At 49.3% G+C, this 70,952-nt stretch overlaps 1 protein-coding gene and 1 long non-coding RNA gene across 3 annotated transcripts; one reads left to right on the top strand and one right to left on the bottom strand.

Annotated features, from left to right (window-relative positions):
* Window positions 1-39,230: 39,230 nt before the first annotated feature.
* Window positions 39,231-46,155, bottom strand: BOD1 (biorientation of chromosomes in cell division 1). 2 transcript variants are annotated; one of them, XR_006778551.2, is made up of 4 exons: window positions 45,676-46,155; window positions 42,213-42,337; window positions 40,865-41,133; window positions 39,231-39,981 (listed from the first exon to the last, which is right to left on the bottom strand). XR_006778551.2 is itself a non-coding variant. In XM_045792129.2 (4 exons), the coding sequence occupies exons 1-3, from the start codon at window positions 46,153-46,155 to the stop codon at window positions 40,938-40,940; spliced, it is 801 nt and encodes a 266-aa protein (XP_045648085.1). In that variant the 3' UTR covers window positions 39,231-39,981; window position 40,937. The 2 variants fall into 2 exon arrangements, 1 of the variants encoding a protein (XP_045648085.1); XM_045792129.2 differs by having other exon boundaries at window positions 40,937-41,133.
* A 137-nt stretch (window positions 46,156-46,292) lies between these two features.
* On the top strand, window positions 46,293-64,625 carry LOC148108837 (uncharacterized). The gene is made up of 3 exons (XR_015726828.1): window positions 46,293-46,426; window positions 46,888-47,036; window positions 62,530-64,625. It is a non-coding gene; the product is annotated as an uncharacterized LOC148108837 (long non-coding RNA).
* The last annotated feature ends 6,327 nt before the right edge of the window (window positions 64,626-70,952 follow it).

The following is a 70,952-nucleotide window of genomic DNA, read 5'->3' as shown; positions in this document are numbered from 1 at the left end:
CAACTTTTCGTTTATGCTCCACCCACTTCCAAGAATTTGGGGTGGCTGACTGGAGAAGGCAAACAAGAAGCCCATCTCCAAGCCTTTCCCTGCTGGTAAAACTCCTGAGATAGATCTACGGAAGTGGGTTATTTTGCCAAGAGGAAACAGAGACAGATCACGGAACCCCATAAGTCACGTGGAGGGCCCACTACTCACACACATAATCTACACTGAAAGAGAGACCATTCCAGCTGCTTCTTTTCCTAGCATCATCAAGGAATGAAAGTTTTCATCAAATGTTGCCATATTTAAATTCCCCATTCCTCTCTGTTCTATGCGCTGGAATTCTAATATTAGAATTCTTAATGCAGATGTTTCAGGAAGGTGACTGGAGTAAATGTATTAATATATCAGGTAGTTTCCGTGGTGGTGGTTGGTCTCGGAGTAGATGTAGTTTGAGCAGAAGAGTTGAGAGTCTAGATTCTGGGGAAAGACAGGAGGGTTTGGGGGTGGGGCAGCACGGGTGAAGTGGATTGACCGTACAGGGAAGTCTGGTGCCTTGAGCAGGGGACGTGGTAATAAGAGAGTGTAGGCCCTTGTTTTTGTGGGGGCGAGAAACTCACATTTATTGAACATCTATTTTAGGTTTAGGCTTTTCAAATGTGATCTCTGGAACAACCCAGTGAGATCAATATTATTTATTCTTGATTTTACTTAAGGAGGACACTGAGGCTCAGAGAGGTACAGTGATGGGCCTAAGTCACACAGCAGGAAAGGAAATGAGTCCTGACTCGTTCATAACATGATCCAGGAGCACCTGATCTAAAATTGTGGCACGTGTTGAATCCTCAGCTCTAGGCCTGGGGAAGCTTTCAGGATTCTCTTCGTCAAACCTCCTCCTTTGATGGGCAAGGAAGCAAAAAGCCCGGAGAGACCTAAGCAGAGACTTACCCTAAAACTTGGCTCTAAAGTCCCAGGTCCTGCTTTGTGTTGATGATGCACAACTTCATGGGGCTGGTCAGCTGCCGTGACTTGGCCCTACAGGAGGGCTCCCTAAAATTCTCCAAGCTCACAAAACCATTTTCAGAAACGGAAGAGTGCGGCAGCCACACCTGCTGGGAAGTGGAGTCTATTTTGTGCTGGAAGCCACATTACTTACCAATACCCGACCCTGGTCTGTGTCAGAGCACATTCTGAAGGCTCTGGAGGCACACAGGTCAAATCCTGTTACAACCAGCACCCAGGGGCTGGGGTGCTTCCTTGAGTCAAGTATTTGCAGGTAGAAGTGGCCTGAGGCTTGGAAATATTTTTGACATAGTGTGCTTTTTGTTGCTTATGGGATTGGATTTTTTTAGGTAAATAGCATGAATTCCAGTGCAAACACAGAGTTCCTTGTATCATTTGCAGGTAGATTAACCTCACTTTTCTTAGCGTTCTATTGACAAACGCTGCCAAACTGAGGCGGCTGGCCTACTAGAAATCAATTTATTTAGAAGCCGCTGTGACATGTATTAAATGGAGTTAAACCAAAGGCAGGTAGGCAGTTCTTTTGGGAGTGGGAAGAAAGAAGGTAATGGTGAGTTCAAGTGTAGAACTATACAACCAGTGGGCCAAGAGCTGCCGTTTTTTGAGCATCTTCTTTGTGTCGAACACAAGTTTTATCATTTAATGAGAACCAGTCAGACTGCCTGAGTTTGACTCTCAGCGTTGCCATTTTCCAACTGTGTGACCGAGGACAACCTCCTTACCCTCTCTGTGCCTCCTCTTTCCTCCTCAGTAAAATGGAGATAACAGTGGTCCTCATCCTTGTGGCAGGATTGGGGGAGTAGAAGGTTATCTTCATGAGGCATTTAGCACTGAAGTGGGCTTACAGGAAGCACTCAGTACACATTAGCAGCTCCTACCTTTTGCTTTCATGAATATACCGAGTAAGATTTCTCTTACTCATTTTGTGAAAGTCTGCTGTGGGCTCAGGGAGGATTAACACACTGCCAGAGCCACACAGCTCATTTGGGGCAGAGCTGGGACTTGAACTCAGACCTCTCTACCTGTGGAACTAAACCCAGTGAAGAAGCAGAGCAGGCCTGTCTGTGATCTCAAGCAGGTATATGGTGGAAGGAGGTGAGGTGGCTTTGAGCTGTAGGCCACTCCCACATCTTTTCTTCTGGGGTTGGTGTGGGACCTTCTATTTCACAAACTTGAGAAAAAAAACATTACTGTTACCTAAAAATCGGTTGGTCTAAGAGGAATTCCATTTTAGGAGAAAACGGCTCCTGTGTGTTAGGAGAACACTTTAGTGTGCCTGTTTGGTTTGAAATGTGAGACCCGCTGGGCAGAGCCCATCACACTGGCTCTTACCCTTCCAGACCCAGTGGCTCCTTCTTATGGGAAATACTTTGTCAATCCCCTTGACCATCCTGAAATGAAATGAAATGTACCTGAACACATAATTCCTTCCCCCAAATTCATATGATGCCCTAGAATAGTAAAGAGGAAAAAAGGTAATTTATGATAAAAGAACATGGGCATCATCAGTGCTTAGCCACACGGGCAGGGCCACACTCGGGGATGTATTTGAAGTGGTCAGATATGTGCTCCAATAATGTGTAAGTTTAGATTTAAGAGAGGTAAACAAAAATCAAATGAAGATCGTTGAAACTTCTTTCATAGTTAATAGCCCGAATTAAGAGTCAACTAAGTATATATGTCTGCTTAAAACATAGAATCATCTAGAAATGTAGACAGACACAGGTGGGTTATATGGGTTACTCATGTACCTTGAGCAGCGTTGCTGTCAGGGACAGATTTTTTTCTGAAATGATGATTCAAATCTTGGTAACGTTCCAAATAAAACAAAATAAAATCTTCTCTAAATTTACACAGGAGTTATATTCTGGGAAACTCAGTGTATATTAAACTGTGTAAAAAAAAAACCCACACATTTTGTGTTTATGTGTAAAGCTGAGCTGGGTTCCCAGTCAGATCATTATAAACAGGTTTTTCAGCTACACGGATGTCTGATGGATCATTCAAAAGGTGTGTGGGATTAGAAATCAAAATATGAAAGGTGAAACTAGAACACTCTATAAGGAAACAAAGGGGTAGGCAAAGATTACTTGGGAGCAAAAATTATTCACCCTGAAGGAAGAGGTGATGAATTTTACTGTCTTGAGATTCGGTCTCATCAAAGGACACTTTGAGGAACACGGAATGACAAGAACGAGAGAAGATACTTGTAATCACCTATTCATGGGAGAAGTCACATGCAGAATGTATAAGGAACTACAGATTAATAAAAGCAAAGGCAAACAGCCCTACAGAAAGTGAGGCGGAAGAGTTGAGCCAACAGTTCACAGAAAAGGCTATCCAAATGGCCAGTGACCACGGTGCGATAGCACAGTACGCCCTCCAGAATGGCCACCATGAGACAGACAATGTAAGTGTTGGCAAATAAGTGGGCAACAGGGAACTCTCCTACTGTGTGTGGGAATGTCAACTGCCACACCAGTTTTGGGAAACTCTTTGGCAATAGGTACCAAGGCCATGAAATGCCTGTCCCATGATCCAGCTCTTCACTCTTAGGTGTCTGCCCAGCATAAATGGGTACACCAATGAATCAAGACATGTGTGCAAGAATGTCCGAAGCAGCACTATTCCTAAGAGCCCCAAACTGGAAACAGCCCATGTGCCCATCAAGAACTATATGCAGCCACATGGAGGCATCTCGCAAGCATGATGGCGAGTGGAAGACACCAGACACAAAAGAGTACACACGGCAAATGGCATGCAGCCATTCCCAGGAAGTTCAAAAAAAGGTGGGGGAGGGCAGATTCCTAGTGTTAGAAGTCAGGGTGGTGGTTTTCCGTGGCTGCAGGGGTTCCAAAGGAGCTTTGAGGGTTCTGATCCGTTCTGATGTGGATCTGGCTGCTGGTTCCATGGATGTGCTCACTTTGTGCACATGCATTGAGTGGACGCTTGGGTAGGTGTGGTCTTCCATGTGCATGCCATAGTTCAGTCAGTGTACAGTAAATATTGGAAAAAATTAAACCCCGCTAAGTGCCCCTGGCTCCCTGACAATCATTGGAACACCTAAAAATGCTGCACGGATTTCCAAAAATGTTCCCAACGATCCCCCCTGTGAGAACCACTGGCCCAAACGAAGGGGTAACACAAAGAAATGGGAAAATCTCAACATGAGCAAGTCACAGGGATTGAGGGGTTTATTGGCTCACACCCAGGAGGAGATGGGAGGAAGAGTCTATAGAGGAACCCTAGAAGCAAGGATGGGGCCTGGAGCTTGGAGGGGTGGCTCCAAAGCAACCTGGGGTGAGTCCCATATATTGGGCTGTGCAGTCTGGAGTAGCAGGGGCGCCAGCTGGGGGTGATCTGGTGGCCATGCCCTGTGCCTACGTGGCATGGATACGGAGGGCCAAGCACTGGAGGTGGTGGTCCACCAGATTAGTGGGCCCAGTGGGGTACAGAGTGAGAGTCTCTGGGGTCTGCATCCACTGGGTGTCTAGGGGACCAAATCAGTGAGGGGGATGGCCAGTACCTTCTGGGATATTTCTCAGCCAGGAGTTCACCAGTCCCTGGTGGGAGTATCAGAGTCAGCAGACCACCAGCAACTGGCTGGGAAGGAACATGGCTCTGGATGCTAGCAGGTCCGAGCCAGTACCCAGGCCAGGGCCCCTCCCTTCCCATGCCAGGATGGTGTATGGAGGAGTGTGTGGCCCCTCCCACACACACTCGCTTGCAGAGGTGCCTTGTGGGCATCACGAGTCTGAGCAAACACTAGGCAGGTGAGTTAGAGCCAAGTCTTAGACCCTCACCTCCCTGGGCGTTAAGCCTCTAGTTGCTGGGTTATGTGAACCTGAGCGTTACAAGGGAGCAACCAGGGATAGACTGGAGCGCACTAATGGGACTCAAAACAACTGTTTACAACCTGCATGGTGGTGTTTAAAATTTATCAGCCAGTACAAGTGTGCATTTCTATATTGGCTGATGATCAGCCCAGCCTGAGTACTGTCTGGAAGAGAACCAAAGACAACCCGGGAGAGGTCATCTGAAAGACATTTTTATCCAAGAGTCACTCAGGCAGCATACACTTTTGTCTTATAAACAATTGTAGAAACCACCTGAAGTTGAATGAGAATTCAAGAAACAGAACATTCTGGCCCACCAACTGAGGCAGTTCACTGGATGTCAGTTTTACATGGACTGAGAGAGGAAGAGGCATCTCAGCCAGAAGAGACGGTCTCTCGGTTAAGATTAAGTTCAGCTGCTGTGAAAGCACCATGCCCAGAAGAGCAGTAGTTTATACAAATAATGCTGACTTTTCTCTCATTTAAAACAGCTCTACAAGTAGTTAGTCCAGGGCTGTGTGGTTGTTCACGGTCTTTGAGTTGCCAGGTTTCATCACCATTTCTCCTTCACCAGCCTCAGCCTTTGCTTTCATGCTTAGTTTGCCTCATGGCCCAAGGAGGCTGTTGGAGCCCCAGCTATCTCTTATGTATTCCAGAAAGGAGGATGGAAGGAAGGGCAAAGGGATACTCCATCTCACTGTTCCCCTTTGAAGCAGTGTCATTGACCTTGCCTAATGAAGATTTGGAGTAATTTCCAGGATATCACAGGAAGAGTGAGAGCAGCAAGCCCACACAAAAACAGAGATGCCTTACAGGTAGTCATATCTGGAGCAAGCATTTCGCAGAGCATATGGGAGGGAAATGGAGCCTCTTAGAAATCAGTAGTTTTGTACTCAGTGATTTAAAATGAGCCCAGGGGGATGCAGTTAGCAATGAGAGCTCTGGGCCCATAAAGCAAGCTGGCAGAGGGCAGAGGGTAGAGGGCAGAAGGTTAGGCTCAGCTGTTTCTGGATCCTGGAAAAGAAAGAGGATCCAGTCAGATACGAGCAGCAAGTGGCCTCGGTTGCATCTGTCAGGGGGCTCCCTGATCCTTGGCAATTCGGATCCAGTGTGAATGCCAGTTCAGCACCATGTGACACATGTGCCTGCGTCCAAGTCATCCATTACCGGTGCCCCGGGTATCCAGCTTCCTGGAGTCCTTCCTGAGCCCTTTCCCAAGACATCCAGAACTCTCAGACCCAGGGGAGTAGTTCCATCACACACTGAAGTCTCTTAGGTTTAACCAGTGCAAAACTATGTTCGCTCAGTGGTGGGCTGTGACACATAACTTTTCCTTTGTGATGCTGAGACATTCTGGAGCCTTGGGAAAGTCTATCATCTGGCTTCTTCTGATAGCTGAGCATGAGGACAGTCTTACCATCCCTGTGCCACAAGCACTTGAGTAAGAATCCAGCCCCACTACCGAGCAGGTGTAAGAAGTCTCATAGCCATTGGCCCCTAACCCCACCATTGTCCCCAACCCCAACCTCACAGCTCATTGTTCCCCTGATATCTTCTGTGCCACCAGCAGTGTTCTAGGTGCTGGTGGGCAGGTCTGTCCCTGAAAATGCAGGGCCCAGGCAGAATTATGAAGGGAGGTCCCCATATCATCTGTCTCAACAGTTAAGAGTTCTCATCAAGCTAACAAGCCATTAAGTACAATATGCTCTAAGGACTTCTCTTGAAAAATGTGCTTTCATAACTTTCTGGAAGATCAGCTTCACATTCAGGGTCCTTGGATGTCTTGAAGCTCCAGTTGGAGTGCGGCCCCCATGGAGAGTCAGCTCCCCACAATGGCGGCCACCTTCTCTTTCCATCCCTGCTGCATCGCACACTGCAGGGGGCTCCATGCACAGTGTGTGACACCTACGTGCTGTCCTTGCCTCCTGTGCGCAGCCATCCTTGGCCATGCCCTAGCCTAAGGGGCCGCACAAACTGGGGCACTTCCCAGCCCTACAATCCTGGAAATGGGCTTGAGCCTTTTGGGGTCTAGAATCAGTCTCATCTAAAATTCCAGGTCCAATAGGATTTGGAGATGATTTGGGGCTATTTGCCACTTGAACCTCTGCCCTTCGCTAATCTGGGAGATGAAGGGCAGGATTACGGCTAGGCATGCCTCCCTTGGGTGGCCTGCCCCAAACCAGGGCCAACTGCAGTTGCATGGCTCCCCTGCCCAATTGCATTCCTTCTGTGTACCTCCTTTTCCTCCACCTCCTAGCACCCGTGTGCCTGACCTTCCTACTCTGTACCTGTGAGTTCTAGCCTTGGACTACAGGATGCGTAGGCCCTTTGTAGGGTACTCAGGACAGAGCCACTTGTGGATCAGTACTGAGACTTGGATTCGCTACAGCTCAGAGTGGCGTGGGTGACTGGGAAGACCCCAGACCCCATGGAGGCAGACAGACCTGGGTTTGGTGGTGGTCTCTACCTCGTACCCGGTGGCCTGGTATATGGCCCTTCATTTCCAAGAACTGTTTTCCTTACATGTTCCTTCATAAGCTTTGAGGGGATTAAAAGGGATGCCCTTGTGAGGACCCTAGCCCAAATGCCCAGGGTCCCCTTCTCCCTATGTCCTTCTCTTTAGTTTTAGATTTTCCTGCTAATTCTCTATTTAATTATTAATAATTCTTACTTATTTTTTAAATTTTTCTAATGATTTTTTAGTAATATTTTTTTATTATATTATGTTAGTCACTATACAGTACATCCCTAGTTTTTGATGTAAAGTTCGATGATTCATGAGTTGCGTACAACACCCAGTGCACCATGCAATACGTGCCCTCCTTACTACCCATCACCAGCCTATCCCATTCCTCCACCCCCTCCCCTCTGAAGCCCTCAGTTTGTTTCCCAGAGTCCATAGTCTCTCATGGTTCATTCTTATTGAACGTTATTTGTTAGGCACTTTTCAAAGCACTTTATATATGTTAATACTTTTAATATTTACCGTGGCTCTTTCAAAGAGAGGTAGGCCAATGTGTAGGCACATATTTTAAACTCTGCCTGTAGTAAGTTTGCCTTTAACTATGCACAAGGGCAGTTTCAAAGTGCGCTCGGCAGATTAGTGATCACATGTGAACTTGCTAAAACGCATTCTCAGGTCCCAGTCCAGACCCACTGAACTGTGCGGTTAGGGCCCAGCCATCTGTGTGCAACATGACCTCCAGGTGACCTTGATGTGCACTCAAATTTGAGAACCACTGGCCTCATCTTTCCCTGGGTTCAGCTGCCCTGTGTAATGATTAATAATAACCATTGCTAACACTTATTTGACTTTTAGTATGTGCCAGGGCCTGGCTAAATGCTTTGACATGGGTTGCCTCCCTCTTTCCCAAAGTATTCTATGAGGCTATTAATATCCCCATTTTATAGGCAAGGAAACTAAGGCATGGAAAGATTGTTCAAGGTCACCCAGGCCTGAACTCCAGTATCTGCTTCTGTGTTTTCACAGTGGTTGTAATGATGATACAGAGGCATGGCAACATATTATACAATTTTTAAAAAATCTATTCCCTGAAATCCTTGCAACCTCAAGGGTTTTTCTTAAATAGTGGTTGACCAGAAAATGTGACTGATGGGAACTGGCCTGTTCTCAGGGTATCTGACTAATCTAGGCTTTCCTTTGGTCTGGGTGGCATATCCAGATGCCCAAGGGGGAGGCAGGTGACATCGCAGGCATGACAGGTGACAGGCAGGTGGTCCCAAGGTGAGGCAATAGGGCTTGGTGAGGACTGTGGCGAGCTGGGGTGTATGCCCAGTCCAAAGGTGGAGACTACTCCACAGCCCCAGAGAGATGTTACCATGTGATGACATAGGCTCCTTTCACCCCATTTTATAAGCAAAAACAGAAATCTGGATTTTACGTGAAGTCTTCCAATTTTAAAACTGACCCCCGATTCAGGTTTTCAGACACCATGAAGGCTGAACAGAAGACATCTGGGGGCCAGATCTGGCCCAGGGGTTGCTCCATGGACACTTCTGTGTAACTCTCTTCAAGAAGGTAGTCTGCACTGGTCAGTATTTTCCCAGATCAGTCTCCCGAATTAATTACTGAATTCTATGCATTTTCAGTGTCACCCTGGGGCCAACAGCCAGCCAGCTATGCAGGCGAAAAAAGAAGGGAGCAGGGAGTTGAGTAGGATGTCGGAGATCCCAGAACTTCTGCACAGGGGTTGGCAGGTTCTTTTCAGCCCACAGTGGCGGAGGTCATGCGGCCCTGCGGTCCCGCGGTCGCGCGGTCCAGCGGTTCGGAGCGGTGCCTGCAGGGCCGACAAGGAGGTGTTGCGAGCGCCCCCTAGTGGGAAGTGAAAGGCACTGCCGACAGCTTGAGGACTGCGGGCGTGAACTTCTGACGGCCAGGTCCAGGTGGGGAAGCTGGAACATTGGAAAAGGACCCGGGTGGTGGTGGTAAGTCGGGGGGGGGGGGGGGAGGGCGAGCAGGAAGGCAGCCGGCTCCCTGCAATCCCAGAACTACTCGAAATGTTAAAGATATCAGTAATAATAATAAGAATGACATAATAGTTGGTATTTAACAGCTGAAGATTTACAGTTCAGAAGAGGTTTTTCTTACTGTGTCTATTTAATCATTAAAAACACAACACTCTGGTAACACATAAATGTATTTTCATTGAGCAAGGTTCAAGCGGTATGGAAGAACGTACTACAAATATTTTTAAGGTCTTTAGAAAACTTTCTTTCTTCTTTCTTTCTTTCTTTCTTTCTTTTGAGGGAGAGAAAGGTGGGGGTGGGGGTGCAGAGGGAGAGGGATTGTAAGAATCTTAAGCAGGCTGTACCCCCAGCACAAAGCTCGACGCAGACTCCATCTCCCAGCCCTGAGATCATGACCTGAGCCAGAATCAAGAGTGTGACGCCAGTCCGACACTTAACCAAGTGAGCCACCCAGGCGCCCCTAGAAAACTTTCATTTTGAGATAATTCTGAATTTACTAAGAAGTTGCAGGAATAGCACGAACTTTCCATACACCTTTTATCTGCTTCATCAGTTGTTAATATTTTGCCACATTTGTTTCTTGAGCATTTGCTCTCTCTAAATACATATTACTATTTTTAAGAGCTGAGCCATTTGACAGAAAGTTGTAGCATGAGACTCCTTCACCCATAAGTAGCTCCGTGGGTATTTCCCAAGAACAGGGTCATCCTTTGCTGTGGCCCCTGTCCAGTTATCAGAATCAGAAACATTACCATGGAGAAAATACTATGTCATCTGCAGACCTTATTCAGATTTCACCAATTGTTGCAGTAATGTCCCTTGTAACATTTTTTGTTGATCCCTATTACAAAATATGAAAGTACAGAAGTTTTCCTCACCCTCTCCCTTGGCCAGAGGTACCCCTCCCAGTCCTTGCTCTCTTCCAGCCTCACTGGCTTCCTTGCTGTTGCTTGAACGCACAAGCACACTTCTACCTCAGGGGTTTTGTCTGGCTGTTCCCTCTGCCTGGAATGTTCTCTCTGACACTCCCATTGCTCTACCTCTTCCTTTATGACTTAGTGAACTGTCATCGTTGAGTGAAGCTTCCCCCTAATTGTTCATTCATTCAATACATTTATTCATTTCTTCAACAAATATTTGTCGAGGGTCTACTTTGTGACAGGCACCACTCTAGGTACAGAGGAAATATCTTTAACAAGATTCTCACCCACATGGAGAAAGACTATAAACAATAAGATAACAGGTCAATGATAACTATTTAAAAGGGGGAGGTGAGCAGGCAAGGGAAATTGGGTGTGCTGGAGGAGTTGCAATTTAAAATTGGGTAATTGGGGCAATTCATAAATGCCATTTGAACAAAATTTTGAAGAGGTGAGGGCTTGGGTCCTGAGGACACCTGGGGGAAGAGCATGATAGGTAGAGGGAACAGCCAGTGCAAAGGCCCTTAGGCAGGGAACATTCCTGCAGTTTCACAGAACAGGAAGAACTCCAATGTGGCTGGAGTAGATGAACAAGGAGAAGCAGTAGGAGACAGGAGGACAGAGGAGGAAGGAAGTTTGTGGGGGTGAAAGACGATGGTGTCCAGATCTTTATTGTGAGTAAAGCACTAGAGAGCAAACACCCTCCTCCTTGCCAGTGCTCACGCTCCCTGCCTTGTTCTGTTATCATCACTCAGCAAACTTACATGCCAGGGCCTTTTCTAGGTTCAGGGGACACAAGAGGCTGTTGCTGGTGGCTGCCCTCAAAGACTCCCCAGGCGAGCAGAAGGGACAGAGGAAGGATGAATGCACAGGGAGCTAAGTGGAGGGCTTCGTGGTGTGATATGGTCCGAGAGACCTGGCTGTCTGTTAGCTCATGGTTGTGGTTGCCAGGCCAAGGGGCTTCATCAGGGAGCCAGGCAGGCTGCAGCCCATCACCAGTGGGAGTGTTGACCACGGTCTATGGAGATGGGTGTGCTGACAGAAGTGGGGTATTCCTTGCTCAGAGAAGGAGGGCAGAGGGGACATGCAATCACCTGTGCACGTGTAACCCAGAGTGCTTGCAGCCCCTGTGGTCTCCCTGCTCTGTGCCGGGGCACAGAGAGCGTGCTAGAGGGGCTGAGCTGTCCCCACCAATCCCTGAATCCCAGAGGGGAGTGGGGGCAGAAAAGAAAGGGCTGGTGCGCCCCTCTCCCAGGTTCTTTGCTTTGTTCTCCATGCTTTATGAGACACTATCCCCAGATACCATGCTCCCTGAGACTCCAAGACTGTGGGCCATGAAACTCTGCTCCCTGAGGAGTTTTGTCCCTGGGGGACCCGAGTCTCAGCCCTCAGTCCTGCTGGAGCTGTTGTAGAAAAGTGACCACTGCTGTCCTGGGAGCCAGGGTTGATGTCCGCTGGGTCACGGGAGGGGTTCGATTCCTGAAGACCGCAAGCTTCCCTGCTTCATAGCGTCTCAGCTGGGAATTGAGAGTGCCAGCCCCATAGTCTGTCAGCCTTTCATTCCTGCCACGCCTCCTGCTGGACCCTCTGCGGGGCTCGGGAAACAGAAACGAAAAGGCACAAGTCGGCCAGGGTTGGCTGGAGAAGGCCAGCAGGCAAGCAGGTCTGGGGCGGTGTGAGCAGTGCCGTGAGTTAGGACCAGTGGCAGTGTGGCTCAGATGGGGCCACCAAGGCAGACTCTGGTCGGGAAAGGCTTCAGATTAGTTTTCTATGCCTGCTGTTATAAGTTGCCACAAACTTAATGGCTGCAAGCAGCATACATTTATCCCCTTTCTGTTCTGGAGGCCGGAAGTCTGAGATCAGTCTCACTGGCTAAGGTCGGGGTGTTGGCAGCTCTGGCCCCTTCTGGAGCCACCAAGGGTAGAAAATGTTCCTTGCCTTTTTTCAGCTTCTAGAGACTGACCCTACTATACCCCCTTCTCTATCTTCAAAGCGTGTCATCCCAATCTCTGCTCTGTCAGAGCATGGCCTGCTCCCCTGTGGTCAAATGTCCCTCTGCCTCCCTCTTTAAGGGTGCTAGTGATGATATTTAGGGCCCACCTGGATAACGTGTGACAATCTCCTGGCATCAAGATCCATAACTTACCACACGTGCAGAGACCGCCATATGTGGCGGCATGAGTTCGGGGGTTCAGCCGCGGACATCTGGCGGCCTAGCACCGCTTCCCGGAGCAGACGACTGTGAGATGGGGCGAGATGGGTGAGGATACTCCTGCTTGGGGGACGGGCACGAGCAAAGGCCAGGAGGCATAGAAAAGGCTGGCACAGTTAGTGAGGGCAGAGGCCAGACGTCGAAGGGCCTGGGGCACCAAGTGACAGGAAGCCTGGCTTTGTCCTGGGGGAGGTGGTCTGCCCTGAAACTGAAACGTGGACAAAAGGTGTTTGTCTGGACCAGGACCTCTCAGGACACAGATGTCACTCTCGGAGGGGCTGTTTACAAAGGGGTGGATGGGGTTCTGGAAGACCAACAGGGATGGGGCCTACTTGGGACAGGGCAGTGATACGTGACCACCTCTTTGGGAAGGTGTCACCACCCGCAGGAGGCAGACAGGGAGGGATGGTCACTACCAGAGGGGGTGGCCCTGTGGCCAAGAATCTGTGGGAAAGGGGTGCAGCTGACCGTGTGACCTGGAAGGGAAGGAGCTGCGTTATGGATGCCCCGAGCCCACTCTCCTCTTGCCCTCCCTACGGCCTGCTGATGCGCCCCTACGGGGCAGAGCAGAGAGGAGAAGGACGGGGCGGGGGCCCGGCCGGCATGGTTGTCACAGGGGCGGTGGCCCCACTGGGTCACTTATGAGAAAGATCACTCTGGCCACACGTAGGAGGATGGACCTGAGTGGGAGAGAGGGCCAGCTCATTCCAGATGATCAAAACGGTACTTTTAAAAGATAGATTCCCCCAACTGGGGGTCTGTTTACCCTGTGGGGTGTCTGGGAGGGTTTTGGAATCAGCTGGAATCAGTCTGATGGGGTAAAATTCACCCCATGCTGCCATCTTACAGGGCACTAAATGCCTCCCCGCCAAAGATGCTGCACGGGGCGGGGGGGGGGGGGGGGGCGGGCTCAGGCGGGCTTGGCTGTGAACCACGGAAACCACCCGCGGTGAGTTTAAGCAGACACGGAATTGATCCCCAGATGGTGGGGGGCTCCCAGCATCTCTTGATCAGGCCAGGCACCAAGCTGAGAGGCCCTGCAGTGGGACATGGCCCAAATACACCACTTCAGGGTAGCTCCAGGGAGCAATCCTGTGAGCCCCGAGATGGCCTGGGCACCACCCTGGGTCCTCTTGCCATGGGAAGTGGCCTTATCCTCTTGCTGCTGCCCACTGGGGCCACTAACTGCTGAGCATGGTCACATGCCTGTACCCTAGTTCTGGAAACAGAGTTTCTGGCTTCTCTGTGGAGTCAGACACCCAGAAGGAGGGAATTCTCCAAAGCTAAGATGGGTGTTCAAGGATGCTGGACACATAGAAGGACACAGATATATTAGGAGTAAGCAAAGTAAATTATTTTACCTCATCCTCTGGATAGCATGCATGTGAGCGGCTTCTGTCATTAGGGAGAATGGTATCTCCATGTTGTTCCTCCAGTATGAAAATCCTATCCAGGGCCCTCCCCCTGAGGGGTATAGGCACCCCGAGGCACGCCCTAGCTCTGGTCCATGTTGCTTTGTCATGAAGTGTACAGCCTTTTCGTGGCCCATGCAGGCCAGTGGGCAGGGTGGAGTATTGATTGAGTGCTCCCCTTGGGTACCCTTCACTTCCCTCCCCTTCCTCAGAAACATATTGAGGGCCTAGTCTGCTCTAGACTCTGGGGGGACATGAACATGATGTTGCCTGACTCCCAAGCTCTCTCAGACCCAATCTAGGAATCAGCAGGAGCCACAACCCTCTACCTACCACAGCTCCACGGAGGCCAGTTGCTGAATGAGACCTGCCCAGAGGCCAAGGACAGGCCCACGTGTCCTGATTCTCCCATATGTGTAATGAGTGAGATACCTTCAGTGGAGGATCCCAATACCTGGACTTGCCTGGAAACCTCCCTGCTAGATCATCCCATTTGATAGGTACATTCTCTACTTTCCATGTTGCTGCAGGTTTGCTAAATTTCTGCCTCTCCACAACAGAAGCCCCCTTTCTTCAGTTTTCAGTATATTTTCCTTTAAATCCTCACCACCACCCCCCTCTGGCAATCTGATGCTGTTGTTGAGACTTTCTCGGACACTTCCTTCAGAGGCCTCCCAGCTTCTGCTGGATTAGGTTTATGTTCCAGGGGCACCCCAGGCCTGGTATCCAACTTTATCCTGGTTATCGACTGCCGCTTAACAGACTACCCCCAAACCTAGCAGCTTAAAACAACAGCAAACATTGATTAGCTTTCACAGTTTCTGTGAGTCAGCTTAGCTGGGTGGTCCGGCTCTGGTGTTCTCAAGAGGTTGTCGTCAAAATGTCAGCTGGAGTGGCTGTCATCTGAAGGCTGGATCGGGGCTGGAGGACCCACTTCCAAGGTGGCTTGCTCAGATGGTTGGCAAGTTGGTGCTGGCTGTGTTAAAGCCCTCACTTCTTCTCCACGTGGCTCTCTCCATCCGGCTGCTTGAGCAACCTCGTAACATGGCAGCAGGCTTCCCCCAGAGCAAGGGGTCCGAGAGAACAGGTGGCAGTCACAGCATCCTATGACTTAGCCTTGGACCTCATACACCATCCCTTCTGCAGTGTTTTGTTGGTCACACTGACCAGCTCTGATTCAGTGTGAGGGGAGAACACACAGTTGCATGGATGCCAGGATGTGGGGCTCATGGAGGGCCATCTTGGAGCTGGTGACCACAAACAGTTTAAGAGAAAGAGAGAAAATATACATTATATATACGTGTTTTTCATTATAAAAGTAACATTTATAGAAATTTAGGAAAATTCAGATTAGTAAAAAGAAGATGGTAAAAACTATCCCATAATAGCTCCACTCTGAGAAAAACCACTGTCAACATTTTGGGAGTATATCTTATCAGTCTGAGCTTTAAAATTTTTTACAAAAATTGGATAATAGTGGCCAAAATTGTTCATGACATCTATTATTTCATTTAATAGTACAGTCACAATATGTTCTGATACATCTTTTTAAATGGGAACATTGTATTCCTGGGAGCTTTGAAAACCTGAGGCCTAGGTCCTACCTCCAGAGACTCTGATGTGATTGATTTCGTGGAAGGGTAGGCTTAGCAGGTTTTTAAAGCCCCCAGATGGTTCAGATATGCTGCCAAGGTTGAGGACTGCTGCTCTAGGATATCTGGTCCTGCACAGGTATGTGTGTGTGTGTGTGTGTGTGTGTGTGTGTGTGTGTGTGTCCCAGATACCTTCAAGTTTGCATATTCCCAAGGTCACAATTCTGGGGTCTTCCTTCCTGAGAACCCTGTTCCATGTATTATGGAAGAGCCTGGAGATCTTTCCCAAATGTTTCCCGATCCCACCCTTGACCCTCAGTCAGCCCTCCCTGCACCCCATTGCCCCTCCCCCACTCCACCTCACTCCCCACCACAGGGGCTTATGCCTTACTGGTCGCTTCCTGCCTCTGATTTCCTGTTCATGCTGAGCACTCAGTCCCATTCCTGTCTGTCCCCTAGGACTGTTTCCTTCTTTCTTTCTGTCCATGTCAACTTAGTGCTGGTTTTCACTGACCACGAGCACACAGCTGTCAAGTTTTGCAGATGTTTCCTGAAGGTCAGCAGTTAATGAAGGGTGTTGTTCCCAGAGTTAAATTACTCTGCCCTAAAGTCCTGGGGTTGACTCCTGCAAAGCCTGCTTCCTCCAGTGGTCAGCAGGCAGTGGCTGGCCAGATTCCAAACTGCTGTTCCTTCATAATCAGAACAATTCAACTCTCTTTTTCTATGCATCTCCCCTACATCCACGTAGTTCCAAAAGAGATGCAGTCTCCCTGTGAAGAATGGAGTGACGCTGTAGTCCTCCTAGGCGAGCTGGCTCCAGCTGCAGCCAGTGTTAAAAAAAATAGCATCTCCTTTTTCCTTCTATTTGTGCAAATCTTCAGGGATTCTAACAAGTTATCTTAATAGTTAGAGGATGCTGTTGACTTCAGTGCAAGTATTCTGACCGAGATCCAGGGTTCTTAGATGAAACCCAATAGTTAGAAGGGTCAGGGGTTCCCTGGTTCTGGAGAAAGGCAGCTGGTGTCTCAGCAGATGTTCCTAAAGATTTGGGCTTGGGCCACATCTGTTCTGCGGGGAGAACAGGAGAAAGGGAGGAAGGGAACAGGAGAGAGAGCAAAGGAAGCTAACGATTAAAATAGAACAATATGGTTCCCCCTAATGTTAAATTCTCTCATCCCGGAAAAAGCAGGTAGAGAATCGAGGAGGGGGAATCGTGGTGACTCCAAGGCCGGGTGGCCCACCCTCCTTCAGATCCTAGTATCTGCAGCCTGCCTTGGCTGTATGGGAGGGACACTTTCCAGCCAAGCTGCCTGGGAAGCCAGCTGCCTCTTCCTTTCCTTCCCTTATATTTTCCCAAGAGGGGAGAGGGCTTTGCTTGAAAAGTTCAATGTCAAACTTCACTGTGTATACTCACCAGATGAGTGAAAATTCGAGGGTCGTCTGATGCCCACTGTTGGCCATAGTGCAGGTGCAAGGGCAACCCTGCTGCTCTGCAAGGGAGTGAGGACAGGTGCTGCTACTCTGCAGAGAGCCTCGCCTTCTGGTGCTGGTTTAAGGTCACTGTGGGAATCCCCTGCTGCTGACCAGGCCAGCCTGCCACCCCTTGGTATTCAGGCCAGAGACACTCTGTCCTAGGGGCAAATGTTGAGGATGCTCATTCAGTGCTGTTCGTGGCAGGGGAGTAGCAGGCCACTGAGAACGCCGTCCCTGGAGGCTCCCATCAGGCAGAGCAAAGGAGGTGATGCACACACAAACTGACATACTCTATAGAACAGACTACATTGAAATTCAAGGATGCACATGAAACACATAAGAGGAAAGGGATTGCAAGTGGGACCTGGGGGTTGATGAGGATTAAAGGTAGCTCTGAATGCATGAGCGTTGCTTCCTTCCAGAGCTGGGCTGATACCTCTGGGGTGGGGGGCGCTCTGGCTGGCTAATAGAGTACAGCAGAAGCAATGTGCTATCAGTTTCTGGGGCTGGGCCTTATGAGATTGGTAGTTTCCACCCCCTCTCTCATGGAAGTTGGTCTCTGGGAGCTCTGAGCCACCATGCAGTAAATCAACTACCCTGGCCACCCCAAACTGGCACTCTGGTTTGTGATCGTAACTGAGCCAGCCATCCAGTCAGCCCTGACCCCCCAAGGTCACCAGATGTATAAAGCCATCTTGCATGCTCTAGACCAGCCCACCTAAGCTGATTACCACTGACTGTAGTGGATGCCACATGGGGCAGAAGAATCCACCACATGTATCCTGCTAAATTCCTGATTCACAAAATGTGATATGATAATAACATCCTTGAGTTTGGGGGCATTTTGTTGTCCAGCAGTAAATACCTGGAAAAAGATAAAGGGCATTAGATCTTGAAAGCCCTTGCCCTGAGCAATGATGAGGCTTGGTGGCACAGAAGTGTACAGAGTCCCATGAACTGAGCCCTCCTGCCACATTCTGGGCAAGGGAGGAAATTCCTGGATCTATCCATGCAACACCAGTGCTATGGGCAAGGAGGGGGAGGCCAGCCGATCCTTGGAGACAATACTGCACAGATTCTGTGCAGCTGACAAGGAGGGAATTTACTTTCTCAGTCGTTAGTTCCACAGCCTAGAAGTGGCACACACCTGTCAACTTGGCCACCATTAAAAATGTGACGGCAATATTAACATGTTTTCAGAGTTAAAATCATTTGAGATTAGAAATACATTGAAATGTAATTCTTAAGGCAAGAGATAGCACATCAGCTCACCTGAATAAGAACTGACCAATATTCAGTAAATACTCATGGTATATCAGGCACAGTACCAGCACTGGGCCTAGAAATGAAATAAGACACAGGTCTTCCCTGGGGGTACACAAAGAACAACATTAAATAATGAGCTTGCACTCCTCACCTGTTACAGACCACTTTGTGAACTTGGAGTTCCTAGAATTTCCTTAAGGGTGTGATAATCTCCTACTATTATAGTATTTTAAAAAAATTTTAGTGGGTTTTTCTAGGATGAAATCTATTTATATATTGCCCTTCTTCCAAAGCATCATTTTGAAGGATGGTGGTTGCTACCAATATTTGATAGATAATTGCTAGATCATCAGGAATCTTGTGATGTTGTTTTTGTTTGTTTGTTTGTTTGTTTTTGTTTGTTTTTTGCCCCTAAAATTTCTACACCAGAAGATTCATTGTCACAATTCAGGACTTCTTTTTTTTTTTTTTCTTAAGATTTTATTTATTCATTTGACAGAGATAGAGACAGCCAGCAAGAGAGGGAACACAAGCAGGGGGAGTGGGAGAGGAAGAAGCAGGCTCCCAGTGGAGGAGCCTGATGTGGGGCTCGATCCCGGGACTCCTGGATCACGCCCTAAGGCAGACGCCAAACGACTGAGCCACCCAGGCGCCCCACAATTCAGGACTTCTGAGTGAATTGGGAAAAAAAAAGGACTGTATTAATAGGGTATGAGTTTTATTTCTAAATGTGTTAATTTCGATTCCATCTTATTGCAAAATGATTTGGGATAGCTGACATAAATATACACCACATGAACTATTACAAGTCAATAATGAAATGACAAGCCAATTAAAAAATGGGCAAAGCATTTTGAGTAGACAGCTCTTCAAAGAAGATGTAGACGTGGCCAGTAAGCCCATGAAAAGATGTTCAGTGTCATTAGTCATGAGGAAAATGGAAATCAAAACCCCAGTGACTTCATACCCACGAGGATGGCTATAATCAAAGATCAATCAGAACACGTCTTGGGAAGAAGGTGGAGAAACGAGAACCCTGATAGACTGCTGGTGGGAATAGAAATGGTGCAGCACTTTGGAAACCAGTCTGGCAGGTCCTGAAATGGTTAAACTGAGAGTCACCGAATGATCTAGCAATTCCGCTCCTCGGTATACACCCAAGAGAAACAGAAACATATATCCCCACAAAAACTTGGATGGTACACAAATGTTCAAGGAAGCATTATTCATAATAGGAAAAAGTGGGAATAACCCAAGAGTCCACCCACTGAGGAATGGAGAAATAAAATGTGGTGTATCCATACAATGGAATATTATTTGGCAATAAATTAAGAAAGTACTGATAGGTGTTACACAACATGGGTGAACTTTGAAAACATGCTAGTTGCAAAGGGCCACATATCGTGTGATTCATTTATATGTTAATAGGCAAGTTAGGCAAATTTAGAATAGGTAGGGCTGGGGGCTGCTGTATCATCTGTGTTTCAAAATAGTCCACAGGATATTAGCAGGACACAAGTCATAAACATTATTATTATTATTAATTTACCACTCATAGAGTCCAGTAGGAACCAGTGGAGAATCTCAGCTCCTTGTGAAGTCTCTGACTTAGTCTAGGAGCCATGCAGTAAACATTGAACAGGGTAGTGGCCCCAGACCCTTGGGAGCTCCTTTAAGAATGCCTGACAAAGGGGTGCCTGGGTGGCTCAGTTGGTTAAACGTCTGATTCTTGATTTTGACTCAGTTTATGATCTTAGGGTCATGAGATCAAGCCCTGCTGTGGCTCCATGCTCAGCGGGGAGCCTTTCTCTCCCTCGCCCTTTACCCCTCCTCTTCACTCACATGAGTATGCTCTCAATAAATAAATAAATAGACAAATTATATATATATATATATAAAGAATGCCTGAGGAAGACTGAGCCATATTTGTGTGTCTGTCTTTGGATCAATGACAGGCTTGATAGACTGAACTTGTATAGCCATCTCCAAAGGGGGAAGCCAAACAGATAAGCATAGAAGTCTATAAACTAGACTGTAGGACCAGCTAAGATGCTGAGGCTGGTAAGAAGGTGATGGAGGAAGAAGGCAAACAAGGAAAACAAAAGGTAAAACTAAAACCATTCATTTTTTAAAATAAACTTTAAATTGTCAGTTTTAGATCAACAGAAACATTGTAAGGGCAATACAGAGAGTTTTCACATATTCCACACTCATTTAACTCCACTATGAACATCTATTAGCATGGTACATTCTTCACAATAAATGAACAAATATTGATACACTATTATTAACTAATATTAACACAGATTTCTTTAGTTTTTATGTAATGCCCTTTGTCTGTTCCGGGATCCCATCCAGGACTCCACAGAGCAATTAGCAACCATGTCTTTTTAGGCTCCTCTTGGCTGTGGCAGTTTCTCAGACTTTCCTTTTCCATCTGGTTTTCGATGACCTGACAGTTTAAGGAGTATTGGTCAGGGATTTTGTAGAATGTCCCCACACTGAATTTGTCTGTTATTTTTCTCATGAATAAAATGAGGTGGTAGGTTTTGGGAGGAAGACCACAGGAGGTCAAGTGCCACACACATCACATTATGTCAGGGGAACATACCGTCAACATGACTTCTCTCTATTGTTGTTGACCTTGATCGCCTGGCCAAGCTAGGCTTTGTCAGGTTTCTCCTCTGTTGGGTTATCCTGTCCTGCTGTTTCCATACCTCCTCTTTGGAGGAAATCACTGCATGCAGCCCACACTTAAAAGAGCCAGGAGTTACGGTCCCCCTCCTGGAGGGTTGGGTAGCTACATTGATTATTTGGAATTCTGAACAGGAGACTGGAATATTCATTTAGAATCTGTTCTCAACCAAAGGGGGAAGTGGGGCAGGGAACATAGGTCTCCAGGTTTGAAATTGGTCTTCTATCCTTTAGGGAAGAAGGGGGAGCTGGTGCCACTCAGGGAAAAGGGAGAGAGGAAGGAGAGCTTGCTGGGCTTCTCCCTTCCTCACAAACCTCGTGAAAGAGGGGTGCTATGTTCCTGACTCTGGTGCCCCAGGCTATCTCCACTGTACCACTCCTGCTGATGACGTGCCCAGGAATCTTGACATGATACATTCATGAGTTTCTCAAGCAATAATGGAAAAGTTTTCTTTCTTTTGCTCTGAGCAGATTGTTTAAAACAGAAAGAAAAGGTCAGTTATAAAACCACAACAAAATAATCTGTCCCAAGAGTGTTTCTCCTCCTTCCTGCCCTCTTTGAGTGAGTGGCCAGCACTGAGCTGCGTGCCTAGACCTCTTGAGATGACGTGCTATCCAGCGAAGGCCCCAGAATCACCTGACCAGGGCATATGGGGCCCTTGGGACTCGTGAGTGGGTGGGTCCCAGGTCTGGGAAAATGCCACCAAGAATTTTTCCACTCTGTGATGAAAGGAAAGACTCTTCTGGGTTGGATTGTTTAATGAAAGGCAAAAGTAATTTGGAAAAAACAAGATCTGGCCACTAAATTGAAAGATTATTTTTACTGCAGAGGGCCAGCCATCTAATAAAATGCCACCATTGCCCAAGTTTGTCTCTCCCCCATCCCAGGAAACTTTACGGGCACCCAAGTGTCTGTCCTTTTGATTAGGCTGTGAATGTCTCGGGGAGTTCAGTGAGAGCCTGGCCAAGGTCATGGAGTCCCTGCCAGTGGATTTGGTGTCACCTAAGGGCTGAGGTTTATTTCCAGAAGGAGAGACTGAGGTTTCCGTTTGTGAGAGTCACATAATGCTTCCTCAGTGCTGTCCTGCCCAGGCCATGAGCTGCGCCCACACGACAGCTCGGGGGCTGCAGGACACTTCGCACGAAGTCTTGGTGGTTCTGTTCTGGAGCTGCCTGCTGACACTGAGGGGTGAGATTCAGTTTTGTCCTGAGTTCATGTGTCTCGTGCACAAATCCCTTGCAGCCGGACAGCAAATATTCTCTGACGGCGGTCTGTAGACACGTTTAGGGCTGAGCACGGTGTCTGCGTTTCTGAACCCTGACTTGAGATGTCAGATAAGCCATGGCATTCATGATAGGTATTTGAAATCAGCTTTCAGACTTCCCCCAGCGCTCGCTGCATGCCTCCCCTCCTCTTCCAGAGAGATCAGCAGAGAGGTGGCAAGACTGGGTTAGCATCCTACATTTATCACTACTTACTATTTGACCTTGGACAATTCAGCAGCACCTCTCTGCCCCTCTGTTTCTATAATTTCAAGAGGGGATGATAGGACGCGATGACTGCACGATGTCTGCACAATGTCTGAGAAACAGTGGCTTGCACAAAATAAAGCGAGTGAATGGTAAAGAATACGTTTCTTCTTCTGACACAGAGCCCCAGCTCTTGAATCTTAAAAAAACTCAATGATTTACTTTTCTACTACTTAAAAAAAAAAAAACAAAAGAAAAGAAAGACCTTAATTTTTTACAGCAGTTTTACGTCCAACACGAAATTGAGAGGTCGGTAGAGATTTCCCACATATCCTCTAACTCCCCGCCCACACAGCCTCCCCCACCATCAGTGTCACTCACCGGCGTGGGACAGTTGTGACCAAGGACAGATCTACCCATTATAATCACCCAAAGTTTGTGCTTTACCTCAGGGGTCACCCTTGGTGTTGTGCATTCTATGGGTTTGGACAAAAGCATAATGACACATAATCCACCACGGTCATATCATACAGAGTCTTTTGCCTGCCATATAAGTCCTCTGTGCTCTGCCTGTTCATCTCCCCGCCCCCAACCCTGGCAACCACTGATCTTTGTACTGTCTCCATAGTTTTGCCTTTTCCAGAACGTCATAGAGTTGGAGTCCTTACCAGACTGGCTTCTTTCACGGGATAATCTGCATTTACGTTCCCTCCGTGTCTTTTCATGGCTGGATAGCTCACATCGTTGTAGGCCTGAATGCTATTCCAGTGTCTGGATGCCCCACAGTGTACTTATCCACGCACCCCCTGAAGGACATCTTGGTCACTTCCAAGTTTTGGCAATTATGAGTAAAGCTGCTATAAACATCCGCGCGTGGGTTTTTGTGTGGACGTGAGTTTTCAAGTCCTTCGGGTGAATACCTAAAGTGCGCTGTTCCTGGACTGTATGGTAAGATTATGTTTAGTTTTGTAGGAAGCAGCCAAACTGTCTTCCCAAGTGGCCGTGTCATTTTACATTCCTGCCAGAAGTGCGTGAGAGCTCCTGTCGCTCCACGTCCTCGCCAGCATTTGGTGTCAGTGTTTTAGATTTTGGTCATTCTAACAGGTGTGTGGTGATATCTCCTTGTTATAAACCATTTCTTTTTTTAAAAAGCATACATTGCAACAGATTATTGATATGGTTTTTAAAGATCCTAATCTTCCCACAAATCTGAACATGGTAATTTATCACGGACCCTAAACAATGGCTCTGCCTTGGGTTTTCACTTTAAAAAGCATTTTATGAGAGAACCACTAAAGTCTCACCCTATGCTCTGTGGCTGTTTAGGGGTGCCTATGCCCTTGTGTGCTGGGACTATACTAAAAGAGTAGCCAGTCTGAAGGGCTAAAAAACACTTTCATATGAAGTTGCTTAACAGCTAGACAGAAGCATTCGTACCCTGTGGAACTGATATGACCTATACCAAGAGCTTAGGGTACGAATCTGGTAATATTTCTTTTTTTCTTTCTTTTTTTTTTAAGATTTTATTTATTTATTCGACAGGATAGAGACAGCCAGCGAGAGAGGGAACACAAGCAGGGGGAGTGGGAGAGGAAGAAGCAGGCTCATAGCAGAAGAGCCTGATGTGGGGCTCGATCCCATAACGCCAGGATCATGCCCTGAACCGAAGGCAGACGCTTAACCGCTGTGCCACCCAGGCGCCCCTATTTCTTTTTTCTAATTCATCACTTGAATACTCGCCCCCCTCAAACTCTGTTGTTACAAAGTTTAATATCTTGCTTTTGATTTTTCCAAAAACCCCAGGGCCTTACTTAGTCCTCCTTTTGAAATACCAGATGCAGGGGGACCTGGAGAGTGGAAATCCTCTTTTGCTCTTGCCTGTCTGCACCACAAGGTGGCGCTGTTGAACAGCAGGCCTACACAGCCCTGCGGAGGGGAGGCCCTTACTCTTCTCTGTCTGCTGTCCCTGCAGTGATGTTCTGCTCTCAGGCCCCAGAGTCTGCTCCCTTGGTTCATGTGCAGATATTATTCCCCCAAATGAGACCCTGGGCAGCACCTACCAGCTTTCGGGTGTGGAGCCTGAATCATCCACCACCTAGACTCCCATGTTTTTCCTGGTAAGCATGATGGACTGAATGTTTTGTCCCCATTCCCTGCTGCCCCCCCCCACCTCCACCCCCAATTCATACATTGAAGCCCTAAACCCCAGTACGACTGTATTTGCAGATAGAGGCTTTGTGGAAGGGACTAAGTTTGGTAAGGTCCTGATCTGATAGGATTAGGGCCCTTCCAGGGAGAGACACCAGAGAGCCTGATGTCTGTCTTCCTCAGTGAGGCACTGAGGAAAATGTGTGGGGGCAGGAAGAAGTCAGCACTGTGCAAGCCGGGAAGAAGGCCCTCCCCGGCACCCTGACCTTGGACTTCCAGCCTCTGGAGCTGTGAGAAAGTAGATCTCTGTTGTTTAAGCCCCCAGTCTGGGGTAGCTTGTGATGGCAGCTGGGGTGGACTGCCAGAGTGAGCTGCTCACTGGGTGTTGCAGGGAATGGCCTCTGTGGCGCTCCCCGTGTCCAGTCCTGTCAACATCCTTTGATCAGGGGCACCCCTGTCTTACCTGCCAAAGCTGCTTGGAAAGGGGATGCTCGCACACTGAGTTCCCAGGCCACGGTCTAGCGGGAGCGGGAAGGGAGGAGCGTGGGACCCAGGTGGGCATGTCCTTGGCCCTTGCCCTGGGGGAGAGCATGGTCGGAGGAGGGGCATAGCAGGGGCCTCTAGAATGTGTGGCCCGGGCTAGGGGTCCTTTCCCCCGGCCTAACGCCGGGCTGCCTGGGCTGGATCCTGGGTCCACCACCCACTAACTGTGAGCCTGGGGGCAGGTTCTTTATTCTCTTTGTGCCTAATTTTCCTCACCTGGAAAAGTGCGGCGGGTCGGGGGAAGGGGGTAATAATGGGACCAACCTCCCAAAATCTTCGTGAAGATTAGATGCATCAGTGGCGTGAAGTGTGTGAATAATGCCCGCTATACGGTAGCTATTACTTAACAACACCCCAGCCCCTGTGGGAGCTCGCACAATCGTCCCCCCGCACATGAGCAGCGCCTGTCACTGCAGACTTTACTCAAGGGTGGGGACGTGGGCCAGGGGCCTGGGGTTGCATCGTGCTCTCCACATTAAAAACCCTAAAGGTCTCCTTCTCTCATGTTCTCTTTGGTCATCCTGCCACCAGGCTGTGTCTTTCTGGCCCATAGCCCTGGGGGTCCCCAGCCTTCCCATGTCTGTTATCTAGTCCTGACTTCCCTTCCCCCTGCGAGAGGACACCTTCCTTTCCCTGTCTCCTCGTCCCCGTGCTAGTCAGTCATGTCCTTGTTCATTTGTACAGGAGCTAAGAGTCTCACCCTCCATCCCAATCATTCTGTCAAAATATTTCTTTCAAAGAAATAGAATGTCCTCCCTGGTGGATCCCAGTGGAGGATGTTTTCTCCGGCCTTCCATGTACGGAACTGAGAACGGGGCTAAGGTGTGCTTGGGGAGCCCTGCTACCCTCTTTCATTTCTGTGTCTGTAGCCCTCATGGAAAAGTGAGTTCCCCGAAGACAGGGATGACACCTTATTTGTGACAGCGGGGCCTGGCTCCAGGGGCACGATGACGTGTGGGTAGGGTGAGGGAGTGCCGCCTTTGCTCTCTGCCGCGTCCCTCAGTAAGGCCTTCCTGGGCCTTTCCTCTACTCTCATGAGGGGATGGTTCTGCACACCCTGACACGCTCTGAGCTCCAGGCTCCCTCCTGGGAATGGTGCTTTTCTAGCACCCACTAGTCATCTCCACTTTTATCTTCGCCCTTGGGCTTCTGAGAAGCTTGCTCTGAGCTTTTCCCTAGCAACACAGAACATCGCAGCTTTGGCGTTTAAAATTACCCCCTTCAGGTCGTTTCGCCTTACACAGAAAGAAAGCAAGGAGACTCAAGTGCCAAGACTAAGTGGAGACCCCTCCCCGCCAACGTTATGGACCAAGGCCTGACGTCAATCTCTTATATAAACCAAATATAAATGAAGAATTTATGTGCATTTTTCCACCCACAAGCAACCAAGAGGTAATGCTTATATCAGTTTGGTCAGATGCTAGCTTAGAAATGCACACTTCTAAAGGTATACACAACTGTGACTTGTTCCAGAAATAGAGACAGTTATAAAGTAGAGTTATAAACTCATATATACATATAGAGAGAGTTCGGGGTTTTTTTTAACAAACACTTATTTGGGGGGCATGTGGGTGGCTCAGTTGGTTAAGCATCTGACTCTTGATTTCAGCTCAGGTCATGATCTCAGGGTCGTGAGGTCCATCCCTGTGTTGGGCTCTGTGCTCAGTGGGCAGTCTGCTTGAGATTCCCTCTCTCCTTGGCTTCTGCCCTTCCCCCACCCTCTCTTAAAAAGCAAGCAAGCAAACAGACAAACAAACAAATTTCACTTATTTGGAACCCATTCTGTGGCAGGATATGTTCTAAGAAGGCTACAGATGCTGACTCACTGGCTCCTCATGTCGACCCTGTGAGGTGGGCGCTATTAGAATCCCCATTTTACAGATGAGAACACCGAGGTACAGAAGAATGAGGTAACTCACTCAAAACACGTTGCTGGTAATGGGCAGCCAGGAATCCAGGCAGTGCGGCTTCAGGGTCCCTGTGTTTAGCACCTACACTATGCTTCCAGAACCTCAGGGAGCCTAGGAAGAAATCTGTGCTTCCCTGTGTGTGCATTCACGGAGCGGGCTCGCGGTGGTCCCCACTGCTGTGCCGGGTCCGCCTAGGGCGCTGGCCACCCTGGAGGGACCGCGTCTGGGGGCCGCCCTCACCGGGCAGAGGGGCTGAGTGCGGCATCAGGACCCCAGCCCCAGGAGCGCCTCTGCGGGGCGTGAGCCTCGGGCTCGCCGCCGAAGCTCTCGTCTCTGTTTCCTCAACTGTTGCGTGAGCCTCAGGCCCCCGACCCTCTCAGGCCGTTTGGGGGCCGGGACGAACTGGTGCTTGGGAAGGGGCTGGCAGAGTACTGACCGACGCCTGCTCAGCCCCCTGGCCTCCTTCAGAGAGACGTCGCCCGTTCGGTTCGGCCTCCGTGTCCACCTGCAGAGTCGGGGGACACGCGCTCGTTTGGTGCTGTGGGAGCGCGTGCTCGGCGCGGGGGGAGAGCGCAAGGCTGAGCCTGAGAAGCGTCGCGGGCTGACTCCAGGGCAGGCAGAAGTGATTTTCCAGCATGCAGCAGGGCTGAACGCCGAGGCGTGGACTCTGACAGCTCCGGGATTCGGGGCTGGCGGTTTATGAGAGGCGGGTTCTTGAGCTGAGCTGGCGCCGGGCCCCGGGGCGGTGCGGGCCTTAAAGGAGACGGGTGTGTAAGGCGCCGGTGTGCCCTGCTGTCCGAACCGCCGTGTGGTCCGAGTGGGGGCGAGGCGGGCGGGATGCACAGGTGCTCCCTGTGGGGAGGGCACATGCTCAGAAGGAAGTCCCCAGGGCCGGGGGTGGCGAGGCCCCACGGAGGGTGGACGGGACGGAAGTCGGGGACACCGCCTGGACGCCCTCCGGCTTTCTGCGCCTCACTTGTCGCTCTGCCTGGCCGGGGGTCTTTCACGGCCCACCCTGCCCTTGGCTTTGGTTCTTATTGACGTCCAATCAGGCTGCCACCCTCCACCTGACCTCTTGCGAGGCCGGCGGCCTTGAGGGCCACCAGCGAGCGGGTGTTTGCTTACACGGCCTCACTCTGTTTATAGCAGTGGCGCTGCTGAGACGGGCGCTGTGGTTGGGCCGGGGTGGCTGCCCCACAAAGACAGCTTTCAGGCCACACTCGGCTGGAAATCTGGGGACAAAAGCTGGGTGAGATAGAAGGCAAGGTCAGGCCCGGATCGGGTTCAGGCTGAGAGGGAAACTGGCAGGCCTCGACAGTGTTTTCGGCCCTTACTACGTGCCAGGCTGCGCTAGGGGCCTCACGTGCACCATCCCAGCTGGTTACTCCGCAGAGACGCTGAGAAACTGGCCTCGGGCTGCTTAGCCACTTTTTTGGAGAGCTGGGATTTGAGCCCTGATCTCTCTGCGGGTCTGTGCGCTCTTCCCCTTGGTTACTCTGCCTCCCCAGCTGAAATGAATATCAGCAGTTTCTGTTTAAAGATTGTCTATAGTCCCCAAAGCACTGTTCTAGATAAGGAGACTAAGGTTCAGAGGGGACCAGTGACTTGCTCGTGGTCACACAACTAGGAAGTGACAGAGCTGGGGCACATGACCCAAGGAGCCTGGCTTTCTGACCAGGAAGGTCTCTTCTGACAGACACTTTTCCTTCAGGAAAACACACGGCGTGCCCCTCCTGACCTGCCTTACAGGTCGTCTCCCTGGCTCCCTCTTCCGGTGTGCTGCATGGGGTGTGTCTGAGGAGGACGGAAGTCTGGCCTCCATCTCTGCCCTCGGCTCAGCCATCTCCAGCTCCATGATAGGTGATGCTAGGTCACCCAGCTATGGAGGGGTCCACACGCTGGACTATCCTGGGGGGCTTTCACTACAGAGCTCGGATGGTGGCTGCTGCCTCCTACCTCCTGCAGACCCTCAAATTCCGAGGACCTCTCTGTTCCCTTCCCTATGCCCATTGTACCCTCGCCGGCAGGTAAGCCTGCTTCTGACCCACTTTCCCCTCAGATCTGTCTCCTCTCTTGCACACCCCTGCCCCGTCCATGCGCCACCTTTTCCATCTCTCTGTCTCCTGTCCCCAAGTCTTTTGGAGCCTGGCTGCAAGATAAAGTCCATGCCTTCAGCGGGGCTCCTGGAACCTCCTGCAGGAGACCAGCCCTTCCTCCAGCTCTGCTGCCCTCAGGCCAGTGGGACGACTTGGGCCAGATGGCTTCACAGCCCAGGGCCTCAGTTTCTCCATCTGGAAAATGGGGGGATGATGGCTGCTCTGCGTTCTGGGGTGTTTCATGGCTGCTGCCCTGGCAGCCATTTCTAGGGGCAATAGCAATATTTAATGAGCCCTTACTGTGTCATTAGTGGCTGGTGCTCTCAGGCACCATCTCATTCCCTAAATGATGGAAAGAGGCAGGTTGAGTGGCATGGGTGTTTCTGAGCTTCCTATTCTTGCTGTTTCCTCTCCCTCTTTCCCTTCTACTCCTTCTTCCTCTTCCCCTTCCTCTCCTATCCCTCTTCTGTTCCCAGAGAGCCTGGCCATGAGAGGACTGCCACACTTCAGAGCCCACGGAACAAGAAAAGCTGCCAGATAACAAAGGTAGAGGTTGAGGTGACCCTGTTCCTTGAGGATGTGGTTGTATCACTCCTCCCAAACAGATGGGCCTCAAGTCCCTGGCCAGTGCCGCATCGGGGCACTTGGAAACCATCCCCAAGTCAGCCGCTGGGAACTGCACACCTCCTGTTTCTTTCTTTTTTTCTTTTTCTTTTGAGAGAGAGAGAGAAAGAGAGCACGTGCACAGGGGAGGGGCAGAGGGAGAGGGAGAGAGAGAATCTTGAGCAGACTCCCTGTTGAACATGGAGCCTGATGCGGGGCTCGATCTCACAACCCTGAGATCATGACCTGAGCCTAAATTGAGAGTCAGATGCTTAACCCATTGCTACCCAGACGCCCCACACACCTCCTGTTTGTGGCTCTTACAACAACCCCTGACAGATTTGCAGAAGGTCTGCTCCTGCCTCCCTGGGTCCCTGTACCTTCCTTCACCCCACCCAGGGGCTGATCTCACGAAGGACACCCCAATCACCAGGGGAATGAGTGCTGTAGGAACTGGTCAAATTCCAGGGCCCCTGTTGGGCCACAGGGCTAGTGTGGCGTCACTGGCGTCCACTCACAGGCCCAGTGCCCTTGGTCGTCACCTTTCTCTGCCCACCCATGAGATTAGCGTGGCACAGAGCTGACTCTGCTACCTCAGAGCAGGCCCGGGCATCTTCCTTCTCTTTCTTTTCTGCCTGGGAGGCAAGCACGGAGAGCAAGGCCTGGAAGAGTCCTCGCCAACTCATGTTGTCCCTCCCTCCCTGTGGCCACTGAGCATGGGACTTTCCCTGGCCTGACATGTGCTGGGTTCAGTTCAGCTGCACTCTGGAACTGGGGGCCCATGAGCCTCTCTTGTGGTCCTTCCTCTCTCTCTTACGCCTCAGGTGGGGGAGGGGGCACCTTGCAGCTCCCTGGCGTGACAAATTCTGGGGAGTAGGGTTTGGGCATGGGGAAACAGGCAGAGATGGCCTTCCTAAAGCTGATTTTTGTTCAAGACCATGTCATCCCGGAACTGGCTTGGGCAAATAGCACCCCGTATTGTCCGGCTTGTTTCCCTGGAGTTCTGTGTCAGGGCTGTGACCACAGGCTCTGCAGATAGTCAAGGACCATTTTACTAATGTCGACCATATAAACATGTCCTTTCAGGGATGTGGGAGGCAGGAGGCTGGGCCAAGGAAGGACAGAATTGGTCCTGGGTCTCCAGGTCAGATGGGACTGGTTTACAACTGCAAACCACAGGCTGTTCTCAGCACGGACTTAATGAGGGGAAGTGGAATGATGTATTACAATACTCCTTTTATGGGGGTTTTATCCAGTAATGTTCACTGAGTTTCCATCCACCCCTGCCCAAGCGTTTATGGGGAGATGTGTGCTTGGGATGGAATTAATAAGATCCCAGCCTATTAATAACTTATGGACTATAAATAAGTTTTTGTGAGTTTCCACAGCTTGTGCAAATGGCAGCGTGGCCTTTCACCCCATCTGGTGGGCATGTGTGAGGCGGTCTTGCTGGGTGTATGAAGAATAAGTTACGGGCAGGCCTGAGAAGGACAGGTGGCCTGCTACCCGAGTGGCTGACACGGAGCCCCAGCAAGAGACAAAAGGCAGTTGGGGTTGGGGGGAGAGACAATAAGATAACGTGAACAAAGAGAATACAAAGGGCTAGCTTGACCCCAAAACCTGTTCTTTGTCTCTCTGCTCTGCTCTCCTGCACTGTCCAGGAGGCAACCCCACTGTTTCCCCTTGTAGCCAAGCCTGGAGATGGCCGAGCCACCTGCCCTGCCTGGCAGGGGTTGTCACGTGGTGATGATTCACTGTGTCAGCCATTTCATCTCTTCATTGTCACCACCTCGTGGTGACTGTCACCACCCCTGGCCAGCTCCTTCCCAGGCAGGACTTGTCTGTTCATAATCATCTGACCTTTAGGCAGGGCTCGGGCCAGAGGTTTGCAAACAGTTACCGAGCTGCGAGGTCAGCATCCGTGGAGATGGGGCAGGGGGCAGGAGGCCAGCATGGGCTGTCAGAACGGGCGAGGGGCCGTCTGTGTGGGTTCGAGGTGTTGGCGGTGACAGGAGGTGGTTCTGTATAGAGGTGACCGGTCCGGTGTAAATGTAAGGAGGATAGTGGGAGAGGCTAGAGGAAGAATGAAAATTAAGGGAAGGAAAAAAACTTGAATGCACCCCAGGAGGGCGTGGGAGCGGGGGCACATCCGGCACTCAGTGGGATTTTAAATACCAGACAAAGGAATCAAAGATTCTTGGAGAAATGGCAGATTCCAGGGCAGGAGCAGGAAAAGCAGGAGATAAGCCTAGACCTCCTCCTTGGGTCAGAAATTAAGGAGGTGCTCAAGGACAGACGTGGAATGTCGCAGGATACAAAAGCCAGCCCAAAAGGCTGCCCACTAACCAAATCTGGGACAACCTGATGCCAAGTGAGGTAATGATAGCCCTGGATTGTATAACACATTGAGTAAAATAGGAATCTATGGTCCATGCAGATAGAAATAAACAAGTGAATCAATAAACAGGGACAAGAAAAAGCTTTTTATTATAGTAGGATGCCAATTAATGAGCGCAGAAGGAACGATGGGATTGCAAAATGCCCACTTGGCCGTGGTTGGTTCAACAGAGCTATGTCAATGGGCATGAATGTTGGATGAAGAGCAGGACATGTACAAAATCTCGAAGTCCCTCCCCACAAAATACTAATTTATTACAGATGGACTCAAGAGGGATCTGGCTGACACCACTTTAATCAAGTGATGAAAGTTAATGTCAGCCAAAAAGGGACAGAGCTAACCATGTGTCTCATAGGACGCTGTGACAAGAATGCATCATCGCTCCTGTGATGTTCCTATCCAAGATGCAAGATCAGAATCTCATCATGAGAAATCGTCAGACGAACCCAGTTGAAGAGCGGTTCTATGCAAGATCTGGCCTGGAATCTTCGAGAGGGACTGCAGATTAAAGGAGACAGAAGACATGCGGCCACTAAATACACCATGTGATTCTGAACCGAATCCCTTCACTGCACAGAACACAATCGGGCCCGACCGGCAGAACCCCAGGGAGGTCTGAGGATGAGGTGGTAGCACTCAGTGAGCGATCAGCCAGTCGCGGAGCACAAATGCGGTACGGCTCCACTTACGTGGGGTGCCTGCAGTCCTCAAACTCACAGAGATGGTGGTAGAATGGTGGTTATGGGGGCTGTGGAGGGGGAATGGCGAGCTGGTGGCAATGGGGACAGAGTTGGAATTCGGGAAGGGTAAAAGTTCTGGAGATGGACGGTGGTGACAATTGAATAACAATGTGAATGTACTTCATGGGAACTGGACACTTAATTAAGATAGTAAATTTTATGTATATTTTACTGCAGTAAAAAAAAATGGGGGAAAATTGCGTGGCTTTGGAGATGAACAGAGCAAGGTTGGTCTCTCAGCTCTACTTGTCACTGGATGATCTCGGGTGAGTGCTTCTTTCATTGTCAGCAGGGACAATGACCCCATCTCCCTGCAGGGACGCCCTTTAGTGAGTGGCTGCAGTGGCCTGCACGTGGCAAGCACTCAGACAGAACAGGCTGCCTCCTCTTATCTGATCATTGTGCATCGGTGACTCCGTAGCTGCAAGCTGGCTGCCATTTTGCCCATCACCTCCACCCCCAGCCCACCCCTGTGTCCTGCTGGCCACTCAGAGCTCCTATGCCCGCGATCATCTTCTCTCCAGGAACTTCTCATGGGGGCAGTTGGAGAGGTAGAGAGGTCCCAGCTAAGGACAGTTATAGGAGCTGATGTGCTTGTGCACGCATGAGCCGTCTCCGGAGGGGTGAGTACGGACCTGGTACTGTGGCGGTTGCTGCTGGGAGGGTATCTGGGAGGGACGTTGGTGGGGAACTTCTTCCTATGAAACCGTTCATGCCCTTAGTATGTCTCCCCACATATAAGCATTGTCTATGTAAATAAAATAAATAAACACACAGCTCCATCATTACCAAAGAGGTGCTGGAGAGGGGCCCCCATTCCCTCCTCTGTCTCCTCAATGCTCTGCCTTCTGGCAGCGGCCCCCCTGGCTTTCCAGCTGAAACTGCTGTGGTCTTTGTTGATGAATTCAGTGGATTTATCCCTCTTCCCCTCAGCTCTGTGACATTTCGAAACACCGCTTCCCCCCACTTCCCCCAAAACCAGTGAAATATATTTGTGATTTGGGGAAGGGCCACGTCTCTCATGGCCACTGTTGTAATCCCACAGTGAAGGGCACTGCCTGACATACTTGTAAGTGTGCAAAAAAGATTTTTTTTTTGAATGAACAAATCATTCAACAAAGGAATAAAATGTTTTAAAATGTAATGACTAGCCTTGATGCAGAAGGAAGCTCAAATATCATGGCACTGACGAACTCACGAAACTATTTTGATGTGCAAATAGCCAGAAATAAAGACAAAGGCCATCGTTTTTAAATAAAGCAGCCCTGGCTGTGGGATTATATTATTGTGTTGTACAGTGTTACCAACGGAAAAACCAGGTAAATATCAATGTTTACACAGGCGCTGTCAGTATTATTTCTTATAACTACATGTGAATCGAAGTATTACAAAATAAAGAGCTTAATTTAGGTAATGTAGGAAGTGCAAGCCCGATCTCAGATGAAGACACATCTGTCAATTGGGGGATCGTTCATGGACAAGTCAATCAGATGTCATCAAAAGGCTGGTCAGGGCATTTTCGAGTTGTAAGCTGCAAAAATGCAAATAAATCAACCTACGTAAAAGTAGTATGCCCTGGGCAGCAGTAGCTCAGGGGCGGGTCTTGTACCTAATGAACTTGTGGCTCTAGGGGAGAGGCGGGCAAATGGATTTTTCATAGCATCGTATGGTTGACGTTGCCTGCACTCGGCCAGGTCTTACAAGAAAGACATGAGATCAGAAGCGAGCGCAGAGAACGCTCAAGTGACAAAGGCCTCCATGCAACGATCAAATTAAGGATGTGGTGCCCCGGCCAACTTTTCAGCTGGACAGAATGGCTCAGGGAAAAAAGTGTAAGGCTTAGCTATTGCACGGACTCAAAGTTCCCATCGAGAGAGAGGGATGAGAGCAACGGAGCAGAGGAGTACAACGGATTTATGAGTGGAGTCTCGAAAAAAATTGTGAGTGTGGCTTCTGGCCCACGTTGCTGGTTGGACTGTGTCAGGTAAAACTCCTACTATGTCTGTAAGATAGCCATTCTGACCCAAACCCCCATGAGCCCCAGGCTCCCAAAGCCTCAGCTCAGAACTTAAAATGACCCTTGGGCTCTAGTCTCCTAGAGCAGGACGGGGATTAGGAAAGCTGATTCCCCAAGAGTGTGGAGTGGCCAGAGTGCGCTGAGAAACGCAGTGGCTGTGGAAGAACCTCCCAGAAGGTGGCGCGAGAGGTCACAGAGAACAGCAGGTGGAGCCCAGCCTACAAGGGACACCCGCCATGCTGGGTTCCGTGGCTTCACAACAGAACTGCAGTTTTCCCTTCTTCCCTTTTGTAGTTATTCCTCTATTAAGGATTGGGTGGGATATTAGGCGATGACTTCTCTCTTTAGTTCTGAGGTCTAATAGAGGAAGCGGTGCCCAACCGCTAACGCGGGGACCTCCTGGGCGTCGAGCTGGATGAGGCCACTACATGGTCCTTTGAGACCATCTTCCGTGGAGCAGGATCAGGACCTCTGCGGGAAGACACAGTATATCCAGTGGTCAGAAAGGCACACTGAGGCGGCCTTCTGGGACTCAGCCACATTTGGTTCTCCTCTCCTTCTGGGCACGTGAGTGTGTGTACCTCTCGGTGCCCTTGCAGTTGGGTATGGCCACGTGCCCAGTGAAAGCCACGGTAACCCTTGCAGGCTGTATCCTTCATCCTTCACGTGAGACCTTCCGTGGTTCTCTTCCTCTGCTGTGCTCTTAGGGAAGAGGTCTTGGGTTAAGATGGTGAGCTAAAAGCTTGAACCAGCCAAGATGCTCAACGTCGCCTTGAAGACTTGCCTTGGAGCGTTGCCCGGATCACAGCCATTTTGTGTGAGGAACTTGTGGGAGGTTGATGAGATGTTGGACCCTCTGTTCACGTACTGTAGCAGAAACAGAATCTATCATCACTAAGGTTGCCCCAGAACCCAAGTGGCAGAGTCACGACTGGAACTTGGAGCCTTGAACCAGCACACCGTATGAGCTCATAGATTGTTGTGAGGACGGCCGTCATTAGGACTCGGGGCTGGGCTGAGTCTGACAGACTTCTCCCACCTGCCTACAGAATCGCCTCTACGGAGACCGAGTGCTGCTTCCTTCAGAGTGCTGTGTAAGCTTTGCCGCAAATGCCCACCCTGACCGTTGTTTAACTTCTGCCATATCCAAGCTATTGCTCTTGTAGGGGGGTGGAAATGGTTTCCTCTCTACCCCCCAAGTACTTGGCTGAGACCCCTGTAATAAAAGATTAACAAACGAAAAACAGAAGTTTCTTAACATGTGTACCTCATGTCGCCATGGAAACACCCAGGGAAAAAGAACTCCCCGGGGTGGCTTAGAATTCAGGATTAAATTAAACAGGGAAGGAAGAGGGGGTAGGTAGGCCTCTTAGGGGAGTCAGTGATTTTTTAGGAAAGATGAATGGGCCTTTAGAAGAACAGATAGGAAGTATAATAGTTTGTGATGAAATTTGTCAGGGTACGGGGTTGACTTCTGGTCTCTTCTCTTGTGGTGTCAGTCCTCCCTGGTTGATGCATCTTCTGGGAGGGGGATCTGTGACCATGGTGTTCCTTTGCGGTATCTGCCTTCAGGCAGATAAAAGGAATTCAGTGAAAGCCTCTCCCTGTATTTGCTGTTTTCCAAGTGTCTGCAGCTCTAAGTAATCTATATATCAGAGGCGAATTTGCGGGTAGCATGTCCTGAACTCCTGCGGTCATATTTTGAGGTGGCATAGTCTGCCACCCTTTGCGCTCTCATTTGCAAGACTTGAAGCTTCACACATTGATTAGGCTACACAGACATGCCCTCTTCCGGCTTCAGCCCTGGCGAGACTGCTACTCAGGGTGAGTCTGAGGGGCTTCTGAGAATACTGTGTGCTGGTTCTCTCAGTCTGCGTCCTGGCTGACCTGAGCCCACCTCTACGTGCAATGTTCTGTGACCTTCCCTCATCATTGGATAGGTTCAATCTGGACACCCACAGAGAGGTTAGACTCCATTCCAGGCTTGAAAATTCTGGAGCCCAACTCAGGTAGCTGAAAATCTAGTCTCCATGAAAATCAGCCTAGAAGATCTGGCCCTCTAGCTAGGGATGTTTTGAATAATCTTAATCACAGGACGATGACACTCTCGGGCAAGTATCTCCAACATCCCCAGGGGCCAGCCCGGTGATGGAAACGAGAAGGCAGCCAGTGGCATCGGCATGTCCCACATGCTGTCTAAAGTGGAGAGTTGCTGCAGAGTTCTGGCGGACTGTTATCCAGCGGGAATACAAACAGGTTGCCAAACCTTGACATTTTTCATTAGGAGCCAGAAAGAGAGCTCTATACGGAATTCTCCCCATTTTGAAATACCGGTAATTAATTAAAAACAAAACAACAGACAACAGTTACAACTCCGTGGTCAATAGAACATGCCTGGAGGGCAGTCAGTTGGCAAACTCTGCCCTGTGATAGACATTTGAGTGAGGGGAGCAGACTGGCTAGAGCTAAAGGTACTCATTGAGATGTGGCAAGAGGTCAAGCTGACTTGATTTTGGCCTTCATTTGGAATGAAGGATGAACCCCAAAGGACTGACAAGTTTGACCTGTTAATGAGGAGGCAGAGTAGCAAAGGGGTGGGGTGTGGAGGGTAATGTGAGCTTTGAGTTCAGAAGCTTGGGTTCTAACCCTGCTCCCCTATGTAATAGTTGTATAATGAGTTTGTTGTTTCACCTGAGTCTAGGTTGCCTCAACTACAGAATGGAGGATAAATCCAAACAGGGTCATGAGAATTAAATTTATGCATGAGAAAATGCCTGCCACCTGGTTGGTGCCTAGCTTGTCTACTTCCTTTCAAAGGTTCCAGAGTGAGGAAGAGATTTGATAAAAGCAGTGTTTCTGGAAGGATGGCCAAATGGCAGTTTGGACACTGGAGACAGAAAGACTGGCTAGGTCTCAGGCAGTGTGACCAATTTGAGAGGACGAGTAATTACTACCATGTGGCTTTGGAGCCAAGCCCATCCCCAGTGACAAGACCATAAAAGTAGACCTCCTGGCTCCTTCACGGGTAAGGTGATGGACAGGGCACGATATGTAGTGCCAACAAAAGCTTGGCTGTGCCAGCTGTCCTGTCTGCTCCCGCCCTGTCCTCGGCCTCCCTAGGGCAGCCAAGAGGGGCAGGGCCTGGCCCCCCGTCAGGGCTGACCCAGGTGCAGTTTTCAAACTGGACCTCAGTGCCAGCCTCAGGCCCACGCCGGAACCTGACCTTTGCTGGGTCCCGACAACATCGCTCCTCTATCTTGAATAGCCAGTGAGTGTCTGCAGAGTTCTCACCAATGTTCTGAACTGCTTAGCAAACATCTTCAGAAGACACTTCTTTTGAAAGACGAGAAGGTATAAGTTACATGCAGGCATTTCTGCGTCAAAATGCCCCAAAGCGGAGTCTTTGCAAGGAATTAAAAAAACAAAACAAAAACCTCAATAGTCTCGCCCCTCAGGAGCTGTTGGAAGAGACCTGTTTGTACACTAATCACAAACTGTCATTGCCAGTCAACATCACCAGCTTCCCAAAAATGGTCCTTAAGAGAAAATGATTTTTCCTGTGCAGAGAATCACTGGAGGGCTTGCTGGGCCCCTCCACGAGTCTCAAAATCTGGGCTGGGGTGGGGGCTACGTTTCTAGCAAGTTCCAGGGCGATGCTGCTGTGCTGCTGGTCAGGGACTCTGCCTTCAGCAGCACTGCTGTCACGGGCCTGTGAGTACTTACTGCAGTGCCAGTGAGCGATCCAGAATACACGGGAACCTATTTCCCCTCGATGAGTAAACAGAAGCTGAGGTTAAATGGCAGAGACAGGGTAAACCAATGCCTGAACATCTGACGTAAGAGCCACAAACTTCACTATAAGCCAAGAAATGGCAAAGGTGGAGGCGGGTCATTCTAACAGGGAACCAGCTAAATAGGTTACAATTTATTGGATGAACAATAGCCAGCGACAGATTGAACTAAGAACCAAAACTCTTGGGTATCAGCTTTGGCATTCTTCAAGGCTTGCCGTACCCAGTGTTTGCCAAGGGCCGGCAGCATGAGCACCCCCTGGAGCATGAGAAACAGGCTCGGATCCCACCCCAGAACTTCGGGTCAGAATATGCACCTTTCCAAGACGCCTGGGTGATGCTGCTGCCGTACACTTGGGTTCGAGAAAAATGGAGAGATCGCGCTGCCCTCAGCGAGTGACAGGCAGCGGTCGTGGTCCCGGGGAGAAGAGGACTGCCTGCCCACTTCCAGTGCCACCTGCTAGCTTCAGGGAGTGGGCAGCTTCAAGTCACGCTCACCCATCCCTCCCCCGGCCACTACTCCTGTGCGGGCACAGGAACAGCAGGCAGAGGACAAAGGTTACTCTTCACAGGTTCACAGGCCTAGAGGCTATAGTCAGTTGAGGCTTCTGAGTAAGAGTATCAAATGATTTTATTACAAAACTTAAGCTATTTATTGATCATTCAACTTTTCTAAAAAACACAAACGTGAGAATAAAATAAACATGCCCAAGACTCACTAGCCCTTGCAGGATAAGCAGCAGCAGCCCTGGACAGAGAGCCTGCAAATGTTTTTCCTTCTCCCTGATGTCTGTACTTCTTCACACATTCTAGGGTCCCATGTGTTGTCACCTCTCACAGAGGAAAGGAAAGCAAAGCTTCAAGATTCACGTACAAGAGGGTCATGACAACTTTAGAGCTATGTGGTGCTGATGGCTGATACATCCTAGTTGACAAATAAGCACTAATTCCTACTCCATGCTAACCTTTACTGTCATCTCTGGAACTGGTCATGTTCCTTCACTGTAGCTACAGCCCCTCTAGGGATCCCGGAACACAAACCCTAAAATCCAGTCTTCAAGTTCAAGTATAAAGGTCTGTTTCAGGACAACCCCAGACTGATGTAGTGTTTCTTTATATCTCTGTAGTGTCTACCGGGTGTCATCCCCTTCGGCGGGCTGACCAGATGGCAGCACGGTGAGGGGGCACATGTGGTCAGCTCTGCTACTGCCTGTCCCATCTGGACACTGCCCCACAGTCAAGGCTGAATGCTGAAATCAGTGGCGACCTCGGCCTGTCTTCATTCTGAAGTTGTACTCTTAAGTAACCAAATCCATTTCTTCATGGTTAATTCAAAGGAGCTTCCAAAAGGCGCCAGACATACTCTAAAAAGAGAATCAGATCAAGATGCTTTTTGATAAGAGACTACATTTAATTTTATGTTCTTAAAAGAATTTACAATTAAACTAGAATACTGGTAATGTTTTATACTCCATAATGGAAGTGAGTTTTTTCCCCCCAGTACAGGCACAGATAGACACCCCCCCCTTTAAGGCAGTGCCCCACCCGAGCTCTGTGCTCTTGCTCTGTTCACTCACTGATGCTTTTCTATCAAAACTAATAAACATCTTAATGAATCTTACAGACAGAACACCCAAGGGCAATGAGGGGACAGGTTACTAACAATGGCTAGTTAACGATCCACTGCTCACCTGCTGGTCACTGCTCACATTTACTAATGTCTCAAAGCCTGCAAAAAGCATTGCTTTGTGCATCTGTAGCTGACTTGTAAGATTAAATTAAATCCCAAATGTAATAAGAAGAGGCATGCGCATAACAGAAGAATCCCATGGTAGCTGACAGTGGTAAACTCAAATCTCTAAACACAAGGAAATTCAGCAGGGCTTAAAGCAGACCGTGAGTCCCATTTAGGGTGCCACTTTAGAACGCACTGTCTGATTTTATATTCAAATTGCAAACCCAAGTTTAACTCACGTCCAGGCGTGAGACTCATTTAATCAATTTCAGAAAAACAGGACTTGCATTTGAATTTCTCTTGTGCACAACAATCATCCCAGTTGGTTTCTAATGAAGCCTCTATTCTCAGTTTAGATGTTTAGCTCTGGTCGCACAGAAGATCATACTGACACAGGAGAATGCTACTCATTAGTTCCCGGTAAAAAATGACTCTTGAACAGTAGCTGAAGTCTATTTGCAGGAAATGCTTTTCTGAATATATAAAGAACATGATCCCCAGCAATGGCTTACCCCTTTTCTATCCATTTTATATATCTATAAGCCAGAGATGAATGCTCCTGGACAAAAGACGGGATACTGGACCTTAGGAAGCATCCTGGGAGGGGGCGGGGGGGTCCTGGCTCTCCGGCTCTGGGGGGGGCGCTGGTACAGCTTCCTTCTTCTTGGCCGCCAGGAACTCGTGAATTGCTCTTTCTATCTGTGGTCTGAAGATGTGGTTTAGTTTGGGATCCACCACTTGAGAAATGATTCTGTCCACTCCAGCTTCCAACATCCCTGACCTTGTGGAGACAAACAGACCATTCTTTGAAGGCCCGTGCACCCCTCCCCCCATCACCCCCGTCTGCACCATGCATACCTGCAGTACAGTATCAAAACTCGGAAAACGACACCAGTACAATCCAGCCTGGCTTCGTCTTCACACATGTAGCTGCACGCCGTTGCGTGTTTGCACAGGTAGCCCTGGGCCATTTTACCACAGGAGTGACTTCAGGTAACCACCACCGCGATGAAGATCTTACCTCCAGCACCACAGCATCCCCTGGTGTGACCCCTTTCAGGTCACACTCACCCCCCTCCTCCTGCCCCTAAGCCCCAGGCAACCCCTAATCTTGTCCCCATCGCTGTCACTGTTCGTTCACCAATGTTACATATATGGAATCAGCACCACGCATCTTTTTAATACTGGCTTTTTTCACTCAGCATAATTCTCTGATATTTCTATTTCTAAAGAGGTAGGCTTCACAAACTTTTAGATATTCCAGGAGAGTTCACTGGATCAAGACCTGAACATGAGTGCTAGTAACAAGAGCAAAAAAAGATCACGAGCAGATTAGAAAAAGCCAGATGCCATGACCCACCTCCACTGTTGTGCCCAGTGACACTAAGTCACTTGGGTGAGCTAGCAGTAGCACCTTATTAACTAAGGTTCAGTTTGTGACTGTGAAGGACATGCTTTAACAAGACTGCATGCCTTCCTAAAAGCTGCCGTTACACTTTAGACCTCTCGACCAAGATCCAAACACTGCTCTTGGTATAAAACTCCCACGTACGTGCCGACTACACTGAAAACTTCAAGCAGCAGGGAATTATCTTTTGTAATTTGGAGTATCTTTCAATGCACCGGTAGAGTTTACACAGGAGGCCTGTGGAGGCTGGATCAACTAGCAGGAATGTCAGTGGAGTCCTTTGCTTACTTGCACCTTAACTTTAGGTGGTAATAAAGGGGTGGACTGCTGCGACTCGCGTGTCGGATGTGCGGTGAAGTACCATCCACCTTGACCTAATAATGACGTGGATCGGCTTTCTCGCGCATCATGCTGTGATTACCGCCTTTCCACTCTTAATTCTAGCTACTTACTGAACCACACTCTGCCTCAGACCATTTCGCAGCTGGTTTTTGTTCATTGTAGGATTCCATTCCTGCTTGTCCAGATGTGTTGACACAAAATTATCCACTTTCTGCCTCAGGTTTTGGTAAGCTGGCTGAAACATTAAAAAGAAGAGGCAAGGTAAGAAGTTACAGGCACCAAAATTTTAGAAATCAGTCATTCAAGAACACTGCTTTCCACAGAAATGTGGATGTTTCAAGTCCTTCGGGACACTTCACCATGACGACGAAGCCGGCCCTGCAGCACAGCAGACATGAATTCACGAGCAACCCAGTGCTCACTTTATGGTGGGCAGGCACCAGGCCAGACGCTTTATCATCCATTTACTTCCCAAGGAACGGTACAGGAAGGTTCTGTTAACTCTCTCCTGCCCCCATGCTAGAGAGTAGAAACTTATGCTTAGCAAAAGTAAACAACTTGTCCACATGGCCAAAATGTGGCAAAGCCAAGATTCGATCTAGTCTGTTTTGAATCCGGAACTGGGTTCTAGCCTGGCACCATAACTAACCGGCTGCCTGACTTTCAGCAAGTCACCAACCCGTCAGTCTCAGTTATTTCCACTTGTAAACCTGCAATGTTACTGTCCCCCTTACCTCGCAGAGTACCCTCAGCAATAAATAGGGGCTCAGGAAAACCCCCTGCATAAAATGAAGGGCCACCCAAACCTCAGCAGGATGTGAGAATGGAGACTGAAGTCAAAGCCTATGGAATGCCAGGAAAGGCTGAGGGGGAAGCACAGCTTAAGTCCAAAAATGGAGCTTGAGGCTCTTACTGGCTTCAAATGTTTGAGACCCAACTATGATCAGAACAAAATTAGAAGGCACTTGGTGGACACATGGAATATGTATTCTCAACCTCTAAGACCTTCTGGTATGATCAGCTGATCTTCTTCAAACCAGGTATAATAGTGTGCATTGCTGTTAGGCATCACCCCTGCCCCCTCTGCCTGGACAGCGACTGCTTCCCTACCCCAGTGATGTGTCTTAGCAATGCGACATGGTCTGGTCAATGGAGTGCTAGTGACAAGAGGCCTTAAATGTGGTTGTCCTCTGTCTGGCTTGGTTCTTGTGCTCCGCTGGCCCTCTACGAGGGCATGTCCTGGGACCTAAGATGAATTTATATGTAGCCAAGCTAAACCCAGCCCAGGCCACCTGAGCCACCCAGCTGAAGCCTACTTAGATTAGCTGAACTTTAGCTGACCTGCAGCCCTACCGGCATGAGAATGAGTGCTTATCATAAGTCACTGTGACTGGGTTTATTATGCAGTGTTACTGTGGGCAAAAGTTTGCTAGCAGTCAGGTAAATGAAATCGACAAAAAAAAATCAGCAGGCTGAAGCCTGCTGTTGAAACTCTATAGGTGGACTCTTCCAAAAGGCCAAGAGAACTGACTCACAAACACCCACATACTATCTACCTAGCAACTCCTTCTTCCTCTCCTCACAAGGGTAGGGCAGAAGGTGCCATGTTCTCCTGACCACAAATGTGGTGCCTGACCCATGCTAAGACGAGCCGATGTTCCCTGGGATTTTCTGAATAGGAACTGAGGGTCCCTTTCTAGAGAAAGAAGATGTAAGATGTAATCAAAATACTAGTAAACAAACGGATGACTCTGCTCTGCAGTGACAATAAACTAGTTATTATAAAAAGCAGAGATGAAAGCCCTTGTGGAGCATCCCTGGTTCCAAATGCATCCCTACTCTTCTGGAAGTTTGCTCAGTCAGTCGTTTCTTGGGTTGCCCAAGTCAACAGACTCACCCCTTTGCTTAAAGAAACTAGAATTAGTTGTCACTTGGAACTATGTATGCATCCTGATATTAAAATTTCAACTCTTCCAAATAAGTCATCCAGTTTGAAATGATAGTTATTGTTTACTGAAAAAGCACAAAGGACAGCAAATGTCACCACCAACCCTGAACAGATCTTGACAACATAAAATAATCCCTTCAGTTCTTGAAGTGAAAGGACAGAATGTGCCTGCCATTAACATTTTATTGCATTATCTATCCCTCACTTGATTTACTTCTCGGTTTGTTCTATTTATTTGGATTTGGGGAGCACTGCAAAGTAAATTACAAACATCATCAGTACACTTTCCCCAAAATATTTCAGCAGTCTGGAAAAGGGCCTAGGAATATACAATTCTAACAGGTTCTCAGGTGATGTTGATGCTGCTGATCCAAGAGCCACACTGAGAACCAGGGGGCTAAAGCAACAGTGCCTGAAAACACACTCTTTCCAGAATTAAAACCACCCAGTAACTAATGGAAGGAACATCTAAGGTGTTACATGGGGAAGGCTCCAACTCTCCTTCCCCCAACAGCTTTACAATACTAATTTTCTTTCTTTCTTTAAAAAATAACATGCATACTACATTGATTTAGCTGCACAAAACAGAACATAAGATATAAGTGGAGAACTTGTGATGGAAAGTTGAGAACACCCAGAATCCTGGGAAAGGTGGAAGCTCAGTTGATACATATCTGTGACCCTTAAATAAGGAAAATTAAGCATTAAATACTAAGCACTTCTAACACCACGTACTGTATATATTATCTGGTCTACATATCATTGTTCTACCCTAGAGTACAAGCTTTGAGGACTGGTAGTGACTTGTTCCTGTATCCACACAGTCCACATGCTATTGGCCAGTAAATGTTCAATGAATAAATGGATGATGTCTTTCCCTATCTTTGAGTTGTAATTTTAAGTTCACAATCTTGCTGTTACGTAGGCAGATTTTCTCAGAGAGGAGGAATCACTTCCCTAGAGGCGGTCAGTAACAAAGCCTCCCAAACCTACAACCCTAGTCTTGCTAGCAAAGCTTCTCAAAAGGGAGAAAATGGAACATTCCAGCAACTACTGTACGTCTGAAACTTAACACACCTGACTTCATTCCGTCCCCACGACTTTGGCAAGTACTAGGGGGTTGACCTATGGCATTAGGATCTAAAATTGGCACCAAATCCCCTTTAATCCACGATGGGGTAGAAGATAAGGGTTCTGCACCAGTGTACCTTAATTCAACTGGATACTCAAGCCCACCAATCACTGAGCTGGAGAAAAGGAGGGAACAAATAGCTACAACGTTCTGATGATTGTGCATTCCAACCATTCTCGTTTCCTTATGGCTTTCTCCAATGTTCTTAACACCCAGAGGTTTGATACTGAGGGGCTTAAAAAAGTCTCAGCTTGGGAAAGATAGGATACAGGCTCTGCAACCGGTACTGAATCCCCAAGTTCAGAGAAATGACTGGACTGTCACACAGCTAACAGTGATGGGGCTGGAAGCCCAACCCACGTGCACACTACTCAGAAAGCTCCTGTACTGCCTCAAGCGGTCTAATACCTCACTGCCGAGATTTTTTTTTGAAGTATCTTTTGTTTTTCTCTCCGCTTTAGAAAAGCCAGCCCGACCCCGTCGCCCCGGCTACCTTGGTGTCCACGTCCGCCAGACAGTCCCGGCGGAAGCTGTCAAACAAGCCCCGGCTCTTGAGCTGCTCCACGATGAGAGCGATGAGCTGTGGGTCGCCCGGAGGCAGTGAGGCCGGGTTGATGGGACCGCCGCTCCCACCGGCCCCCGTCGCGCCTGTCGCCGACCCCGCCGAAGCCTGACCCGCTCCGCCGCCGCCCACCGAGCCCGTGCCCCCGCCGCCGCCACCGTCCGCCATGGCTGCGCCCTGGGCCCACAAAGGAAACTGAACACGACTTCTCAGAAATACAGGGCCTGAGTCGTGTAGAGGTGGCACAAGCGCCCAAGAAAAAGGCGGGGGGAGTTGAGGAGAAGGAGGGGAGGGAGGGGGCGGCGGCGGAGGAGGTCGGCTCTGATGCAGCAGAGGTGGTGGTAGGAGAGGTAGAAACGGCCCGCTCCATCCCGGGCGCTCTGCAGACGACGTCACCAATGGCCTTTGCATTGTGGGGCGGGAAGTTTTCGACAGTCATCTCCGCCTTTCTTATAGGTAGAGGTCTGGCTGACTGAAACTACAACTCCCGGCAGCTCCGGCTCGTTCGGCGGCAGTTTGCGGGGCAGTGTGGGAATTGTAGGCTCAGCCGCTCGTGATTGCCAGAAGCTGCGCTGGCCTTCCTCGTTGAGTCACTGCAGCGCTCGCTTTGAATCAGCAGGTCCCAGCAAGTGCCCGGTTATAAGAACCATCTGTGAGACTGAGTAAAAGTATACATTAACAGGTTTGTCCCCGAGATGTTCGGATTCACTGTTTCTCGGTCGGGACCTAGGAATCTGCTTTTAACATGCACACCCACGCCCTCCTTGAACAATAGGAACCAGGGAAATTTGGGCAAAAAGGCACTAATCAAATTTATATTATGCCAAAACCTGTAGGTACTTTTTCTTCCTTCAAATTTTAATAGCAGTACATACTTATTTTAAAAAGTTGGAAAATAACAGAACATTGTGACGAAGAAGATAAAAGTTTCCCTGAATTCTTACGTGTGTGGATTTGGTTCCAGAAAATAGACACTGCCGATAATAATGTGATAATAATGATAATAATGGTGATAATAATAATAATAATAATAATAATAAACTAATATCAAGTGAATGGAGTATGCAGGCCTGATGCAAAGCCCTTTACACCCACTACTTGACAAGAAACTAAAAAGCAGATACTCTTATTGCTGTTTTACAGATGCAACAATGGAGACAGAGTTTGTTGCCCTGGTCACAAAGCTAAAGGCTGAAGAGGAGGCTTTGAACTCAGGTTTTCTGAATACAGATCTTGCAGCGTTTAACCCAAGCTATGCTACCTCCTGAGATCTAGCGGGCATCACACACTAGGTAAGGGTTTTTATCCTGATTTGTTTTGAGCCGCAGTTCACCATGGGAACCCCATGGCTGCCACCACTATCCTCTCCTCCTTTCAGCCTTTTGCCTATTATTAGCTCAACTCCTGTCCACCTGGGGCAATTAGGTCCCCCGTTGTTATTTCCTCATCTTACATAAACAGTGGAGGGGATGCAAGTAATAAATTCTGCAATATCCTTGGTTACTGGGAAGAGGCAGAATAGACAGAGCTGGGATGCTCTCTGCATTAACATTTCTTACTCAAGAGAGTTTAAGTTCATCCTCAAACTAAATATTCAGGTGTTAGTTTATACTCATCCTTTAACATCAGCTCAGTCTTTCTCAATTAATGGCAAACATTAATGTTAGTGGCATTCTGTTAATATCTTACCATCCTTGAGATGATCCAATGCCTATTCTTACTAACTGACCTCACACTTACCATCTTTAGCCCCAGGAGAAGCCCAGTTCGGGCCGCCTGGGCCCCATATTCATTCTCCTCCAAGCTCTCCAATCACTTTCACCAGCCTTTTCTCCATTTTGGCACAGCACACCTTACTCTCTTTCCTCAGGGAGCATTTCTGACCCTCAGACCTAATCTGCCTTTGGTCTCACTGATACAGACTCTCAGAGCAAACTCTTGTAGCAGTTATTATAATTAAAAATGGATCATTAATAGACTAATTAGCCACTTGTTTCCCCTATTAGAGTGTAAGCTTTAGAGCTGGGACCACGACTTGTTGTTCATCACTGTGTCCCCAGCCCGTAGCACAAAACCTAGCTCAAAGTGATATGTACGTTCCTGTCTTTCCGGTAGTTTTAGGATAGGGTCAGAATGTGTGTGTAGAGGGGGCGGTATCACTTAAGCCACAAGGTCCAGAAAAGAGAGAGGCATTATAGCAGGAAATGATGCATTAATCTATTGGTCTAAGGGGAGAGTGATCCTGGAGATTGGCAGTAGGTTGTTCACCCTTTAGCAATCTGTGTGGGGACCCTTGTGTCCTGGTTGATGGAATTCTGAACCTTAAGAAGATGCTACACCATATATCTGTGACTTTGCCTCTGAAATTGATATAAATGGTGTGGGGTGGGGGTTTGAGGAGCCAAGGTTATGAAGCCTAGAGGAGGCTGATTATTCATCCGGACTTAGAATAGGAAGCCACCGCGTAAATCCAGAATGCTCTCATCCCCAGTCAAGGAATGTGTATTTCACAGTGCACTAGGGGGCACCATTGCTCTGTTAATAATCCAGGACCTTTAGAAATTCTACGCAGATTATTGCTTTTACTTTGGCCCAGGTAGTCTCATTTTCAGGTATTCTTGAGGAAAAAATAGTTGTTGAATCTCGGTTTTAAAATTGGTCTTTAACAAGTTTCCCAATCCCAGTGAATTGCACTGGGTTCTGGAATATTTTATATCAAAGACAGCATAAAAGAGTGGAAACTCTATTAAGCCCAAACCCAGGTCTCAAAGGAGAAAGGGCAGGACCTGGAAAGAATTGAGATCTATAGGTTGTCAGGGGGGATCTGAAGAAGCAGCCAAGTGCATGCATGGGCTTTTTGCATGATTTTGCATCAGGTGGTGCAGGATTGGAATTCCAGCTGTCACTTTGGGGCAGTGTGACTTTGGGAAAGCTGAATCACCTCTCCAAGCCTCCACTCCTCAGGACCTTGGAGAGGATTAAGCGCCATTTTGGCAATCCATTTAGTATAATTCCTGGTCCTTAGCAAATGTTTAATAACATTTTAGTTGCAGATTTACCTTTGGATGGGGGGTTATTTGATTTAACTCTGTCTGCCCTACTGACCTCTAAATTCCATGAATGGATTGTCTGTTTCACCTGGAACAGTGCCTGGCGTATACAGGCTCTTGGAAAATGTATGATGGATGAACGAAAAAATAATGAATGAAGGGGAAAATTGCTCTTCTAAGTATGAATAAGTTGATACTGCCTTCAGTCAAATGTCAGAATATAGCCAATATTCAGGGGAGTCAGGTACAGTCCAGTAAACTGTCCATAATATATGTGTGAATGTTCCATAGTATATGTCTACAGGGACTAGGAGACTGGGCCAGGGAGCAGACCCCAGGGTTAGAAGTCAATCGGCGGGTTGCCTTGGTAACCTTCCAGCCATGTAATCCAAGATCCTGGTCCCTAAGCAAGAGCATCCGAGAGCTCTAAGAACCAAATCCAGGGCTGCATTTAGACACCGCAGCCACTTGGGGTAGACACGTTGTTGATTTTTATTCATGTTCATGGTGTGGCCCTTTTTCTTCTTCTTTCTGTGTCGTCATCCAGAGAGCTCTGCCAATTCTTGGCTGGACAGCTGTTCATTTCCTAATTAACAGCATCCAGAGTTTCTCAAGATTGCCTGTCTGGAGTGTGTCGGCTACATCTATACCGTGTGATCTTGGCTGCTTCATTTTGTTTGTTTCTTTCTGATATCTTCCAGCATATCTAATGACAAAATGGATCCAAATATACACTAAAAAACAGGGCTTTAATAAGCAGGAGTTCTCAGCACCAATTGATACGATCACTGCCTTTCCTACCAGACATGCATGTTAGATAACATTTCAGGCTTCGGTGTTTTTAACACGTTGTCACTTCATTTTTTTTTTTTTTTTTTTTTTAAAGATTTTATTTATTTATCTGACAGAGAGAGACAGCCAGCGAGAGGGAGAACACAAGCAGAGGGAGTGGGAGAGGAAGAAGCAGGCTCATAGCGGAGGAGCCTGATGTGGGGCTCGATCCCGTAACGCCAGGATCACGCCCTGAGCCGAAGGCAGACGCTTAACCGCTGTGCCACCCAGGCGCCCCAACACGTTGTCACTTCAAATTATTATTACTAAAAGATTTCTAGTGAAAGAGGCAACCTGAGATCATATTGAGGAAAGAGTGAGAAGTTAGGAATCTGGGTTGGGTTTGGACACTTACCTCTGCATATTGGCTATGTGACTTCGGGTCATCCATTAACCCATATGAGCCTTGGTTTGCTCATCTGTGAAATGGAGATGATAATAATACCTACCTTTTGTTGTCCTGAAAACCAGCGCTCATATGTATGCAGAACCTGGTACATGGTAGACCCTTAATAGCTACCGATATGGCCTGGATACGACACTCTGGTGTACTCAATTGTAGTCTACGAGTCGGGCAGAGATCTTGATTAATATGTATCCAGAATTAACATACATGTTACTTTAGTAGTTTTAATCTTGCGATGACCTAGGAAACCACTCAGCCAACCTCTACATTGATGAGCTCAATAAAGCCAAGTTCACAGTCAAGCCCTCCATGCTGTTGTTGCTGGGGTCTGGACCCATCAGCTACCTTTGTTGTCATACTTCTAACACCGTCTCTCATTCTCCAGTGACACTCCCTATCTCCCCAGCTCCAACTCCCAACCCCCGGCCTTGTTCCCAGGTGGCCACTTTGACCTAAAAGCAGTTACCTTTGGTAGAGGTTCCCTTGACTATGTCAGTGACATCTCCTCCCCGACCCTTGTATCTCTGACCTGTCAAAAGAAGGGAGTTGAACGAGGGTGGCCAGGAGAGCCTTCTGTGAGGGGTCAGCACTTAACAGTCAAACGTCTCACACACACACATCACACAGCATAATGTGATTGTGCTGCTTCTAAGATAACACAGGCTTAACACATACGTGATGCGTAGAAATTCGTAAGTGTGCCCCATGCCCTGTGGTAAACCATCAGACAAAGTTTAAAGCCCTGAGACAGTTATTGTCTTTGTTTCTTCGGTGTTTCTCTGGGACTATACATTTAGCCTTATTTGGAGATAATATGTAAATTTGAGGATTGGATCCTGATGCCCAGGGAATGGCCCTCTGACATTCCCCCACCCCCCCATATCATGACAGGTCCAGGAGAGGCAGAAAGAGGCCTGGTGTTGGGTGTCTGGGGCCACTTTCTGTGGCCAGGCTCGGTCAGGGCAAGCAGCAGTCTCTGAGCGGAGGGGGGGCCCTTCCATTTCTGAGAGCAGAGCTGGCTTTAGGGTGTGCTGGTCTTCATGGAAAGAGCTGGAGTGCCAATGATTTATGACAAGAGGACAGGCAGAACGGCAGGTTGCCCCGGCCAGAGGAAGGGAAGTAATATTTATTGAGTGCCAACTCTCTACCGGCCCTGGTGGAGACTCCTTAGCCCCACTACCTGTAGTTGGGCCAATGGCTCTGTGAGGCTGACAGACATCCTTCTTGTTTTATAGATGAGGACGCTGGCGTACAGGGAGGGGAAGTCCGAATCAAAGCTCAGACTAGGGCTGCCCGATTCTAAAGCCCGGCTTCCACCTTCTGCAGTGTTTTAGGAGGACTGTGATCTCTGGAGACGGGTGTGGGAGAATATTCTGGCCCACCACATTGTGGCTATGAGTTATGGGTCATCTCTCCTGTTGGACCTCAGTTTCCTCATGTGTGACATGACAGTAGTGATAGGACCTACCTCATAAGGATGGTGTGAGAATTATGTGAGACAGTGCCTGACAGAACAATCGCTACCTGCGACTGTTCTAGAGAGAAGACCGGTGGCAGTTTGTTGAACAGGGAAAGGCCCGTGCAGGGGTGAGGAGGTATGTGCATGTAGATTTTATTGTTCCTGAGCTCAGGAAGCCTTCTCAGGGCAGAGAGGGTTGTCGTTCAGCGTGGCCCTTGAGTGGTTGAGCTGCCCTGCCCTATGACAGCCTGCTGCATTCACCCCTCCCTCTGCCTCTACCCGCTGTCCCCTAACCCCCCACCCCTGCCCTGGTGGCTGCTCTGCTGGGCATTCCAGGCTACACTGGGACATTCATATCCTTCTGGGCTCAAGGACAGGGGTGCGTGGGGAGCCCCTAGGAGCTCCCGTACCCTGTGTCCTTCTCTCCTCTGAGACAAAGTAAGCAAGAGGGCTCTAGATGGTGCCCATGGGCTTACAGAGGAAGTGAGTGCCGGGCCAGTCCCCTGATCTCCTTCCATTGCCTTCTCTGGCCAACCCTATGAGGTACCCGTGGGTTTGGGGCACAGTCAGCAGTGTGGGCTGAGTGTCTTTAGCAAGTTACTTAACTTCCCAGATGGGCCTCACTTTCCCCACCTGCAAAAGAGAGGATCAAAATCATGCTACTTGCTGTAGTTTTTGTGAATTAATAAAATATGGTGCATAAAGTACGCAGGATGGAAGTCAGTGTGCAGTAAGTGCTCAATACGTCATGGTTCTTATTACCCTTTGTCCTTCTGGCAACATAGGTTTGCTAGCAGAGCTAAGCCACTTGTTTGTTCACTCAGAAATGATGGTATCTGCATTCTGTGCTAGGTCTGGAGGGGTACAGGGGAGAGAGGGGAGATACCCACATGAACTTGGCCTTGGTCCTCATGCTGGAGGAGTTCAAAAGCTGGAGGGAGATCATGAATAGAGTGCCTGAGGAGGCAGGTGGGCACAGAGGGAAGAGAGGGGCTGCAGGTAACTGCTCGAGGCCGCCTTGGGAATATCACAAAGAGGCAGTATTCGAGCGGGGTCCTAAAGCGTGCAGTGGGCTTTGGCCCTGCCTTGTAGAAGAAGTTCCTTTGAAGACGCCCAGCTTATAAGTCTCGGCAGGAAACATAGAGGCCAGGGACTTGATTTCTTAGCTTCCCAAAATGTGTCCTGGACTCCAGCCGTCAGAGACCAGCCACCCAGGCAGTCTGATGCAGCAGGGCGCATGTGACCAAGCAAGGGGGAGGTGGCGTCCCCTTCAGAGGGGGCCATGGTGGAGTTCCCGCATGGGTCCAGAGACACCTGCTGCCTTGTCTGTCCCAGCAGTGGGGGGAGGAGGGGCAGGGTCACCACGGAACACCTCGTAGTGTGACTTTGGGTATGGCTCCTGTCCATGTCACCCTCAAGCCTGGATCTCTGGCCCTCCCAGAGATTCTGGGAGCCACACTGTCATGTACAATGTACCTTTACTGCATAAATCAGCCAGAATTCATTTGTGTTGCGATTAAGAACATTTCCTGGATAAGTAGCGAGGCTCGGAGTCCCAGGCAGAGGGTATGGCTTCAGCAAAGGCCCAGAGATGTGAAGAGCACGGATATATTCTGAGAAGAGTTGCCAGCCCATGAGCTCTGTGGGGCTGCAGAGCATGTATCACGGGGTGTGGTGGGGACCAGCAAGAGGTGAGGTTGATGAAGTAGGCTGGAGCCTCAAATGCCATGCTTTCAGAGGGTGAATTTGACCTTGGTGTGGGGACAGTGAGTTTTAAATAGGGCAGGACCGGCCTCCGATGTGCAGTTTGCAAAAATTTCTCTAGGACAGCACAGAGTGGGATTGGACTGGGTGAAGCTGGAGGCAGGGAGACCAATGAGGAGGCTGCAGGAGTCCTCTCACGTGGCAGATGTTGGCTAGGGCTTCCTGCCCCTTGGGGTCCAGCTGAGACCGCTCACCCCGCTGCCCCCACCCTGGCCATCCTGGGCCCTGCAGAAGGCCCTGCCTGACCCCTTCCACAGTTTCTGCAGAATCTCCACGGTCACCTCTGCTTTGGAGATCCCGCCTTTACCATATTCATTGTAGCTTGGGGATTTTTGTAGGAGGCTCATCACCTTGATTCTTTGGTACTGACTAGAATTCCAGTGGTATCAGAGGAGGCACTGGCCTTTCAGCAACGTTAAAAACAAACTGCAGATTGTCCTCTCAACCTTCTTGTTCTTAGAGGACTTTCCATGTCCTGAGGGATTCGTGGTCAGCTTTTTCTCCTCACGAGTGCACTAGCCTCTGGCCAACTTATTATCTCCTGGCTCCTCTCCCCGTGCCCCGTCGCCTCTTCACTCCCACCCTCATGGTTTGCCAGCAGAATGCCAACTTTTTGTGATGGGACGCGCTGCGAGTCAGCTCTCTTCAGCTCCTTTTTCCAAACAGCCCTGGGCCCACTTTTGCATCTCCCAGCCCTTCAAGGAGGTCGTCTAAACAGGAAGGTGATCAAGCTCCACACTTCCTTGAAGACAGGAGTGGTTAACATGATTTTCCTGCTTCTGCTATAGCTGTTCACAGTTGTGTTTTGCTGCTAATAACTGTTAACCACAAAATAACAGCAGCTTATGCAATACAAGAGTTTGTCTCACGTAAAAGTCTGGAGGAAGGCAGTCCTGGGCGGATAGGGTGGCTCCATGACCACCTTAAGCTCCACCGTCTTGAAAGTGCTGCCTCATGATCCAAGATGGCTGCCCTAGGCTCCTGGCCCTAGTCTTGGAGCTTTCCGGTATAGCCTCCAGTTAAAAACTGGGGTTCATGGGGCGCCTGGGTGGCATAGTGGTTAAGCGTCTGCCTTTGGCTCAGGGCGTGATCCTGGCGTTATGGGATCGAGCCCCACATCAGGCTCCTCTGCTATGAGCCTGCTTCTTCCTCTCCCACTCCCCCTGCTTGTGTTCCCTCTCTCGCTGGCTGTCTCTATCTCTGTTGAATAAATAAATAAAATCTTTAAAAAAAAATTGGGGTTCATATTATTAAGGAAGAAGTGGCACCTGTATACTGGGAGGAACTAGTGGTCTGTGCTGTATCTGTGTATCTCCTACTTCTCTCAGAAGCTACAGCTGCACTTTTCCCTGGACTGGGCGTCGACGGGAGCTTTGGTGTTTAGTATGTTGGTCATTCGTCAACAGTAATTGTTGTCATTCCTTGTAGAAGTGTCAACCTTGCGACTCTAGGAAGGGCTGTGTGGCTAGTCGGACTGGGGTGTGTGAGGCCCTTCAGAGATGCCGGCAGATCCTCGCTCTTGATGCCTGGCTTCTCTGCATTTTTCTGGGACTCTGCTTGCCTGTCGTCTCTCTGTGACAGAGGTGGATTAGGGCCCAGTGGCCTGTAGATGTCCCAGCTCCTGCTGCCTGTCAGCCAGTTGCAAGCAGAGGGTTTATTTCCAGAGAGAACGTAGAGCTACGGAGAAGTGCCCGTCTTTCTGGGGAGGCGATGCGGTGGCTCAGGAGCCAGTGAGCGAGGATGAGGCTGCCTGAGCTCCATCCAGGAGCCTGCTCTCGGCTTCCTGCGCCGATCCCTCCTGGCACTTCTGGTGTGTCGTGATAGACTGAGCTCTAGACATTTGCTGCTGCCGCTTGCCTTCTGTGACCACACCCCAAAGTGGGGGGTTGCTCGAGCCTCTGGGGATGCTTGGGGAATACACAGATCTTCGCAGCTCTACCTGGAATGAAACTCTGGTCCATTTCAGTGCCTTTTTCTTCTGTTCTTTCCCTTGATGGGCTGTGGTTGGCAGGCTTCGGGGTAGTCGACTGTGGGCATCATTCATACTATTCTCCAGATACTACACCCGAGGCAGGGTTGTACCTGCTGGCCCCAAGGCAGGGCCATGTGAGTAGTCCAGCCAATGAGCCATGAGTAGAAGCGACATGTGCCACTTCTAGACTTGGACCTTTAAAAATTGCTGCTTCGAATCTCCCTTTCTGTTGGGGTGACAGTGGGCAGTATTGGAAATGGGGGATGCTCTAGGTTAAGGGTGACCTGAAGCCGAGCCCCCAGCTGGCCCTTGGTGCATCTATAGATTGAATAAGAAGGAAATCTTTAGTGTCTGAAGTCGCTCAGATTTAGGATTTTTGTGATCACAGCGTTACCTAGCCTGCCTGACCAGTGGTGCATGTTCATCGTTTGCGGTTGCTGGGCATCCCAGTGCCCTTCCTGTTTGGGACTTTGTTCCACTGTCTGAGACTTGTCGAGAGGCAGAGCCTTCCTGTAGAAGGTGAAAATGCCAGATACGCACCCACTTTCCCAGCCTCCCTTGCCGCTCAGGGGCCGGCACAGGACCAGCGCCAGCAGAGATGGTCCCGAGCTTTGTGTCGGGGGCTGTGCGTTCGTAGGAGCTGCGGCGGAGACGGTGCTGGGCTGGTTCTGTAGCAAGGGTTTGGGTTATGCTTCTGGCTGTGTGACCTCCCTTTTTTCTTGCCTGCTTCCTGAGCCTCATTTTCCAGCCTTCCCATCTGTTCTGTGAGCTGCCCAGTATCTTCCTATAATTTCCCTTTCAGCTTAAATCACCCAGCACCCATTCATGCTGCTGGAGACGAGGAGCCTTGGACCAATAAAGCCAATTAGGGGGCGGTTGTGAGGCTGCAGGAAGGCAGGAGGGAAGGGACTGGCAGGATGCGACTAGCTTCTCTTCCCCTTCACGAGCTGCTTCCCTGGGAGCAATCCTTGTCTGTCTTAGCCCAGAGCAAGCCAAAGGGGACTGGGCTCGTGGGTTCTGGTCAGACGCGGGCCACCTTGAGGCACGTGAATCATATACTCCTTATCTGTAACAGGGGGAAATGATAGGCCCTCACTTAGGGGGTGGGTGGTGAGGAATGTATTTGAAAGAAAATAGGTTTGGGAGAGTGCTGGAAACCCTAAATCAAACCCCCAGTGCAAGTGTACCACTTTATCCTCGTGTTACCTTGTTGAGCAGATCCTGCTGGAGACGCTGGGGTGGCATGACTGTAAAATGGAGGCTGCCTGTCGTGACGTGGTTCTGTCACTCACCCCTTGGGTGGTCGCAGCGCAGTCCTCTCAATTCGGACCCATCTGAGCTTCTGCCCAAGAGACGGGAGACCTCACGTTTAAGGTAATGAAAGGATTCCTGATGAGCTCAGAAAAAGCAGAGAAGCATAAAGGTGGGAAAGGACACTTGGGGATTATTTTCTTCAATCCTCTCAATTTCCAGAGCTCAGAGAGGGAGGCCTCCTGACCCAGAGCCACACAGCAACTCTGTCGCTGAGCTTGGGGTTGGGATGCAGATCTTTTCACTCTGACAGTGCGTCTTAATCCGGAAGTGTACTTGTGCTGTCATCACATTGGCAAAAATGATTTGGAAAGACAGCAACTCTCCCTCAAATCTACAAGCCCCATTTCATAGCAGCCTGTGATCACCTGATCCTTATCCCCCCCTAGAGAAGGATCCTTACAGTACACTACTTTTTTTGCTTTCTCAGCCATTTAAAACACTTTATTGCGGAAGGGTGAAAAATTGCTGAATTGATCTTTTTAAATTAACATGGGATCCAAATGAAAGAAATTTGGAAGAAGAGAACTTTCTCATCCAAGTGGCTGCCAGCACCCAGCCCCACCTCCCCCAGCTGAAGTGTCCCTTGTTCTTGCCTGCTCTGCCCCAGATTCATGGGCCGCTCTCCGAATCGTTGGCAATTTTCTCTGCACTGTCCTGACAACCTCGGGCCATGAAATTAAAAAGCTAGTTACCGAATCTTGCTCCGAATGGCTTTGTCCTTGCCAGCGATTCGACAGAGAAATCTGGAAGAGGGAGCCTCCGCTATGCCTGCAGTGGGCTGAAATGCCACCAGAATGACAATGGGCTTCACCGAGGGAGGGGGAGAGAATGCGCAATTTGCCAGGAATGAATGCATGAAAGAGAGAGAGAGAAAGAGCGAACTTTGGGCTTCAAATTGAAAAATTCCAGTGTCTCAGCAGAGGTCTTGGTGCCTCTGCTCCGGGACCTGCTACAAAATGCTGAGCAGGGCACATTTCCCCACACCAGTGCCCTCTGGTCCTCGGCCAGGGTCCGGAGCTCACAGCTGGAGAGCTGGGAAGTCAGAATTTGGGGAGGAAATGGCTCCAGACTGCAGCAAGCCCTCCCTGGGAGGCCAGCCCACCTAGCCAGCTTGCCTGTGGCGAAGCCCCCCTCCCCACCTGCCACCTCCAGCTTCAAGTCTCTACCCTGAATGTAGACGCCAGTGCTCATGCCACATACTATCACCACCTACCCGCACTCCCAAGGAATTTTAAGAAATCTCAAAACTGGAAGAATTTTAGTTACCTTTAAAGAAGAAAAATCTTTATAGAAGACGACTGTGGTGTGGCTCACTGCAGCATGCGTGTCCCTGAGCTGCAGGTGGGTGGGGCTCAGTCTCTTGGCCGTGGCACCTACACAGAGCAAGGGCCTGGGAGATCCTGACCGGGTGAAGGAATAGGAACAGCTCTCTCAGAGGACAGCTCTCTTTCCTGTGTTGCCCGCTTTGGGCACGGCTTACAGACCGACAGGTGGATATATAGGGAAGCGGGAAAGAGGCATTTGAGCCCTGGGTCACCAGGGAGGCCGAATGAGGTCCTTGACTTCATAGCCCAAGACCTTGATCACGTTGCCTCACCTCCCCAGGTAGGACTCCTTATCTGTGAAATGGGAGTCACCGTGGTGGCCACTCAGAGGGAGGCTCTGAGTTAGTCGGTGTTGAGTAAAAATAAAAACTTACCAGGGCCTGGACCCAGAGCCCATCCTGACCGGCAGGTTCTTCTTGAGAGCTCTGGCCTCACCGTCCCAGGGGACTTGGGGTTAGTGTCATTACTGGACAGGCCTGGCACTGAATGGCCCCTGGCAAGCTGTGTTGGTCCCTCGCTATTTAACTGAACACAGGCACCCACTCAGTTCCCGGTCGCTTATTCATTTATCTGTACCAGGACTTATCAGGTGCCTTCTCTGTGCTGCCCCGTGCTGGGACTTGGGCTAAGGGAGTAAGTGAAAGGTGGCATGGGCTTGGTTTTTGGAGCTTACAAACAAGTGAGAAATAAACAAGCAAAATCAAGCTCAAAGTCATTGTGGAGTTCAGATCAGGTGGTGGTCAGGGAAGTCTTTGGAGACACGTTGTTTGAACTGAGACCTGAGCATGAGAAGGAGCTGCCTACGCTCAGACCTGAGGAAGGAGGGTCCCGGGGGAGGGAGCAATAGTATAAAGGCTTGGAAGTGAGAACGAGCCTGCCCGGAGGCTTAGTGTGTCCACGGTTGATGGAGTAGTGGGACAAGGGTGGCAGATGGGTTCATTGGAGAAGTCTTTCCACAGGAAGCCTAGCCGGAGGTTTGGTGCTGGGCCTGTAGTCCAGAACACGTGCTGGGGGTGGAATACTTTCACCAGTGTCTTCCCTGAGGCTTGCTCCATCCCCCTCTGTGTCCTGCACCTGCTGTGACTGCTTTAGAGGACAGGTCCTGCAAAACGGGGAGGTGGCTCCACCAGGTATGGCCCACCTTCTCAAAAGTGCATGTCTCCCTGACCTTGGGGTCATGCCTGGGTCGGGGGGCTGTCCTTTCCTGCCTGCCACCAGACTCTCCTGTTGCCCACCCTGTGTGGGGCACACGCTGGTGCTGGCTGCTGGGGCTAGAGGCTGCTGAAGTCAGAGCTGCTCTTCCTGACGTGTGTCCTGAATGGGACAGTGGTCAAGTAAGCTCCATGGTGGGTCTGCCCTCCAGGCCCCCAGCCTGAGCTCACCCTATGACCAAGCCTCCCCTGGTCTGATCTGTGCCAAACGAGGACCTGCAGCCCCCCTGGAGGTCAGATCTGGGGTCCCAACACCCTGCTGACATGACTAGCCAACACACAAAGGGCTGTCCACTTGGGGTCAGGCAGCCAAGGGACCTCTGGTGATATGGAGTCTGAGATTTTTTCTGTTGCAAGGAGCTAAGAAGCTAGGAGGCATTTAATCCAGCTCCATTCATTTGTTCATTCAGAAAATGTGCAGCACCTGCCATGTGCCGTGATTATATTAATGCCAGGTCATAGACTATTCTTGGGGAACTATGCGGTGAACAAAACAGAAGTGGTTCTGGTCTTTATGGACATTATTTTTAGGAGGCTGAATAGACACAAGATAAGTAAGCCAAAAATACATAATCCTGAGCCGTGATAAGTGAGAGAAAAGACAAGAACAAGACCTGTTGCATATGTCACAGGCTCGCCTGTGGTCGAACCTGACCTCACGGTACAGGTATGAATGCTCAAGTTAGATTCAAGTCACACATAAATATCCAGAACGCTCGAATCATCTGTGAGGTTCATTATTATTAGTAATACTTGCCAGAAAAAAAAACAAACAAACAAATACGAAAACCATGTTGTAGAGAAAGTCTGAAATCTGGCCAGTCTTGAGATCAGCTGGCGAACCCTGGTGTTAATGAAGTCGTTAAGTGTGATGGTCATTGACGGTGTTTGTAAACTCAGAGATGTGAACAGGTGACACGTGTGTGGAACGTCTCCCGTGCCGAGCACTGCAGTGGGCATGGGAGGCCCCCAGGGTGTTCACCGTCGACTGGGAACCTGCCTGCCTGTCTGCTTGGCGCCCCATCCCAGTGCTGGGCTGCGCCACGTGAGAGACGGCTGGGCTGCAGGTCCTGGTTGTTCTGTTCTGTTTTGCTTCAAGATTTGGTTTTGTCACCAGATTTCTGTGGAGATTAACCTGACAGAGCCCCGAATGTAGTTCCTTCTGTGGTGGGTTGGGTTTTCCTACTCGACGAAGTCAATTAGACCTACATCTTGGTGAAGCAGGCACAGAAGGGGAGGTTTGTATCGCAGAAAAATCTCTTTTTAGATTAGGCAAAATAGAATTCATGCTTGAAAAAAGAGCGCTATTTCTGTCATCAATCTGATTTTGTACCCATTTCAGTTTTAAGCTCTGTGTCCCATTCCAGAGCAAAATCTTCCTCCCCCTTCCTGTCCCTCCTCCCCCACCTCCTCCTCCACCTCCTTTCCCTCCTCAGATCTTCCCCATCCTCCCCTCCCCCTCCCAGTCTCCTCCCCTCCTCCCCCTCTTCATCATCCTTCCCCTCCTCATTTCCTCTCCCTCCACCCTTCCCCCTCCTTCCTCTCCTCAACTCTTCCCCATCCTCCTCCTCCTCCCTCTCATTATCCCCTCCGCTTTTCCCCATCCCCTGCTTTTCCTTCTCCTCATCTCCTCTGCCCCTCCTTGTCTCTCCCTTCTCTCTCCTCCCCCTCCTCTCTCTTCCTTTCCTCCCACCTCCTGTTTTCTACTCCTTCCTTCCTCTCTCCCCACTCTTCCTTCGTAAATCAATCCATATTTATTTGCCTTTGATCTGAGGTGCAGTACTGATCAGGAGACTTACTGTTAGAAGTCAGAGAACTCTGGAGCAGCTGACCTCATTTATAGGAGTTCCTCTGTTTTCTCTATACAATGGGAACAGTTCGACAGCACACGTATTGACTTGAGCCTGTGTTTGTTTTTGCCAGGCTTCTGGGTTCTGTGAAGAAGAAAAGAGGAATAAAGAGGACAGCATCCTCCCTTTTAGTAACTTCCTCTCTCAGTGGGAGCCTGCTGTGTGATGGGAACTTTCTGTCTGGAGACGTTCGAGACAGACCACAGTATGTGACTGTGTGTATGCAGTTCATAGCCAGAGAGAGCGGCTCAGGCCACAAATGCTACTAGACACCAGGGTCAGTGTGGGCTGGAGGAAGGCTCCACAGATAGTGTGATGCTTAAACTGAGCCTTGGAGTTTGGAATGATCTGGAATTGGAAGGGCGGGCACTCCTGATTCTGATCATGGGACCAACCCGTCTCTCCCCAGATTTCCGTTCCTGCCCTGTGTAGACCTGCCTTCTTGTTTTCTTGCCCCTCTCCTCCTCATGGCAGCCCCCAACCCCTAAGTCTTTCTGGCATTGGACCTTTCCTCCCCTCTTCCCTCTCACTGGAAGTAACCAGCCCTGTCACTCATGCTCACGGCTCAGATGTTTCCCTTGGCGCTCCCAGGAGACCCTGACGTCCTCGTGCGGCAGAAGTAATGTGGTGACAGATCAGGCGTGCACTGGAGTTCACACTGACCTGAGTCTGGATCGTCTTCTGCTAGGGACTCATGGACCTGGGCAAGCTGATCAACAGGATTGGGTCTCTATATCATCTCCGGTACCCGGGGCTGATGATCCCTACTTCAGGGCTATTTTCTGGGTGACGTGAGATAATGCATGGGTAAAAGGTCTAGTGCAAGTAGAAACACCCCCAAAATACTGGTCCCAGCTTTGCCCCAGTTCGTTTCAGCCAAGTCTGACGGCAGAGGGGACCAGTGGGGGAGAGAGAAGTGTGAAAGTATTCACGCTGGGGAGTCTGATCACACTGGCGTTGGTCCTGGTTCCCGATTCTAGGAGAGGTGTCTTTTGGACAAGTGACTTATCCAGTGTCTTCCCAATTGCTGTGCCCTGCGTGAAACTGGATAATGTATGTGAAGGGTCTCACGCAGTGGCTGACATGTAGAAAGTCCGAGCATCACCGTCATGGCTGAGCCCAGGCCACAGAAACTGAACCCCTTGGCGGCATCAGACAGACCATGTATACCAACCTTAGAAAGAGGATGAAACACTTTGGAAATGATGGATCGTCTCTGTGAAGTCTTCACACAGAGTTGTTCTCCAACTCTAGTAGAGGTCCCTGTGGGCGAGAAGCATCTGGAAAGAGGACGTGGGAGCCCCAACGTGACTGATTTCCTTGAGTTGCCCTTTGGAACTCACACACAACATTGCGTCCTCAGAGCTCACACGATGCCGAGTATCATCGCGTATCAAGAACAGAGTAACCAAACCCGGGGCAGCTGGCATCGTGGGGCGCTTTGTTTGCTAACCTGACAAACAAACCCAGCGCACTGACAACACCCCGCCAGCCTGCTTCAGGCAGCACAGAGCCCAGGGACGGGGCCCTCTCCTCGCCTGCTTGTTGGAGTGACAGCAGCAGAGATCAAAGTTTAATGCACCGATTATCTTTCTGTTTTCAGGGGCCCAGCAGGGTTGAATGGGCTGCCTCATCCAAGGAGGCCGCAGAGGGTGGCCGGGCGGAACTGAAAAAGGAAGGAGACTCGGCTGAGACAAGGCCCACCCCACCGCATTTTTCATCAGGCTCTGAGTGCCGGGGGGCCTTCCCGGGGACTCGGCTGTAGGGCCTGCTTCCATTATCCTCAGCCTGTTCTGGTCCACGAAGGTTTGGCAGCAGGAGGCGCAGAACAGAGGGACCCAACTGAATAAACCCTCAGAAATAGAACTGCTTGCAGGAAAACCAAAGAAATATCTGGACATCTTTTCGTGCTTCTAGACCTGCTTAAAATGCATGCTGCTAACAGAGCCTCTGCCCTTACTGTTGGAAAATGGACCATGCAGCTGATACCAGGCAGGAATATGCTCACTCCCTCGCCCTTGATGATATGTCACGACAGTAATTATGATGATGATAGTAACAACAAAGGCAGCTCACACACATTGAGTGCTTACTGTATGCCAGGCAGTCTACCGAGCACTTCATGTATGTTAATGCCGGCAGTTCTGGTTTTAATCTTGATTTTCTTTATGAATTTGCCCTGTGTTCTTGAGGAAGTTACCCACCTTCTCTAAACAAAGAGATATTTACATGCGTTTTATAGGTTTTTGGAGAGAATTAAATATAATTATGTAAAGTGTGAAGTATATAGCAGGTGCTCTGTGATGGTTTCAGGGGCCCAGCAGGGTTGAATGGGCTGCCTCATCCAAGGAGGCCACAGAGGGTGGCTGGGCGGAACTGAAAAAGGAGGGAGACTCGGCTGAGACAAGGCCCACCCCACCACATTTTTCATCAGGCTCTGAGTGCCGGGGGACCAATATAATTTTTATTAATAATGTGAACTTTCCTGTTTATTTATTTATTTATTTATTTTTGTACCTGTTTCCAAAGGTCTTGCCTTCCTAGGACCTGTCCTTCTGAAACAGGGAATGTAGAGATCCACCTTCTCTTTCTGGATGAACTCCTACTCAACCCTCAAGACCCATTTCAAAGGTTTCCTACACTGTGAAACCTTTGCCAGTTTCCACAGTACAAAACATACTGCACTCTTTGCCATGCTTCCATCCTGGCCCTCATCACATCATAATTGGGTCTGTTTATGGTCTGTCTTCTTGGAAAGCTTGAAAGTTTCCGGAGGTGCAATCAATATCTGCTGTGCTCCCGTAGCTTAGCGGTTTTCCTGGTGTGGTCTGCAGACTTCTGGGGGTCTGTGAAACTCTTTCAGGGGGTCCTTGAGGTCATTACTGTTTTCATAACTCTGGGACATTATTTGCATTTTTCATTCTATTGACATTTGTAGTCGTGGTGGGTAAGACTGCTGGCATTGATTTCAACCAAGGATATGATATCAAAATGTACGAGGAATCGTATCCATCACCATCATACAGTTAATGTTAAAACACATGCCAATTTCACTTAAGAATGCCCTTAATGAAGTAGTAAAATGATGAACTTTATGATATCTCGACCCCTGCCTTTTTAATAATCTGTATAGAGAAAAGTGGGAAGTACCTATAAAGCACTATGGCTGCATACGAAAGCGCCGTGGTTGTGAAGGTAATGTCAAGGAAACGCACATGTGTGTGATTGAATTGTGAGCTGAATTAGTCGTTGTGTGTTCATGACACATGCTTTTTACTTGAAAGAACAACTGACAAACACCGTGGTTGTTCAGATTTGGGCATTTGGCAATTGTTCTCTCAAAAATGAATTCAGTGAGGGGGCATCTGGGTGGCGCAGCGGTTAAGCGCCTGCCTTCGGCTCAGGGCGTGATCCCGGTGTTGTGGGATCAAGCCCCACATCAGGCTCCTCTGTTATGAGCCTGCTTCTTCCTCTCCCACTCCCCCTGCTTGTGTTCCCTCTCTCGCTGGCTGTCTCTGTCAAATAAATAAATAAAATCTTAAAAAAAAAAAAATGAATTCAGTGAGCCTGTCACTTTTAAGGAAAGCAGTGTTTGTTACCAGTGAGAAAGTTCAAGCTCGGTGGGAATCAGAAGTTTGGAAAACGTGGTTTGCCGTTCTGAACTTGACATCTTCTCGTTACATGTCCTCGAAGAGAACTGCAGCGATACTAGTGAGTCGGAATTTTTGATGCTGTATATTGAAATGTGTAAATGTTTGGAAGATCTGCATGAGTCTGAGGCAGTTGTTTTCAAATTGAACACTCAGGATGTTATAAAATCCCTGATGGGTAAAAGACGTGAGACAGGGCGCCTGGGTGGTGTAGTCAGTCGAACGTCCAACTCTCGGTTTTGGCTCTGGTTGTGAGCTCGGGGTCATGAGATCCGGCCCCACGTCAGGCTCCACGCTCAGCATGGAGTCCGCTGAAGACTCTCTCCCCTCTCCCTCTGTCCCATGCCCTCAACGCATGTGCGCCCCCCCCAAATGAATAAATAAATCTTAAAAAAAAAAAAAGTGCAAGATGGACCAGTGGATTTTACTGTGGCAGAGTAGAAAAGTTCAGCAACACGATTTCAGATTTTATATCACAACAACCCATAACAAAAACTTGTCACGTGTGTCTGTTGTACCAAAGAATATCCATCGTTATCTGAAAAGGCTATTAAAACAGTGCTCCCTTTTCCAACCATATATCTGTGTGAGGGTAGGTTTTCTCTCTACATTTTCACCGGAACAAGCTATTAGAGCAGACTGAGTGCAGAAGCAGATCTGAGGGTCCCGCTGTCTTCCGTTAAGCTGGACATTAAAGAGACTGGAAGGTGTGTAAAACAATGTTGCTCTTCTCACTAAACTTCTTCGTTCTGTAAACTAGAGTTTATTTTTGTACAATATGAAAATATTTTTATTTCATAAAATAGGCGACACGTTGACGTGTAGTGGGTTGGTTATTGTTATTTTTTTTTAAAGATTTTATTTATTTGACAGGATAGAGACAGCTAGCTAGAGAGGGAACACAAGCAGGGGGAGTGGGAGAGGAAGAAGCAGGCTCACAGCGGAGGAGCCTGATGTGGGGCTCGATCCCACAATGCCGAGATCACGCCCTGAGCCGAAGGCAGACGCTCAACTGCTGTGCCACCCAGGCGCCCCGGTTATTGTTATTTTTAAATGAATAAATGAATACTCATGCGGTTCTTCAGTGTTAATTTCTTATATGATACACAGCAGCAAAAGCATTGTGGGGTCTTTCCTCAATAATTTTTGAGCGTATGGAAGACCAGAGAGGTTGAGAGCCACGACTCACGGCCTGGCACATAGTAGGTACTCACCAAATAGCTGTGGTATCCAGGCCTTTGGAGGTGATGACAGACCAGGCTGCCTGGTCCTGATGTTTTTCTGCTTCTCTGTTCTTCGAAGGACCGTGTCTGGACTGCCTGGCCCTTACTCCTGTGACTCGGAGAGGGCTGGATGTGACCTCAGAGCTCGTTCAGACTGAGTCCCACTGCCTGGTTTATGCTCAGTAGGATTACTCCTGAGTCCTCCCATCCACATCCCAAAAGCACCCCTGCAGACTACAGGTTCTAATTCCATTTGTTTTCTGCCTTTATCGCTGGGTTTAGGCTATAGTAGGAAGCCTATGGAATTGCTGAGACAGTAATTTGCAATTAAATTTAAGAAATGTTAGGGGTCAAATCCGGGGTAGACATAGGCTATTTTTAAAGACAGGCCATTTAAGAATAGAGCAAAGGTGGGTCACTTACCACTCAGGCCCTCCTCTGCCCGGCTCGGAAAGATGCCTCCTTAAGGAGGGGAAATGCTGATTGCTCTCCCCTTGCTCAAAGGCAGACAAAGGTAGGGGAGCAGTGACCCTTCCCTGACACCCCGTAATCCAATCCCCCCCTCCTTCCTCTCTCCTGCCCTGGCCGATCCCTGTGGGCCTGAGAGAGAGCATCCTTCTGGGCCAGCCCATGTGGCTGCCTGTCATTAGAGCCGAGACCACGATACACTTGAGGAAATGGTAATGGGGCCTGGAAACAAAGATAATTAGCTAATGCATGAAAACATATAAATAAAGAAACCCAACCACCTCTAAGGCTTTTAGGGCTTGTGGAGGTTGAGGTGACCCCGGGGCTTTAGTACCACCCAGAGCCTTGGGGAAGGGCCAATGCACTGGGGCTCCTTTCGCTTGGGTCTCAGTTGGGGAGGGGCTGCTGGGAATAAGGGCTGGTTGCAGCTTTGGATGGGACACATGCCTCTCTACAGTATCTTAGGTGGTGTTTCCCAGGCAGCAGACTCGGTGGCATTTGGGGGGTCAGGCCCGGGAACCACACCTGTGAGGGAGCATGGGGAGCAGGCCTGGCAGGGGCTGTTGGTCTGTGGAGCAGTTGCGACAGGGGCCTCAGCCAACCTGCGGGGAGCCTGGAGCCGGGGCAGCCCCCACAGTGGTCCTGAAGCAATACAAGAGGCCTTCGTGTTGTTCTCTCACAGTGCTCTGTCCTGGTTGCCAGCTGTGCCCACCCCAGCCGGAGGGAGGGAGCGGACCTGAAGGCCACATGGTTCCCCTCGGTCTAGTGCAGTTTCCAGAGAAGGGCTCATTGCGGGCCATCTGTAGCCTGGAAGCCGGAGGAACAGGTGCCTGCATTCTGAGGGGTGACCTGGCCAGGACATCGTGGCACAGCCCACAGAGGCAGCAGGAAGCCATGAGGATGCCGGGAGCGAAGGATGTAAGTCAAAGGGCGGACAGAGCCAGAAACAGCGTCGTAGTTCTTCACACAAACAAGCCCTGCTTCGAAGGAAAGGGAAGGAAACATAAAAGATACTGAGTGTAGTATGGTTGGAAGAATGGAGAAAGTAATGACATCGTGTATGGGAAACATATATAAAGGGGATAAGTTAGCTCTTGGGCAGGTATTTAACCTTTCTGTACCTCAGTTTTCTCATCTGTAAAATGGGAATATAATAATGGTACCATCGTCATTGATGTTTTTGTGAGGATTAAATAACTTGATATGTTAAAATGCTTAGAAAAGCGTCCGCTATACAATAAGAACTATGCATTTGCTGTGATGGTGATTGTTGCTCTTGTGGGGGTTGTGGTTGTTACTGTCATGCAACGTGCTCTCCCACCATGACAGCGCCTAAGTACAGCCATGGAGTCCATCATCTCCCAAGAACACAATTACAAACCAGTAATTTGCAGGAAACCATGGAGGCACACACGTGGTTTGGGGCCATCTTGGGATTTGGCTGGGACAGAGTTTCTCAAAGCGTGGGGACCCCAGTATCTAGGGTTTCTTTAGTGGGGGGACACATGAAGCATTAAAGCAAGTGTTTCTCTTGTTTCCGTCCTGACTCGATCCTGATTATCTCAAGGGGAAAGTCTCAGGCTGGTGCTGGGGTGTCCCTAATGCCCCTCTAACACTTGCTGTTCTCTCTTGTTAATGATGGGAGCACGGGCTGCAGACTCTGGTACTTCCCCGGGCGGCAGAACTGTGGCTGGATTGCAGTAGGATTATCTTGCTTTTAACGTTCTTATTTTTCTAGTGACCATCTACTTATAAGCGAAATCTATTTTTTAATTACTGTTGTGAGAGAAAGCTTCTTCTTAACATAAGTTTTATAAAAATCAGTATGCCCACATAAAGAAAAATGTGGAATAGATATGCGAGGGGGTTATACGAATGACTGGTTTGAGATGCGCTGGGTTTAAGGGAACAGGAAGTGTTCGGGAGGCAGGATCAGCAGGGCTGGAACCCGCCTGCATTCCTTGGCACACCGTTTATGCCACAGAGAATGCCCCTGCCCTCTCCTCTCTGTGTGGCTCTGATCTGACACACCTTTCCCAGCCTCGCTTCATGGCCACTTCCTTCACAGACTTTTCCCCAATTCCTCCCAGGTGAGTCATGTCTCTCTTTCTCCGCTCCGTTCCCATAGCACTTTGGGGACAATAAGACGCTTCTGTTCTGATGGAGCAATGCAGACCAAATTCCAGTTGTCTGTGCCCAGCACATCACAGAGCACGTACACGGCAGGTACTCGGATGTTCGCTGTGAGTCTGCACGTCCCTGAACCGTGGCCAGATGAGAAGCGTGTGCACTGATCCAGGCAAATGTAGCCAGAGACGGAAACTGCAACAAAGGGCCACGGGACCCCCAGCTGCCAGGGGATGGGCCTGTGATTTGAGCCTTTGCCATGATCATACTTACCTCAAGCTAAACTTGATAGGAGGAGGGTGTGAGGGCTGGGTGGTGAGGACAGAAGTGGGCAGCCGCCATCCCCACGTGTGTGAGGGGTCTGTTAGAGCTGATATCTGCAGCAGCCTTGTTTTTTCCCCGGGAGCCATCTCCTTGCATCAGAGCCACACACTCTCCTCTTCCCCTCCTTGTGACCCTGTCAAATCCTTCTCCCCATCATAATGGGATCAGCCCTTTGTGCTCCTTGTGGGATCCGGAAGATCACACAGTGCTGATCAGGAAGAAAGAGGGTCTCTGGATCAACAGTCTTCTTTCAACATGACAATGACCTTTTGTCTGTTTCCACCTGGGGAGAGAGAGTTTGGCCGGGTGGAAGGCTGTCCAGGGTGTTCTGATGTACAGACTGGGATTTGAACCTCCGGGTCCCCCACCGATGGCTCTGTGACCTCGGCCAAGTGACCATCCCTCTGGTAGCCTCAGGTCTCTCACTGTGATCCCTGCCTCCACGGTGTGGCTGGCACAGTGCTGGGCAGGTGGCAGGAGCTCCAGCAAGTTCTGGCACTGCTGCCTGCTCTGCTCCGCTCCAAGGTTGCCATGTGGTGATGGGCTGGCATGTCTGGGGAGAAAATGTGAAAGGGAAGGTGCTCCCACCCCCCCCCATTGTAATGGATGCAGATGAAAGGTGAGACCCCATTGAAATGGAAAATCCAGGATTTGTAGTTCTCAGATTTTAGTAAGCATAAGCACTTAAGGATCCTTGTTAAGATGCAGATTCCGGGGTGCTGGCTCCAGAGATTCTCCATGCAGCCAGAGAATGCATTTGAAATAACCCTCTCAGGTATCTCGTGTGTGTGTGTGTGTGTGTGTGTGTGTGTGTGTGTGTGTGTGTGTGTGTGGTTCCTAGATTGCGGGGCTGGACAGTCTAGTCTAGAGGTCACAGACGGGGGACGACTACTCAAAATGGAGTTTTCCATTCATATCAAGATTTCTTCTTCTTTGGGAAAATTGGAAACATGGCAATACTGGGTCTGCTTTTCTACCTGACAAGGGGCCAGAGCTCAGTTGTTCCTGCTGCCTTCAAACAGGGCAGTGGTCTTTATTTAAAGTCCTGGCGCAAATTCTCGTGTCGTTGGAGTTTGCGGCCTCTGGCTGGAAACTGAAGCCCAGAGCCAAATGGCTTAAGTGTGGAGAGCCAGCTTTGGACGCGCAGGTCAGAGGTGACCTTTGAAGATCTGCTTTGTCCACTGTGATCAGAGGGGGTAAACAGAAGCAGCGAGTGGAAGAGGAGAAAGTCGGTGCAGGGCGCTCCCAGGAGGGGAAAAGCATGTGTGAAGACCCCCAGGGCCGAGGGCGCAGCCTGTTGGTGGGGCCCAGAGAGGCTGAGGGAGGCCGTGAGAGGTGAGGGGCAGATCCAAAGCTGCTGAGCCCTGATGAGTGGCACAGTCTGGGGATGGAGAGCTAACTACAGTGTGGTAGATGGGAGGTGCGGGGCCAGCATGGCCACAGGATGGGGACGAGGGAGGGAGGAAGGAAGGAAGGAAGGAAGGAGGAGGCCCTTCTGCATAACCAGTCCTCCTTGAGGCTGCAGAAAGCAAAACCCAGAGATGGGAGCAGGAAGAGAGAGAGAGAGAGAGAGAATTCTCGTGGTATTACTTGAACTCCCAGATCCAGCTCGTTTTCATGAGTTAGTAAGTACCCACCCCACGTAGGCCTGCCAGACAAGATACAGGTTGGCCAGTTAAATTTGAGTTTCTGACACACTGAGTGTTTTGGGGTTTTTTTTTTGTTGTTGTTGTTGTTGTTTATTTATTTTTTATTTTTTTAGCATAAATATTTGAGAACTACCTGTATAGAAACTTCGTTGTTGTTTATCTGAAATTCACATTTAAATGGGCATCCTCTATTTTTATTTCCTAAATCTGTGACCCTAACCTCAGCCATCCTTTGGGCTTACGCTTGCCTGGTTGGATTTCTGAGTTTTGTAACGAAAGGGATCTCACTGAGAGCAGACAGTTGAGAGGTGACTCAGCTTGCCCGGGGTCACAAGGCCAGTGAGCGGCTGGATTAGAACACAGGTCTGTGACTCAGAAACCTGTGATTACCCCTCCGAGAGCCTGGGGGATGGCAGAGAACAGATGATCTGAAGCTCCTGCGACAGAATTGGGTCTGAACAGAGTGTGCATCAGGAAGGGGAGAGAAAAGGGAACTGGGCGTCACAGTTTTGTTGACTGACAGAGATGACATTCATTTTTTATAGTACGTGCAAATTGCCTCGCCAGATATTTGTCAAGTACCTG

The sequence above is a fragment of the Ursus americanus genome, chromosome 15, assembly GCF_024610735.1.
Source record: "Ursus americanus isolate L20-20 chromosome 15, mUrsAme1.1.p, whole genome shotgun sequence".
Taxonomy (NCBI): Eukaryota; Metazoa; Chordata; class Mammalia; order Carnivora; family Ursidae; genus Ursus; species Ursus americanus.
This window is presented reverse-complemented; position numbering and strand designations above follow the sequence as displayed.

Coding starts and splice junctions, on each gene's coding strand:
- BOD1 (XM_045792129.2), bottom strand. CDS start 46,155: ATGCAAAGGCCATTGGTGACGTCGTCTGCAGAGCGCCCGGGATGGAGC. Junction 42,338..45,675: donor TGGCGGACGTGGACACCAAG/GTAGCCGGGGCG, acceptor TTAATGTTTCAG/CCAGCTTACCAAAACCTGAG. Junction 41,134..42,212: donor CTGAGGCAGAGTGTGGTTCA/GTAAGTAGCTAG, acceptor TGTCTCCACAAG/GTCAGGGATGTTGGAAGCTG.